We start from the raw sequence: 72,089 nt of genomic DNA on the forward strand, positions 1-72,089 counted from the left end.
TTAAATTTCATCTACAATCACTTAAACATGGAAGAGAATGTGTAACTTGAACAGCAACAGAAAAATAACAAGTAGAAGATGAAAGGAAACTGATTGAAAACTTCAGAAGAAAGGAAACAACAGTAGTAAACCAACACAGCTACATCAAATCAAATAGGTCCCAGAATTTTAACCAAATCCAATCAGCTTTTCAAACCAGAATCCCAGCTAAAGAACCCCAAGAAAATCCTATATTTCAAACCATGTTTTCAGCTTGTAAAAAATCAGAAATGAGAAGTTTTGAATGTTTTCTAGAGTTTCTGAAATATGATCTTTTTCAGAGAATAAGAGAGAACTTTTTATGCAGTAAAATGATGCTCAATGTCTGTGTGTGAGTGAGGGAATGTTTCCCTTTTAGAGTGTACAAAAAGGCATCAAAAAAGCATATTCTAACCTAAAATTCTGAACTTTCAGGATAGTATAGCATCTTTTACAGTTGTCTGTCCTTTTCCTTATCCAATACCAGCATTTTTATGCTAAGGATAGGGACAGTTGTGAAAAATTTAGAAGATTCTGATATTAGCCTATGTGAAAGTCCATTTTTACCCCTTTAATTACTGCTTATTTCAGCTTTGTCCTATGTTCTTTCAATTAATTACAACCATTTTAAAACCTTCAACTAAGTGATTAAGTTGCCTAATGATATTGTAATTCATTAACCTAAAGTTTAAATAGTTGTTCAGAGGCTCAAGCCTAAGCTTAAAATCAATTAAACCTAAGTAATTAAAATATGTAGGCAATCAAACTCAGATTCAAAAAGCTACTCAAAATTAGCCTAATTTAACTAAGGCCAACTGAATATGGCTAAAGCTTAAACTAAGGGATACTAAAAATAAATTTGAGAGAAGAATAATCATGAAAGGAAAAAAGAAGAAACAGAACAAAGCAAACAAAGTTATCAGAAACTAAACATGCAAATTAAATTCCTAACGATGAAATCTAAACATGCAAATAATGAAACTAACAAACAGAAGAAAGGAAAAAATAACCTAAGTCATACGGCTAATCAAAGGCAATTAACAGAAAAGGGGAAACGACCAAAACCAGAAGAAAACTAAAGAAAAGGTTACAAGAAATTACCGATCACTTGATTCTTCCAATAATAAAACTAAAACGCTTTCGAATTCTGACCCAAATTCTCGGGGTACGAATGAACTTTAAACAACCATGAATCAACTGCTCTTATTAAGGGCAATGAATTCATGGAAGTCTTGGGTTCAAAAGCCCCAAAAAACATCCGGAAATTTTGGAAGTGAAGAAGATTAAGGTTCTGGAATCTTGGATTTAAAATTCAACGAGGCTGGGACTGGTTCGAAAGGGGATAATGGTGATTTAGGGTTCAGATAGGTGTCGGGGTTATGAGGTGTGAATTTGGGGCCATTTGGAACACTTAGGGTTTTGAGGCATCAACTTAGATTTAAGATTCAAGCTGTTTGGTAATGATTCGAGGGAATTAGTTTGGAGATTTGTAAAGAGGAGATGACGGGGGTTCTGGGGTGTTAATTTGGTGGTGTTTGGGGCGCCAGAACCGCCGTGACGACCCGGCCAGTCATCTCATGAGTTACCACTTCATTTTCCCCATTTCTACCTCTTTATGCTATGTTTATCCGTGTTATGTGGTATCAGGTTGGTCGGATTTAATTCAGAATGATTTTGGTAAGGTTTGAGACACTTAGTCTCTTTTGAGGAAGCTTAAGTTGGAAAAGTCAGTTGGATGTTGACTTAAGTGTTATAGGGATAGGATGTGAGTTCTGATGGTTCAGATAGATTCGAGAGGTGATTTGCGACTTAAGAGCATGATCGGAATGAGTTTTGGAGGTTCGGAGTAGATTTAGGCTTGAATTGACGAAGTAGATATTTTGGCGATTTCCGGTTGGTAGGCGAGATTTTGATATAGGGGGCGGAATAGAATTCCGAGAGTTACAGTAGTTCCGTTATATCATTTGGGATGTGTGTGAAAAATTTTAGGTCATTCGGATGTGGTTTGGTTGGGTGTTTGATCAAAAGCGTAATTTAAAAGATCTTGGAATTCTTAGGCTTGAATCCGATCCAAATTTGGTATTTCGATGTTGTTTTGAGCGTTCTGAAGGTTGGAACAAGTTTGAATAGGGTTTTGGGATATGTTTGTGCCTTTGGTTGAGGTCCCGGGGGCTTCAGGTGAGTTTCGGAGGGTTGAACGGATCATTTTAAGTTGAAGAAAATTGCAGATTTTGGTTTCAGCTGTTGTAGATATTTTACTCTTCGCGTTCGTGAGTAGACCCTTGCATTTGTGAAGGGTCAGTTGAGGAAGTTGGGAATTTATCCTTCGCATTCGCAAGGAAGGCTCCGTGTTCGCAAAGGGCTGGGCATTTGTGCATCGCGTTCGCGGGGGTGTTGTCGCGTTCGCATAGAAGGAATGGGCAGCTGAGCTTCAAGGGGAATTTGTTCATCGCGTTCGCGATAGGGGGAACGCGATCGCGAAGGTCTATCTAAGTAAAGCATTGCGTTCGCGATGGGGGGGTCGCGATTGCGTAAGAGGAATTTTGGTCAAGATTATTTTGTGCTTCGCGAACGCGAGGCTTTGACCGCGTTCGCGAAGAAGGAATTAAGGCATGGGTAGAATGTTTAAATACTCGTCTTGTCCGTGATTTTGGGGTTTATTTCTTCCATTGTTGGTCGTTTTTGGAGTTTTTTGAAGAGGTATTCACAGGGAATCACTTGGAGGTAAGATTCTTGGACTTAAAACTCGATTCTAATGTGAATTTCACCTAAATAATCATGAAAATTAAGCCAAAAATTAAAGAACTAGGGCTTGGAAACTTAGACCTTTGATTGAGGATTTGAAGGAACATTTGAGGTCGGATTTTAGAAATTTTGATATGTATGAACTCATGGGGAGATAAGGAATCTATTGATGTAAAAATTATCGAATTCTGAGATGTGGGCCCCGGGGGTCGGGTTTTGGTAATTTCGGGATTTGTGTCGTATATTGATTATTTTTGCTTGGGCTTCATTCCCTTAGCATATTTTGACGCTGTGATTCTGATTTTGGATAGATTCAAAGCGAGTAGAGGATGATTCGAGGGGAAAAGGCGTCGCGAGTTAGAGATTTGACCGATTCGAGGTGATTAATGATTGTAAATGATGTCCTGAGGGTTCGAAACCCCGGATTTGCTCATCGTTGTGCTATATTGAGGTGACGCACATGCTTGATGATGAGCGTGGAGTCGTGCACTATTGGGAATTGTGACTTAGTCCATCCCGATTGATTATTTTACCGCGTATTTGACTGAAATCTATTTGTTATCATCATTATTTGGGCTGTACGTCATATTTGGGCCTCGTGCCAACTATTTGAACCCTTCGGGGATTATATTGATATTTCCTTACTGTTTTGACTTTACACTTGAACTCAGTCATATTATTTTCCACTGTATTCATACTCGGCCATGTTTACTCTGTTTTAATACTTAAACGATCTTTTAAATGATAATTGGGTTGAGAGATCACTGTTTTACTGTTGCCCAAGTGACTTGTAAGGATTTTTAACTGAGTAAGGCCGAGAGCCTATGTTGTGAGGAAACACTGATCATGATTTAAGGCCGAGGGCCCGAGATATGTACGTCATAAGGTGGCTTGATTGATATGAGGCCGAGAGCCTAGTGATGTATGCCACAAGATGGCATGATATTGCACTTGTGCCGTAAGGGCCCCTCCAGGAGTCTGCACACCCCTACTGAGCACGGGTACCCATGTGATGTGAGATGTAGCCCGAGGGGCTAATATTATTCTGAGATATTGCCCAAGGGGCAGATGTGTTGATACTGTGCCCAAGGGGCGGATGTGTTGATACTGTGCGCGAGGGGCGAACCTTTATGTATTTATCTTTCTTAGTTGCCTGTCATTATCTGTTTAATTGTTGATAGGACTTTTCGTGAAGTTTAAGTTGAATAAAATGACTTTCTCATGTTTTTACCGAGTTACTGTCTTTACCTGTTTTACTGCTTCATTATAGCATGCCTTGTGCCAGGCATGATTTCCTGCTTTCAGTCTTTATTTATAATTATTACTCACTGAGTTGAAGTACTCACTTTACTCCTGGCACCGTTTGTACAGATTTAGGCGTATCTGGTCCCGCTCCCGAGTGCTGATCATTTCCAGCTCAGGCGAATCCAAGGAGTCTCTAAGTAGTTCACAGCCCGGAGCTCTTCCCTATCTTATTTCTTCATGTTCTTAGTTTATGTATTAAACTTTGCAGTTTGATTTGGAGTATTTCGAATTGTTAGATGCTCATGACTAGTAACACCCCGGTATCGGGCTGTATTTGGGCTGTATTCTGTATAGTATACTATCATTTGCTTAAACTTTGGTTTATTTATTCATACTTAGACTATTTCTTATTGTTTAACTGTTAATAATTGAAAAATGGAAAGTGTCGGCTAGCCTTGTCTTCACGAGAGACACCATCACGATCGGGTCCAAATTTAGGGTCGTGACAACTACCGTGAGGCGATTTTCGGTGCCGGTTGGCGGTGGAGACGACAAGGGTAAAGTGGGCGTCTAGGGTTTCTGGAGTTAGATACAGGGAAGGTGAAAATGAGAAGGGTAATGGGGGAAAACAGGTTTTCAGACACTAATATAGTAATTGAGTGACCAGTTCCGTGCCGTTGGATCACAATAATCCAACGGTCATGATGAGAGCAAGGCAAAATGGGGTCGTTTTGGGGGTAGGGAATCCTCGACCGGGTAGGCACATTTGGTCTTGGGTTAGGGGTAGATTTTGGACGGGTTTTGGGCTAAAATCAGTCCAATTTCAATTAAAAGCTCTTTTTCAATTACATCTTTTTATTCCTTTTTCTCTTTTTTTTAATTAAAAATTCTAAATTAAAATCCTAAATTAATCTAAATTGTAAAACTAAACTCAGATATCTAGTTACAAAATTTATAAAATTACTATGATAGAAAAGAAAAATTATTAATCTAAAAAATTAAAGGGTAAAAATGCATAATGAGCTATTTTGTGATTTTCATTTTAAATAACACAAATAATTAAATAATTAATCCTAAAATATAAAAATAAAACCTAAATGCAATGCATGGTATTTTTGGCAATTTTCATGATTTTAATAAAAGATTAAACGTGCACAAAAATACAAACAATCAATAAAAATCCTACAAAATTCAAATAATAAGAAAAAAATCTATTTTCTTGGATTTTATAGGAGTAACTTATATAGGGCAAAAATCACATACTCATACTAATTATGGTACAATTCTAATTACGGAAATAAATCCCATGATCGGCACAAATAACCGTCCTTGATTTGATCTGTTCCGGGATTTTCGCCGTGATCTTCGACCGGTTACGGATATCTCACCTTTCCGTTATTGCACTTCACTCGAAGTCAGTCATACTAAGTCTCGATTGTTGTTGGCCTCGGTCTCGATGGCCCTCTCGATTCTTGAACTCGACACCTCGTCTTCGTGCTATAACCTGATCCATTACGAGGTTGACCCTCGACTTGATCCCCTGATCTCGATTAAATAGCAAAATCGGGCAAGCCCAATTTTAACCGTATACAGATGGTGTGACGAAAGATATGATTATGATATGACATGTTCTGGGTAGGTAACTCTGTCACCAAGATTTGGACGGATAGAAAAAAATAATATAGTGTTGTTCTTTGGTCTCCGTAGAAAATTGAACCCGAGACCTCATGGTTCTTCACTCACTTCATCGACCACTAGGTCACATCCCTAGCCACCACCATCAAGAATTATTTTTCATACAATACAACTATATATATATATATATATATATATATATATATATATATATATATTTAATTCTTCTAATTCTATCAAATCCACAATGCAGACCTTGTTTTTAACCGTTTAAGCCAACTATATTACCTTTCCAATTTATGTGATATATTTTGACCCGGCTAGAATGTTTTATTTTGAAACTTGTGTGATGTTAAACCTGCTATGATACTTTTATTAATATTAAAACATGTGCATTAAAAATAAAATGATAAATTTAAAGTCTGATTGCTTTTAAATATTAAAAATTGTGAAGGGAAGAGTGAAGAATAGATATATCCTCCAAACTAGTAGTCATAAATAAATAATATATTGACGTCCAAAGAAGTGAAGATTCCAAGCTTAGATTTTAACAATCCAGAGCGGAAACCTGGTATGGGAATCCACAAAAACACAAGTTTTCCAAGTTTTGAAAGAGTATGGTTGCTTTGAAGCAATATACAATAAAGTTGAAAATGAGAATATTGGAAAAGCCATTTTCAAATCTTTTTGGAACATGCAAATAAAAAATAATGTCAAAGAAAGTAGTACGAACAAAGTTTTATTTTCCTTTCCTCTTCGCTACTCCCTCGATCTGTTCCATTCTATGTGACACCATTTTTTTAGTAGTTTATTTCGAAAAGATTGCATTGTATATACTTTAGAAATTAAATAAAATTTCTCATTTTACTCGTCAATTGGAATGCTTTTATAGCTTCAGAAATCTTATGACAAATTTAAAATCATAATTATTTTCATAATTAAGTCTTTCTTTTCAAACTTCATGTAGTATCAAATTTCGCCACATAAATTAGGACTTATGGGATTTTTAGTACATCCTATTATCAGAGTGTATTACTTTTTCTACAAGTTTGTATGTTTAATTTTAACATATACTTAAAATTTGTTGGCAGCGATGTCGTGAAGTCCAATTCAAAGCCACTTGTGGAATTGGATGAATGGTCAAAAGGATGATTTTGGCTGAAAAACTACATAGATGAGGTCTTGGATTTTTCCAACGTTTACTTTCTGCGATTTACGTATTACAAAGCAGCTCAACCTCAACGTGAAGATGTTAGTAAAATAAGATTGCGTAACCACACAGATGATGGCTTCTTGACTATTGTAAAACAAAATCAAGGTGGATTGCAACTTCTTAGAAAATATGGAGGGTGGATTGAGCTTAATAATGTTTCACCAAATTCCTACATTGTTTTAGTTGCGGATTCCTTCATGGCAAGTATTTTGTAGTGTGTTTGGTCTGATGGAAATTAGTACCAAATTAAAAAGTATTTTGATAAAATTTTGAATATTAAAGATTAATAATTATGAATAAGTGTTAGTTTAAAATAATAATTCGAAGTTAAGAATTGTATGAAAAATGACTTTCGCCTACAAGGGATGGAGGTCATTTTCCTTATCTTAATAGAAAATGTTTTATTGGAAAACTTTAAAATATTTTCAGGTAATTTATTAAGGGGAAAATGACTTTCACATGGAAAACATTTACTGAAATACACCCTGTAAAATAGGGGAACAACAAACAAGAAGAGAAATTCTTGAAGTTTGTTGTTGTATGATTCTTTTTGGAGAACTGAAAATGATACCGAAATTTTTTTACTTCCTCCGGTCCACTTTAATTCACTTTCTGGCCGTCTTCATACATGTTAAAAAATTCAGTTTTTAATATTAATTAACAATTAATAAAATTAACCACATTAACATTTACTATTTATATGATTTGTTCATCGGAAAGATAACATATACTCCGAGACTCTTTACTTCAAGAATAACTTTGAAAAAAAAGAAGTTAATTCCTTCTTGATATCTGAAAAAATCAAATATTATGAACCACAATAAAAAAACTAATAAATCAATTAAAGTGGATTGGCGAGAATATAATCTTTGGTTATAAAGGAAATTTTTTGTGTAATTTTTTTTTTTGGCTTTGTATAAATTTATACACGCATGGACAAATAATAGATTGGAGTCTGCTACCCACATAGTAACAATGGAGGGAGACATTGATAGTGTCAATTCAGCTATTTTCATCAGCAAAACCAAGAGACATAATAGAGGCTAAAAAAGAACTAGTGGATGAAGAACACCCTATAATTTTCAAGCCCTATGACATTGTTGGACATTATGTATTAAGTTGTTTACCTTGAAAATGGTAATAAAAATTAGATTTAATTTTGTGGTTCTAAAAATATGTGATTTATTTTTATGCTAGTTGTTAGGCAATAGATTCTAAGTGAAAGATTAGAAAGAATAAGACAATAGCTTGTAGACAGTATAACAATCAAAGCGAATGGCTGGAAATCGGGACCTCGAGCTTGTGTGTACGGGGCCTCAAGGTCGAGTCAGATGCCCGTCTAAGGGCAGTCGATGGAGGATTAACAGTTATGATAAATTCAATGGCGACTCTTTATGGCCAATAATGAGCAATAAATGAAGAATAATAAATAGAACGCAACAAAAGTAAGCAATAAATGTAAGTAATGAGGTCAAGAGAATATGTTAAGTTAGGAAGCAGAGAGAATGTTCTTGTATATTTAATATTGTGTATCAGATCCCCCTTACAAAATAACAAGGATCCCCTTTATTTATGAGGAGGAATCCTAACATAGTACAAACGTATTTATTATAAAGATATGTGGCTGGTACAGCCATTTAATGCCATGATACGGGTTTGGACTAGCCTGATAGACTTTGTCAGCTCTAGTTACGTGCTTTGGGAACCTCACATCGATCCACCGTAGTCACTGATTTATACTGCCTCGAGGCCTGTCATTGAGAACCTCGGGGTCGAAACCCTAAGCTGAACTTCGAGCCTTCCGGAGGCATTCTTTACGAGGCGCCTTAATGGTTATAAAATTGGACCATCGATTTTTACCGTATACATATAGTCCTCGTGTTTCTTAGATTAAAGTGATGAGAAACGATTTTAACACCGATCTCCTCGAGCCTCCTGTGATGATGCCATGCTTATGACGTCAGTTTTTGCAATGACTGAGACGTCCCATCGATACGTGTTTCCTCGGAACATTTAATGTAGCACCGGTTTACTTTCTCAAGGCGATAATATCGTCGCTGGTCCGCCTCCCAACATGCATTGTTGCGCCTGTCGATACATTTTCCAAAGACATTGATTGTGTCGTTGGTTACGCTGCCACCTTTCTATAAATAGAAGCTTTTTTGAACCAAAAGTTCATTCAAATGTTCTTCAACAACATTTTACCCCTTTCTTATCTTCGTCCTCACCTAACGCTATTTTCCCTATGTTTGAAGCCCGCGACTATAATATCACACGGCAGTGTTCTCATCAGTTATGTCATGGCCCTTTCCCAAAGCTTTCCCCTGTTGAGTGGGATTGCTCTGGTTTTTTGTTGTTGTTGTTGTTGGCCCGAAATAATGAAAGAGAAATCTCAAATTATCTGCGCATTAAAGGATATGCAGACTATGAAATTCTACTCATCCCTCTTAACTACCCGGTGCGGCGCTTCACCCCTTTTGCTTTCCATGGAGTGAGGTGGTGCCATCTACTAACTGTTGCATCCCCCACCGGTGAAACGTCTCAAAAAGTGGCTTCACAATAGCAATGCTGGCGAGACCCATACTCGCTAGATTTTTCACCCAGTCACTTCTTCACCTTTTTCTGCTTCTTCTTCATCTTTTTCTTCCTCTTCTTCATCGTTTTCTACTTCTTCTTAAATCTTGAAGATACCATTTGAAAGACCGAGATAAGGACCCCGAGAAAATGGTTCTCGAAGATACTGCCCTCGAGGATGTACCCCCGAGAGCAGAATAGGCTTGTAGTTGTTATATATATTGCTTCTCTGTTTCTGTGTAAGGACCCTTCGTGGGCTTTTATAATCATATGTAATGATCCTTTGTGGTTTTTTTGTAATCATCATTTACTAATGAAAAATTGTTTCTTCAATTTTGTACATGATTTATGTCGGATTTCCTTTTATTTGCATTTGTGAAGAATCTGAGTGCATGATTCTATCGGTCGGTCCGAATACCGGGCCCGGGTGTAGGTGTTTCCCCGGTCCTTGATTGGTTAATACGATATCCCGTAGAGCCCTTTGTGGTTCCTCGGACTGAGCCCGGATTGAATTGATACGAGCTTAGGCCACCGAGACCCCCGACTTCGAGTTGAGTGAGAGCACGACTTCGAATTTTTAGAATAAAACTTAGCCTTTCAGACCCCATCGATAGTCCTCGGGGGGGGGGGGGGAGGGAGGGGGAGAACTTGCTCAAATGCCTGAGAATAAAGATAGCCCTTAGGATTTCGAAGGCAGTCCCCGAGTAAGAGTTCGCTCAAGCTCGGGCGACCTGAAAACTTGTTTTGAACTTAGAGCGAAGATAGCCTTAAGGCGTTATAGATGGATCTCGAATGAGGGTATGCCTGGACTCGGATAGCCCCTGGATTAAAGTAACCGAGAGGGCATTTAACTTGATCCGAAGGCGAGAAATCGCCCTAAGGCTTTATTAGTAGTTTTCGAATACAAACTGGCGTGGGCTCAGGTAGCTCGAGGACTAGAGGATCGGGTAAATGTCCCACATTTTCAATAGCAAAAATCCTCGAGGTAGGGTACCACCTCGAGGTCAGGCCCGTATGAGTAGATTTTTAAAACTTATCTTCTTTTTGACAGAGATCCTCGAGATCGGGTACGTCTCGAGGCTGGTAATGATATCAATGGCTCTTTAGTGCCTATCTTCTCCTTGAAGAGGTCCTCGAGATCGGGTACCATCTCGAGGCTTGCACGGATATCAATGGCTCCTTAGAGCCTATCTTCTTCTTGACAAGGGTCCTCAAGATCGGGTACCATCTCGAGGCTTGTAATGATACCAATGTCTCCTTAGAGCCTATCTTATTCTTGAAAGAGGTCCTCGAGATCGGGTACCATCTCGAGGCTTGTAAATGGCTCCTTAGAGCCTATCTTATTCTTGATAGAGGTCCTCGAGATCGGGTATCATCTCGAGGCTTGTTGATGCGGGGTTTCTTGATCCCCACAATGCCATACGACAATGTTAGTTGCATGACTTGGTTATGAAACGACCAAGGCAATCCCGCTAGTACATCTTCCCAAAGCGAAAAATGGCTTAGTTAGCAGTTTTAATTGGCCTTTGAGGCAGGCGGATAGTCATTGCTTTCTCTATATATAGAGTTGTATTCCATCTTTTGAGGATTTCGCTATTCTGAATAGTCATCCTCCTTCATAGAGTTCTTCTTTCCTACGTTAGGTCCTTCACCATTTCAACTTTGAAGCCCTTGCTCAAATTCCTGTTCCAATTCCCTAGTTTTACCACAGTTATGGCTGCTACACCAGGGTCCGCTCGGCAAGGAGAAGGGAGTTCCGCCTCTGGTTCCCGCCGTGTTGGTGGTGTGCCGATGGTGCCAAGCGAGCCAACCTCGGTACATTTTGTTTCGAGGGGGACTTTCCGTCAGAAAAACCTCCCAATGTTCGGGGTCATTGGGAGTATGACTTGAAGTTTATTTCTTTAATAGGGGAGGGGCACCTTGAGTTAGTGAGTAAAGATTGTGGATGGGGGGAAGAGGTAGTACTACGAGTACCTTCCCCGGAAGAGAGTATCATGGATCATGTCGATGGGTTTCTGAACGTATACACTTACCCCTTTACGCTGGGCTCCCTTGATAGGGTCGTGCTCAATTTATGTTGAAAGTACTAGGTTACCTTGGCACAGGTTCATCCGTCATTTTGGAGGATAGTATTGATGATGAGGTTCTTTGCGGAAGAAGCAGGGCTTGATTTCACCCTTAGCCATCTCATCAGGCTGTACCGGCCTTTTCACTATCGAGGTCTGCTAACCCTACGATGCCAATCCACCACGGCTTTCGTTGTCAATGATGAAGAAGGTAGGGATCGGGGATGGATGAGCCGATTCATCTGAGTATGGACTGTTGATATTATCCCTATGGAGTTTCTGCCATTTCCTGAGGAATGGAATTTTACACGTAAGTGGTACACTTATGCCTTCATAGTTTAGCTTATGGCAGAGGCGGGCTCCGTAAATGCGCCTTTCTTTCCCTTTCTACAGCAATTCCATGGATGCCGGACGAGGTCCCCAACCTGACGGATTGGGCTTGGAAGTTGGCGACCCACTCGACTTATAATGAGCATAAGTGGCGAGCTTTGTCTAAGGGTAGATGTAAGGCAAAACACCACGGTACATGCTGTGTGATTTTCTCCTTTTTTGAAAGGAACATTCTTTTTACGCATAGTAACTCCGTCATCGTAGGCATTGGGGAGTTCTTTGAGGCGAGATCGTGCCCTCTCGAAGAGGGTGAAGGATCGTCACCTTTGGGGCCGAGGGATAATAATAATAATAATAATAATAATAATAATAATAATAATAATAATAATAATAATAATAGTAATAGTAATAGTAATAGTAATAGTAATAGTAATAGTAATAGTAATAGTAATAGTAATAGTAATAGTAATAGTAATAGTAATAGTAATAGTAATAGTAATAGTAATAGTAATAGTAATAGTAATAGTAATAGTAATAGTAATAGTAATAGTAATAGTAATAGTAATAGTAATAGTAATAGTAATAGTAATAGTAATAGTAATAGTAATAGTAGTAATAGTAATAGTAATAGTAATAGTAGTAATAGTAATAGTAATAATAATAATAGTAATAATAATAATAGTAATAGTAATAATAATAATAGTAATAATAATAATAGTAATACTAATAATAGTAATAGTAATAATAATAATAGTAATAATAATAATAGTAATAATAATAATAATAATAATAATAATAATAATAATAATAATAATAAGCAGAAAGGGCCTTCGCAGGGCGACGATGATTATAGCAAGACGAGTCCATCCCGGAGGCTCAGAGAGTGTGTATCAGCCGAGCCTATAGCGCCCGAGATCTCTCGTTTTAGAAAAACAATCCCTATTCCACCGCCTTCTTCTTTTCTCATCGAAGTTACCTCGAGGAACAAGGGTTCTCTGTTGCGGACTTCTTCTCCCATCGAAGGCACTTCGAGGGATGTTTGAAGCCAGGGGCCGCACATATCAAGCGATCGTATCCCAACCGGGAGCGGTTCTACTGGGTTGATGGAGTCGGACTGGTAGATGTGCACTCAACTTTTGAGGAAGCTCGGCAGCTCTATTCTGAGGTTAGTTTTGGCCGATCGTGTTGGTTTTATAGTTTTTGTAAATTTTACTCTCTTATCGAGTTTCTCCTTCATAGGCTTTTAACAAGCTCAAGTCTGAGTTGTTTCGTCGTGAGACCAGGCTGCGAAAAGCTGTGGATGGGGAAAAATCCCTCAGGCTTCTTTGCGATGAAATGGAAGATGATTTGGCACACTTGCGGTATGAGGTGAGTCGAAGTCTGAACTATGAAAGCTACCTCGAGGAGCAGGTAATTTTTGTTTCAAGGGAGTGCATGTTTCTTCTTCTATCTTCTGAGACTAATGTTTTGTTTACTTGAGTTGCAGAAAACAATGGAGGACTTGGAATGCCTTTGGAGCGAAGTTGGTCAAGCCAAGTGCGAGCGTTATGAGCTAAAGGCTCGAGTGGACACCCAGGTAACGGCTAAGAAAGATACTTTGGCCAAGGCTTTCGCCCTCGAAGTGCAACTTCGCAATGCTCATGAGAACAACTTGGTCCGAACAGACATGATTTAAAGGCTCGAGTCTAAGATTCTGAAGATGAAGGTTGAAGTTGTGGATGTCGGGGCCGAAGCCGAAGCGATCTGAACTAAGGCTGATAAGAAAGTGGGCGTCTATTTGAAGGACGCTGCCGACGCTCGTGCTGAGCTGAGGAGGGCTCTCGACCACGAGAGTAGGAGCAAAGAGTATGTAAGGTGTAAATCTCGGAGGGAAACCCTCGAGGAGATCTATGTCAGGGGCTTCGATCTCTCGGAAGAGATAAAGCAGGCGAAGGCAGACGAATATGACGCTAAGTTCCTTCTGTCCGATGTTGAAGATAGCGAGAAAGAGGCCAACGGGCCATAGTCCCTGAGGAGGACATAGATTAGGCCTTTCTTTTCTGACATTGTGTATGGTGCTTTTAAAGAACATGGAGCTTTGTATTTTTTTTCACATATACGTATATAAAAGGAAGCCTTGTAGTTTAATTTTTTATGCACTTCCCTTTGCTTTAGACAGATGAACCGGTCTTCGAGTCAAAATAACCCTTAGGTTTATAGTACGTCCCTAGGGCTCGTAGGGCTGGCCCGTAGGCTCTTACACGTTTGGCTGGTATGATCTTTTAGTATAAGTCGACGTTTAAGCTCTTACGCTTCTGCTCTTAGGCATATTCAGTTAACTATTTTGGGTTCAGTCTCCGAGCCGGGTTTCGACTCGAACTCATTGACCCTTAAGTTTTTGAATTTAAAGTTAGCCCGTAGGCTCGTACGCTCTAGGTCGGTACGACCTCTCATATGGGCTGGCGGCAGTGGCTCTTACACATTAGGTCGGTATGACCTTTTATATGGGTTGGCGGCAGTGGCTCTTACACATTGGGTCGGTATGACCCTTTATATGGGTTGGCGACAGAGGCTCTTACTCATTGGGTCGGTACGACCTCAATTATAGGCTTTTAATGTTTCCCTCATTAAGGACTTTTTTGAAATTGTGTTTGCGTGACTCTTCGACGGTTCGATAAAAACCTCGATTGTGAGTCATTATGTGGCGATGAATGAGCACATCGGGAGGTTTTGCTCGGTGGTTGAGTGTTTCGAAGCCTATAGTTTGGAGCTGATATGGCCGAAGCTCTTTTGCTTATGTCGAGGATAGCCTGTTTAACCGGTTCTTTTTGAAGTACTTTCGAAGTAATTGAAGGCCTGTGATTTTATAGCGACAGTCGGGCATCCCCGAGTCGCGTTAGTTTGGCTGGTACAACCTTGTGACCGTAGCCATTGTGTTTGGCCGGAGCCTTTTAGTCCCCAAGTGAAGTAGTTTCGGCGTCTATATTGAGGGTATGCCTTTTTAGGGGTCTTACAAGTTCGAATATATAGCCTTAACTTTAAGGTCGGGATAATTCCTTTTCGCAAGGTTTTATAATTTTTACATGCCTTTGAGGTCTTGCAATTTTGGTTACTTGGTACAGGCATGGTTCATGGCTTGCTTAACGTCTTACAGTTTTTGGTGTTGCCTTATAAAGGTCTTACGGGGTCGGGGTTGCCCGTATGGGGTCTTATGGCCTTGGCAGTCCCCGAGGCATTGAAAGTTTTCTTGGCTCTGGAGCCATTTTCGTAGACATGACGTTGCCTCATGGAGGGCTTACGATCTTGATGCTTCCGACCCGTGGGTCATACAGTTTTGAGTTTTTTATGCCAGTCCTCGAGTGTTCGGGACGTTCTTGGCTTCTGGAGTCGTTTTTGTAACCTTGATGTTGCCTCATTGAGAGCTTACAAGTTCGAAGCTTCCGACCCGAGGGTCATACGACTTCGAGTTTTTGATGTCATTCCCTAAGTGTTTGGGACATTTTTCTCTCTGGAACCATTTTTGTAAAAAATACCGAACTCCTTTGAAACGGGAAATGCTTTGATGGAGGGAAAAGTATTCTTTGATTACTTGGTACAAGTATACACATTTTTGTTGTCAAGGGCTCAGTTATTCTGTACGGACACGGTTCGTTCGATCGTTTGGCCTGGTACATCGTTTTCCTATTAATACCCCATTTAGCACATCTTGGCTTCTCCGAGGAGGTGACCTTCCGGGGGGATGCCCCCCAGTATTAAAGAGAAGTCTTGAATACTTGTTGAGTCTTTCTTAGGTAGCATATGGATGTTGCCTCGTTAAAAACCTTGCCGGTAAAACCCTTCTTGGGATAAAAACCTGATCGAAGGAAAAGAGTGAAAAGTATGCTTTCAGAACCTAAGGCCTTCAAGTTGGAAAGTGCATCGGCTGTTTCGATCGGATACCTATACACAGGTTAGTGTAAAATGTAACTAAAAAGAAAAGATGATCATACCTTAGTGCTGACGGTGATTCGGGTCTCGATATGTTTCAATCATTTGTTATGAGGATGCGGTACGTTCCTTTACCTTGTTCGGTCGGGTGTAACCGAGAATATAGCTTATTATTGCTATTTTACCATTTGTTTATCCTTTGGCTTCCTCGATGTTGGAGGTATTGGCGTTGGTGCCACATCGTGTACCGCAAACATCTCTTTTGCTGCATGTTGTTCCCTATAGATGGTTTTTATGGCATCTTTTATCGGAAATTTCATCATTTGATAGAGGGTGGATGGTACTGCTCTCATGCAGTGTATCCATGGCCTTCCGAGCAATGCGTTATACCTCATGTCTCATTCAATAACATGGAATTTGGCATATTGGATAGTGTTGGCCACGTTGACCGGGAGGGTAATTTCCCCTTTTGTTGTTTCGCTCGCCATGTTAAACCCGTTGAGGACTCGAGAGGTGAGCACAATTTGGTCAAACATTCCAAGCTGCTCCACTACCCTCGACCTGATAATATTGGCCAAGCTACCTGGATTCACAAGAACACGTTTAATTTGAAATGTATTTACAAGAAAAGAGATTACCAATGCGTCGTTATGCGGCTAAGACAAGGTCTCGATGTCTTCGTCGCTGAAGGTGAGAGCGTCCTCGGGTATGTAACCTCGAGTCCGCTTTTCCCTAGTAATGGATATTTTTTTCTCCTGATCATGGGTTCTTGCTAATCATCGATGCCTCCTAAGATAATGTAGATGACATGTTGTGGCTCATCTGTCTTGTTCTTCTTGGTCGCCTCTCTTTCACGGAACTGATTCTTGGCTCGATCGCTAAGGAATTCTCGAAGGTGACCTTTGCTGAGTAGTCGGGGTACTTCTTCCCAGAGTTGTCAGCGGTCCTCGAGCCTGTAACCATGTGTTCTATGAAATTCACACACCAAGTTATGGTTCCTTCGCGAAGGATCCGATTGTACAAGCCTTGGCCACCTGGCCTCTCTGATTTTACTGATGGCAAATACGATGTCCAAAATGTCGACGCTAAAGTTGTATTCCGACAAGCGGGGTGCCTCCGTCAGCCCTGTGTGCCTATCTAACCCAGCTCTGTTAATGAGTCCCCGAGGATTCTAGCCTTGATCCATCCTTCGGCCATTGCAGGGTATGTTACGCCTCGAGACATTTCTTCTATCTTCAGTGTATGGTTGGTCTCTTTCTATTTTTTGCTTTGGCTCCTTTGCCGGAATCCTGCTAGGATATACCGAGTCCGAGGGGGCTCCTAGTTGATCGTCTTCGACCCTGATCTTTGATTGGTATCGGTTGTGGACGTCCGACCAAGTCATGGCGGGATATTCAACTAAGTTCTGCTTCAGCTGCTTCGAAGCTACCGAGCTTCGCTCGTTCAAACCTTGAGTGAAGGCCTGCACTGCCCAGTCATCAGAGACTGGTGGTAGTTCCATTCGTTCCATTTGAAAGCGAGATATGAACTCTCGCAACATCTCGTTCTCCCTTTGCATGATTTTCAAGACGTCAGATTTCCTTGTTGCTACCTTGATGGCACCAACATGTGCCTTTAAGAAGGAATCTACCAGCACGATGAACGAATCTATCATATTTGGAGCTAGGTTATGATACCACATCATTGCCCCTTTTAAAAGCGTCTCTCCGAACTTTTTCAGTAGGATGGATTCGATCTCGCCGTCCTTTAGGTCGTTGCCCTTTACTGCACAAGCGTAAGCAGTGACGTGCTCATTGGGGTCTGAGGTTCCGTTGTACTTCGGGAGGTCTAGCATTCTTAACTTCTTTGGAATGGGTTTTGGAGTCGCTTCATGTGGGAATAACTTTTGTACGAACTTCTTTGAATCCACACCCTTCAGGATCGGGGGTGCGCTGGGAATTTGGTCGACCTTGGAATTGTAGGTCTCTACATTCTTGTCATTGGCTTTTATCTTCTTCTTGCCCGACTCGATCCTCTTTGTGAGGTCCTCAAGCATCTTTATGATGGCGAGGTCGGTTGCCGACCTGTTGTTGCTTGATCTTTCTGGTACCTACTCGGCCTGGGGAGCCATTTCCGGTGCTACCATGCTGGGAGTTTTCGGGTGACTTTGCAGCTGAGCAATTGCCAGTTGTTGTGCCTGTAACATTTCAAAAATAACGTGAAGGCTAACCTCCCATTCTTCCCTAGCTGGGGTTTTCTAAGCCTCTTGTTGGTCTCCTTAGCGTATGCTCCTGTTAGTGTGCGAGCTTATATCAACGTGTTAGGCATCGCGTGAGACCCCATCCGCGGGGATTGACTCCGGCACGCCTTCAGGGTTTAGTTGTGGTGCACCAATACCTAGAACAACTAGACCATTCTCTTTATGGTCCTCATGACCGTTATTTTCATATGCATTCACTGAGTTAGACATTTTGACCCAAAGTCAAAGATTCTTGGACAAGAAAAAGCGCGAAAGATAACTTGTGTTATATAGTAAACCAGCAAGAAAATAATCACTATTATTCTTAGCCCCACGGTGGGCGCCAAACTGTTTACCTTGAAAATGATAATAACAATTAGATTTGATTTTGTGGTTCTAAAAATATGTGATCTATTTTTATGCTAGTTGTTAGGTAATAGATGCTAAGTGAAAGATTAGAAAGAATAAGACAATAGCTTGTAGAAAGTTTAATAATCAAACTGAATGGCTAGAAATCGGGGCCTCGAGCTTGTGTGCACGGGGCCTCGAGGTCAAGTCGGATGCCCGGCTAAGGGCAGTCGATAGAGGATTAACAGTTATGATAAATTCAATGGCGGCTCTTTTTGGCCAATAATGAACAATAAATGAATAACAATAAATAAAACACAACAAATGTAAGCAATAAATATAAGTAATTAGGTCAAGAGAATATGTTAACTTAGGAAATAGAGAAAATGTTCTTGTATATTCAATATTGAGTATCATGTCCCTTACAAAATGACAAAGATCCCCTTTATATATGAGGGGAATCCCAACATAGTACAAACGCATATATTACAAAGATATGGGGCTGGTACAGTCATTTAATGCCATGATATGGGTTTGGACTAGCCTGATAGACTTTGTTAGCTCTAGTCACGTGCCTTGAAAACCTCACATCGATCAACCGTAGTCACTGATTTACACTGCCTTGAGGCAGATCGTTGAGAACCTCAGGGTCGAAACCCTGAGCTGAACTTCGAGCCTTCCGGAGGTTGTCTTTACGAGGCGCCTTAATGGTCATAAAACTAGACCACCGATTTTTACTGTATACATAAGTCAGGAGCTAGAGTTGGCTTGGGTCTCAAGGCTTTGTTTGAATTGTTCCTATTTTATTAAGCTTCAACTTTCTGTATTTTATATATTGGTAGCTTATGTTGTTTTCTCCTCCTCCAAATATAATATTGTTAGTCATAACTTTATGAGAATTTTCCAATTTGTACGTTATGACTTGTAATATAGAGATTATGTTATTAAGAATGCTCTATTCTGCTAATTTGATTTGTTGTCTAGTAGAAATTTTGCTTTATCAATAAAGATTTGTATATATACTTGAAAAATAAAGTATATGCGGTAGGCAAATTAATAACTATCGATTCTATCAAACATAGTGTGGTCCCAATACAAAAAAAGGTAGAAAAATAAAATTTAAAAGCAAGCTTTAAAAAGTAAGTATCAAAACTTGTTAAAACTAAGATTCGAAATAGAAATTGAAGATTCCATGGCAAGGGCTAGAAGGGTTTAGAGAGAGAAATTGGGGCTTTTCTTATTACTGGCAAGAATAAAAATAAAATGAAAATCCCGTCTACAACACATATGGGCTTCTCTATATATACGACCCGTCTGGCCCAAACTCTAAACTACTACTTTGCTTAATAAATACAAAGTGGGCTTCGAGGCCAATACAAAGAATGAACAAAGAATGACTTAATACTGCTACTAATACTACTACTAAGATACTACTACTAACCAAAGATATTATGTAACACCATTTGCACTAATCTCAATACCCCCAGCAAGTTGGAGGGTGAGAGAACCCCCAACTTGTGAAGATGGACATGATGAACAGCCCCTGTCAAGGGCTTAGTAAACATATCAGCAAATTTAGTGGCACTAGAGGTATAAGACAACTGAATCATTTGACTTCCTGCTATTTGGACAGGCCCCCCAATCACGGTCATAGTAAACACTCAAAGAAAATCAGGATAATCATTCAGAAATATACCAAAATCAGAGGTTACCTTTAAGATATCTAAGCAGGTGCAGAGCTGCTTGCATGTGAGGAATGCAGGCCTACTGCATGAACTGACTTTAGTGTTGCACTGCAAAGGAGATGTCAGGCCTGGTGTGAGTGAGAAAATTCAGCTTTCCAATCAAACATCTGTAAATCTCAGGGTTAGGCAACACATCACCTTCAATGGGCCTTTGGTTTTTCATGCATCTCAAGAGGGTACACCACAGATGAGCAATTAAAAGAATGGAACTCCTTGAGAATATCATGAACGAACTTCTTTTGATGAAGTAAAACCCCATACTCAATATGCAGCACCTCAATCCCCAAGAAGTAATTGAGGTTGCCTAAATCTTTAATTTTAAATTGATCATGGAGGAAAGCTTTCACAGCAGATACTTCAGCTACATCAGTCCTAGTGATGATTATATCATCCACATACACCACCAAAATGACAAAAGACTCTCTAGAACCCCAAGTAAACAGAGAATAATCATTCAAGGATTGCACATAACCCCTAGAATACAAAGCATTTGACAACTTGGCATGCCATTGTCTAAAAGCTTGCCTTAGCCCATATAAGAATTTTTTGAGCTTACAAACTAGAAGAGCTGAAGTAGATAAAGAAGAAGAAGAGGAAGAAACAGACATCCCAGGTGGAAGTTTCATGAAGACCTCCTCATCCAAATAACCATGTAGAAAGGCATTGTTGATATCTAATTGAAATAATGATAATTTATTTTTAACTGCCACAACAATTAAAGTTTTAACAGTAGACATCTTTACAATACGTGAAAAAGTTTCATGAAAATATATCCCTTTAACCTGAGTATTCCCCCTAACCACAAGCCTAGCCTTGTATCTTTCTATGGTCTTATCAGCTTTGTATTTACCCTTATACACCCATTTACAACCAATACCTAAGGGTAGATGAACAATGTCCTAAGTGCCATTGGCTTCTAAGGCCTCAAAATCCTTTTCATGGCATCCTGCCGCTCAAGACTGGATGTTGGTTGTGAGTAAGTGTTAGGCTCAAAAATATTATGCTCATCAAAAGTAGAAACAAAGTGTAGTTAGCAAATTTAGGTCCTTGTGAAGGAAAGTGAGACATAGTTTTGGAGATAGGAAGGAGGGTTATGAGGTCTGGAAGACCTTTTAATCACAGGAATTGCTTCACTTGAAACAGGGGAAGAAGTGGACTCAGACGGAAATGAAGGAAAAGGAGAAGGCAAGTCAGCACTGGGAAAACATTTGGAGAGGAATCAGTAATAGATGGAGATGAATCAGGAGAAGCATGGTATGATGAAGTAGGCTCAGAATAATAAGACTGAGGAGAATCGCTAAAACAAGTAGAAAAAGTTATATTACACGTGGGATAGTGTTTTGATGTTGTTTGAATAAAAGGGAATATATGTTCATGAAAGATAACATCTTTGGAAACAAGATAAGTTTTGTGTTTCAAATCATCAATTTGTATCCTTTATTAGCAAAGGGATATCCTAAGAAGACACAAGGGGTAGCCCTTGGTTGAAGTTTGTCTCTATGAGGTTTTGGGATAGTAGAGTAGCATAGACACCTAAAGGCTCTAAGATTGGAGTAAACAGGAAGTTTGTTGTAGAGGATTTCATAGGGACTTTTGTCTTTTAACAAACTGGAAGGGAACCTATTTATCAAATAGGTGGCAGTGAGAATGCAGTCTCTCCAGAATCTAATGGGGAGTCCAAACTAAAGAGAAGGACCCTAGCAGTTTCTAAGAGATGCCTGTGCTTTTTTTCTACAACCCCATTCTGCTGTGGGGTGTGAGGACATGATGTTTGATGTATGATCCCTTTCTCAGAGAAGCATATAGAACTAATAGTGCTTGATCCCAATTCTAGAGCATTATCACTCCTAACAGTTTGAACCTTTAACTGGAAGTGTATTTCAATCATGGCTATGAAGGCTTTTAAGAGGTCAAATGTATTACTTTTGGCACCCAATAAGTGGGTCCAAGTGGATGTGGAGAAATCATCTACAATGGTTAAAAAATACTTTGACCCATTATAAGTGGGGGAATATAATGATAAGGACCCCAAGTATCAATGTATATTAACTGAAAAGGCTTTGTAGTTTGTATGTTACTATCAGGGAATGGCAGTATGGTTTGCCTTGCTAAGGGACAAACTGGGCAAGAAAATGACTGTTTGGGAAAAAAATGTAACGCAAGTGCAGGAATATGTTTCATTCTAGAAAATAGAATATGTCCAAGTATATAGTGCCAAACAACATCCATTTTATTAGAACTGTTCAAATTTGCATCAGCATATACATGTCTCTTATCAGAACCAGCACTAGTTACATTTGCACTAATATCAGAAGAAAAAACACATACATCATGCATAACAGGAGAAGAAATAGAAGAAGTGGGAATGACAGAGAAGTAGTAGATGTACCAGAAGCAACAGGAGGCAGAATGAGCTTGTAAAGATTATGATCTAGTTTACCAAGAACCAGAGGTATCTTAAGTGAAGGGGCTTGTATAGAACAGAGAGTTCTAGTAAACAGGATAATCCCATTGAATTGATCTAACAACTTATGTACGGAAATTAAATTGTATTGAAAAGAAGGAACATAGAGGATATGATGAATTGTGAAGTTACGAAAAAAGTCAAAGATCCTACAAGGTAAACTTTGACCTTATAACCATTAGGTAAGTATAAAAGACAAGGAATTGGTAAGGGCTGTAAGTTGAAAAGCAAATCTTTATGGGAGGTCATATGGTCAGAAGCTACAGAATCTATGATCCAAATAAAACTATCTACTTGAGAAAGCATACAAGATTTGAGCAAAACAGCAAAATTGGCAGAAGCCATGAGATTTGGAGTTCAGGATAAATCAGGGATGTGAGTATGTTGAAGCAGCATCATCATCGTGAATATTGATCCTTAGTGAGACCAGGCACCACTGAGTCAGAGACAACCTCAGAAGAAGTATCAAATTGAGACCTCCCACCAGGAACAACAGCAGTGGAAGAGGAACCATGCTCCAACTCAACATGAGAAATAGTTTTTCTTGAGGCAGTCCCCTTAGTAAACTTGAAGTTGGGAGGATACCCATGCAACTTATAGCATTTGTCAATGGTATGACCTGGTTTCTTACAATACTTACAGGTTGGAGGTTTGGAGGAATTAAAATTGACGCCGAAGGGTAGACTTGCTTGGATACACCAGCATTAAATGAAGTAGAGCTAGGAAGAAATTGAGGAGAAGTGGAAACTTGTCTCTGTTTTTCATCTGAGAGTAAGATGCTGTAAAGAGTGCTAACAGAGGGAAAGGATTTAATCATGAAAATGTTGCTGCTTGTCTGTATGTATGAATCATTTAAACCAATCAGAAATTGGTAGACTTTTTGGACATCTTCATCCTTCTGATAATCAGACTTAGCACCACAATTACAACAGGTCCCGACTCTGGTGACTCATAAGGCAGCAATCTCATCCCAGAGTTGCTTGATTTTATTGAAGTAGGATGCAATGTCAAGAGACCCTTGTGAGATATGGGCTAACCCTTTTTTGAGTTCAAAAATTCAGGCAGCATCAGCCTGACCATATCTCTCTTCCAACTCCCCCCAAATGTCCTTGGCAAGCTCAGAATACTCAACACTACGAGCTATGTCCTTAGACAAGGAGTTGATTAACCACGAAACCACTAGATCATTGCATCTCTGCCACTATATCGCTAGGGGAGAAGTATCAGAGGGTTTAACAGAGACTCTATTGACAAAGTCAAGTTTGTTTCTGACAGAGAGGGCCATGAAAATAGTGCGTCTCCAACTCCCATAACCAGTGCAATCAAATGGCACCGAAACTAAAGAAGTTCCTAGTACATCAGAAGGATGGACATACAGAGGATGACAAGGATGTGTATAGTCATCCTCATGGAAAGCAGAACGAGAAGATGCAGGTTTAGAAGTAGACAGGATATGGGTAGGTGAATTTTCGTCTGGCATTTTCTCAAAATATGAGGAAAGGAATATCAATAGATACTATTCATGCAATCTACAGGTAAGGAAAGTTACCAATTTTCCTCGCGAAATGAAAGGAACAACAGCCTTGTTTATTAAATAAAACATGATAAGCCGTTGATGAAATCACGACCAACAAATCCTAGCTTTGGCTTGAATTTGATGAGAACCAAAATTAGGTGAAGAAACCCAGTGCTTTCGATAAGATAAAGTAAAATGTGAGAAGAATCAGCAGCAAAATGCAAAATTTGACGAAAAATCTGGAAAATTCCGTCAAAATTAGTCAACCACAGCGAAGAGAATCGAGAACGAAAACTCCAACGAAAAACCTCGATGGTAAGATCGGACAAGTGGAAATCACGAGCTCTAACTGGATCTTAGCTCTAATACCATGTTAAAATTAAGATTCGAAATAGAAATTGAAAATTCCACGGTTAGGGCTAGAAGGGTTTAGAGAGGGATATTAAGGCTTTTCTCATTACTGGCAAGAATGAAAATGAAAATGAAAATTTCGTCTACAACACATGTGGGCTTCTCTATATATACGACCCATGTGGCCCACACTCTAAACTACTATTCTACTGAATAAATACAAAGTGGGCCTCGAGGCCCAATACAAAAAATGAACAAAGAATGAATTAATACTGCTACTAATACTATTACTAACCAAAGGTGTTATGTAACACCATTTGTACTAATCGTAACAAAACTTAAAATCTCGCTTATATCGAATTCACCACTCAAGCAACCTTTCCAATGATTCAAAATTATACTATCGTATCTTCTAATCACCTCAAACTACATAAAATGAAGAGTCAAAAACGTTTAGAGAGACATTATCCTAGTTTCTAAAGCAAGTCAAATTCATACTCATATTTTTCAGCTGCAAGTCGCGATCTAATCAACGACCTTATAATCTATAGCTAAATAATAAAATAAAAAAAAGAACCCAATAAAATCTAAAACATTTGGTGTAGTTTTAAATTTTTCTTTATTATTGTAAAATTAGCTTTCAAGCCTTCATCCTTAAAGCACGTGTAGTTTGATCATTCATACCCTAGAAGAATGCACAGAACTTGTTAGAAAATGCAATGATAGCATGGAAATTAAATCTCACGACTTCTTCCATGTCATTATGAGAAAGAAGTAACAGTAGAAACAGACAAGACAAGAAAGAACTTTATGGGTCGCTTAGTTATCGGGACTAGTAAGAATTTGGGATTATGTTTATTTCATATTAATTAATATCACTATAAATTATATATTAATATTAATATTTCATGATGAATATGGGGTAATCACCCAAAACTACAATCCTGAAATTGCTTATAATACTGGCTAGAGGGTAACAGAATTCAATAACCATTAATTAGTTTTCATAATGCTCACAAGGTATAATTTAGGGATCGTTTTGTATACAAGTAAGTTAGGCAGTGATTATTTATGTCGTGCTTGATAATGAAGAGGTTGTAATATAATACTATTGTTGCGGAATATCACACAAAGCAAATAGAGAAGAAAAATCAACACAAGGATTTAACGAGGTTCGGCTAAGCCTAATCCTCGGGGCAAAAGAAGAGAAAGTTTTTCACTATAAATGAGAAGAAAAACACAATACAATCTATAGAATCTCCAACTAGCACCCCTATATATAGATCCCAAAAGGTCTCAAACATATATGAGAAAGGTTTCCCAATTTGACAAGGACTATAGGTTTTCCTTTCCCAAATCTATTAGGACAATGAGTTTTCCTAAACCTATAGGGACTATGGGTTTCCTAAAAGTACAAGGAAATAATTCAAGCCACAAATAACAGCTAGTAATAATTAATATAATGCCGTGAAGCAAAAGTCTTTATGAGCATCATGAAGCAAAAGTCCAGAGTACAATAGTTGAATTTAGGAAATGCAAATACAACTTATTTTCTCTGCTAGCATGAAAAATAGATATGCTCAGAATAAGATCAGAAGGATTGTTGCTGCTATAGAGGACTTGGTGCAAAGAAAGTCAGGAATTATAGATGAGGTAGGCTTCTGTAGGCAACTATTAGGTTCAACAACTAGTCAATTGCCTGCAATTAATCCAACAATTCTGAAGGATGGACCACTATTAGACAGAGGACAACAACTTCAGTTGGTATCACTATCACTAGAGAGGAAATATATCAAGATCCAAAATATAGATGATAATAAAGCCCCGGGTTGTGATGGTTTTAATGCTCTCTTCTTTAAAAGATCTTGGACTGTAATTGGCACAAGAGTTACAGCTACAATATTGGAGTTCTTCACACCTGCTGATGTGTACCAACCTTTTAATTGTACAAAAGTTACGCTCATCCCTAAGGTGGCTAACCCTTCCAAGATTACTGAATATAAACCTTATCACATGTGGCACAATAATATACAAGATGATCTCAAAGGTGCTAACAAATAGGTTGCAAAAGGTTATGGATTAGTTAGTGGATAAAAATCAATCTGCATTTGTCCCTGGAAGGCTTATAAATGATAACATTACCCTTAGCCATAAATTGGTCAAAGGATATGGTAGGAAAGGCTTGTCTCCTGGATGCATGTTGAAAGTAAATATAAAGAAGGCATATGACTCTTTAAAATGGAGTTATTTGGAGCAGATCTTGAGCCTGTTTGGATGGGCTTGTTTTAAGTTACTTTTAAGCCAAAAGAGCTTTTAAGCCATAAGTTAGGAATTCTAGTTTTTTGCTTTTGGCTTGTTTTTGTCATTTTAGCTTAAAAACAAGTGCTTAAAAGCACTTTTTTACTTTATCCAAATACTGCAAAATGACTTAAAAGCTATTTTGACTTAAAAGCATGTAAAACAAGCCAATCTAAATGGTTATTGGCCTTGCAGTTCTCCATCCCCATTTTTATTTGTCTTAGCCATAGAGTATCTCACTAGATTACTGAAGACTGTAAGGAGGAATTCAGACTTCAACTGCTACCCTAAATGTGCCAGAATGAATATTATACAATTGAGTATTGCTGATGATCTCCTATTATTTTGTAAGGGTGATGTAGTCTCTGTACAACTGATATTTGCATGTTTTTAAGAAATCTCTCGAGCTTCAGGATTGGTAGCAAATGCTGATAAAAGTTCTATATTCTTTTGGGGGAGTACACATTGACATTTAGCAAGAAACACTAGATGAACTTGGATTCTCTAAAGGCTCACTACCAGTTATGTATCCGGGACTACCTCTTAGTACTAAAAGAATTTCACTGATGCAATGTTAACCCCTGATTGAGAAGATATTAGGAATACAGTCATGGACCTCAAGGTTCTTGTCCTATGCCGGTAGAGCTCAATTAGTTAAAAGTGTATTATTTTCCATACAAGTCTTCTGGTCGCAGATATTTGTGATAACAAAGAAATTTATTACACTAATTGAAACTGCTTATAGAAGATTTTCATGGACAAGGGGTGTACAAGTCTCTAGGAAAGCATTGATTGCAGGGGACAAGTTGTGTTGTCCCAGATCAGTAGGTGGATTAAATTTTCTTGATGTGAACACATGGAATAAAATTGTTATATGCAAAATCCTGTGCAATCTTTTTAAGAAGAAAGATAAAATGTGGGTGCAGTGGGTTCATTTATACTATAAGAAGCAGGAGAGTAAATGGGATGCTCAACCAAACCAGACCTCCTTTCGATCGATATCTCACAAGTTCTAGCTTTAACGACTTAGCACTGTAACTTGGATAAATTCAAATACATGTAGAGTAAGAGGTTCTTTACCTTCAAATAGATGGAACAACTCGAATTTGAGATTACTTCACCATAAAGTATCTTTCCAATGAAACCACAAGAACAAGGTAGAGAAACTAGCAAGCACTTCAGGTTTCTCGGCACTATAATCACTTTGAAATACTTGAAATCACTTAGGGTTGATATGAAACCCTCAGGAGAGTATTTTCCATAAAACAACCCCCCACATGAGCTATAACTACACGAAAATCAGCAATCACAAGACGAACATAAACTCACTAACATGACAGGATTTCTAGCGTTTGATTCATGTTTTTATCTTTGGTTTTCACTCTAGAATCATGGAGAATGCTTTGAGAGTGTTTTGGGAGAGTATAGGATTTGGTTGGATCGAAAAATGAACCTAAATGAGCCTCACCCCGATCTTTAAAGATTGAAAAATCATCCACCGCCTAAGTGGGTCCCAATAGGAGCTGTTTGTGCAGTCTCGCAAAAATGTGAATACATCTCTACTCCTATGTCATATTGACAAACAGTTTAATGAGTAAGAAACTAGACTCGTAGATCTTTAATTTGATAGATGGATCATCCCATAATTTTAAGTATATTGGGAGAAATGCTCAGCTACATTTGACCTAATTTTTAGCACATTATGAATGTGGCTTGTGATGACCTTTGCCAACTTTTGTTCCACATCTCATTAACTTTAAAACGTAACACACGACTATCATACGACTGAAATAACTCATAACATAACCTCCTTATCATGTTAAGCACCCTAGGTTCACTCCAAAAGTACATGTTATAACATTTCCAACTTGTCAACTTTGGACGAACTAATTTTCTTCAATTCATTTAGCTTCTAAGCCTTCCAACCCTCTTGGTACTTCTTATTCATGATCTTAAGTATTTATAACCTCGAAAATAACATGATTAACTTACTTTATATACTTTCAAATATAATCTCATTTTCGAGCTTACATTAGTTGACTTACGACGTACTATTAACTACGAAAACATGCCGTGGAACACAGGTCTAAGGGCCCAGCCCATGCAAAACGCGTGAGCTATATCACACAAAAATCTGGGAATCAGGTAGAATTCCAGTTATATTGACTTAAAATGCCAAAAAATAAGAAACACTCATGGAGAATCAGTTACTATTGTTACTTAGGTCGTTTTTGATGGCCCGGTAAAATTTTAGGCGACCAGGTCTAGGAGCCCGGGCCCATGCGGAAGATGTGGGCGCACACAAAAATATGGGAATTAGGCAAAATTCCAATTTTATGGCCCTAAAATGTCAAAAATAAGGAATGGTCACGGCGAGTCGGTGACTATTATTCCGTAGATCATTTTTGATATCCTGGGAAAATTTTAGGCGATCCGGGTCTGGGTGCCAGGCCCATTCAGAAGGCGTGTGCTATAGCATACGAAAATAAAGGAATCGCGCAAAATTCTAGTTTTCTAGACCTAAAATGCTAAAAAATGAAGAACGATCATGGCGTGTCGGTGACTATACTTTGGTAGGTTTTTTTGATGGCCCGAGAAAATTTTAGGCGATCCAGGGGCCCAGGCCCATGCGGAAGCGTGAGCTATAGCACACAAAAATCTGAAAATTGGGCGGAATTCATGTTTTATGGCCCTAAAACGCCAAAGCACGAGAAATGTTCATGGAGAGTCAATGACTATTGTTCTATAGGTCGTTTTGGATAGCTCGAGAAAATTTTAGGCCAACCTGATTTGGGGGCCTGGGCCCATGCGGAAGGCGTGGGCTATAGCACATGAATATTTGGAAATCAGGCGCAATTCCGACTTTATGGCCCTAAAAGCTAAAAAACAAAAACCGGTCATGGCGAGTTGGTGATTATTGTTCCTTAGCTCATTTTTGATTGCCCGAGAAAGTTTTACACGATCCAGGTTCGGTGGCCCATGCCCATGCGGAAAGGGTGGGCTATAGCACACGAAAATCTGGGAATCAAGCGAAATTGCAGTTTTATGGCCCTAAATGCCAAAAATAAAGATCGGTCATGGCGAGTCGGTGACTATTGTTCTTTAGATCGTTTTTTATGGCCCGAAAAAATCTTAGGCGAACCCGGTCCGGAGGGCCGGGCCCATACGGAGGGCGTGGCCTATATCACACGAAAATATGAAAATCGGGTAGAATTTCAGTTTTATGGCTCTAAAACGCAAAAAATTGAGGAAAGGTTATAGAGAGACGGTGAATATTTTACCTTAGGTCATTTTTTATGGCCCGAAAAAATTTGAGGCAGGGCCCGAGCCCATGCGGAAGGCGTAGAAAATAGAACACAAAAATCTGAGAATCTGGCGGAATTTCAGTTTTATGACCCTAAAATGCCAAAAAACAAGGAACTTTCATGGCCACTCGGTGACTATTGTTTCTTAGGTCATTGTTGATGGTCCAGGAAACTTTTAGGCGATCCGGGTCCGGAGGCCCAAGCCCATGCGAAAGGCATGGACATAACACAAAAAAATCTTTAAATCGGGCAAAATTTCAGTTTTATGGCCCTAAAACGCCAAAAAGGAGGAACGGTCATGGGTAGTCGGTGAATATTATTCCTTAGGTCATTTTTAACAATCAAGAAAAATTTTAGGCGATCCGGGTCCGGTGGCCTAGGTCCATGCAGAAGGCATGGGCTATAACACACGAAATCTAGAAATCGGGCAGAATTCAAGTTTTATGGCCCTAACACACTGAAAGCGAGGAACGGTCATGGCGGGGCGGTGACTATTATTCCTTAAATCATTTTTGATGGCCCGAAAAAAATTTAGGTGATTCGTGTCTGGGGCCGACGTCCATGCGGATGGCGTGGGCTATAACATACAAAAATCAAGGAATCAAGCGAATTCCAATTTTATGGTCCTAAAATGCCAAAAATAGTCATGGCGGGGCGGTGAATATTGTTCCTTAGGTTATTTTTGATGGTCCTAAAATTGTTTTAGGCGATCCAGGTCCAGAGGCATAGGCCAATGAGGAAGGTGTGTGCTATTGCACACGTAAATAAGAGATTTTGACAAAATTCCAGTTTTATGGCAGTAAAAAGCCAAAAAATAAAGACGATCACGACGAGGCGGTGACTATTGTTCATTAGGTCATTTTTAATGGTCCAAATTTTTTTTAGGCAATTTGGGTCTGGGAGCTCGAATCCATGCGGACAGTGTGGGCTATAGAATAAAAGAATCTGGGAATCAGGCGGAATTTAAGTTTTATGGTCGTAAAACACCAAAAAATGGGGAACGGTCATGGCGGCGCAATGACTATTGTTCCTTAGACCATTTTTGATAGCCCAAAAAATATTTTAGACTATCCGGGTTCAGGGGACGGGGCCCACGTGAAAGGCGCGGGCTACAAAATACAAAAATCAGGAAATTATGCGGGATTCTAGTTTTATGGCCCTAATATGCAAAAAATCGAGGAACGATCATGGCGGGGTGTTGTCTATTATTCCTTAAGTCGTTTTTGATGTCCCAAAAACTTTTAGGCAATCTGGATCCAGGACCCAAGCCTATGCGGAAGGCATGGGCTATAACATATAAAAATCAGGAAAAAGGGTGGAATTCCAGTTTTATGTCCCTAAAACACCAAAAAACGAGGAATGATAAAGGCGGGGCGGTGACTATTGTTCCTTAAGTCCTTTTTTGTGGCCCGGAATAATTTTATGCAATTCGGATCCAGGGTCCCAGGTCCATGCTGTAGGCGTGGGCAATAATACACGAAAATCCTGAAATTGGACGGAATTTCAGTTTTATGGCCCTAAAACATGAAAAATGAGGAACCGCCATGGCAGAGCGATGATTATTATTTCTTAAGTCATTTTTATGTTCCGAAAAATTTTAGGCGATCAGGGTCTAGGGGCTCGGGCCCATCCAGGAGGCGTGGGTTAGAGCACATGTAAATTACGGAATCGGGCGAAATTCCAATTTTATTGCCCTAAAACACTAAAAACGAGGAATGGTCATGGCGGAGATGTGATTCCTTAGGTCTTCTTTGATTGCTTAGAAAAAGTTTATGCAATCCGGGTCCGGAGACCCCGAGCCCATGCGAAGCGTGGGCGATAACACACGAAAAATTAGGGAATCGAGCGGAATTCTAATTTTATGGCCTTGCTTGAAATGCCAAAACATGACAAACAGTCATTGCGCCGGTGATTATTGTTCCTCAGGTTATTTTTAATGGCCCGAAAATTTTTTAGGCGATCCGGGTCTGGGTGCCCAAGCCCTTACGGAAGATGTGGGCTATAGCACACAAAAATCAGAAAATCGGGGGGAATTCTAGTTTTATGGCTCTAAAATGCCAAAAACGAGGAACAATCATAGTGGGACGGTGATATTGTTCCATAGGTCATTTTTGATGGCATGGAAAAATTTTAGCCGATCCGGGTCTGGGGTCTTGGGCCCATGCAGATGCCATGGGCCATAGCACACAAAAATTAGAAAATCTGGCAGAATTCCAATTTTATGGCCCTAAAACGCCAAAAAAGAAGAATGGTCATGGTGCGACAATAACTATTGTTCCTTAGGTCTTTATTAATGGCTCGAAAAATTTTAGGCGATCCCGGTCCGGGGCTCCGGTCCCATGAAAAAGGCGTGGGCTATAGCACACAAAAATCAGGGAATGGGCGTATTTTCAGTTTTACAACCCTAAAACGCCAAAAATTGAGGAACGGCCATAGCGGAGCGCTGACTATTATTTCTTAGGTCGTTTTTGATGGTCTGAAAAAAGTTTAGGCGATCCGGTTCCGAGGGCATGGGCCTATGCGGAAGGTGTGTGTTATAGCTTATAGAAATCAGGAAAGAGGTGGAATTCCAGTTTTGTGACCCTAAAATGCCAAAAAATGAGGAACGACTATGACGGGATGGTGACTATTGTTCCTTAGGTAATATTTCATGGCCTGGAAGAAGTTTAGGCAATCTGAGTCCTGGGGCCCGGGACCATGCGGAAGCCATGTGTATAGCTTATGAAAATACGGAAAATGGGTGGAATTCTAGTTTTATAGCATTAAAATACCAAAACATGAAGAACGATCATGGTAGGGCATTGACTATAGTTACTTAGGTCATTTTTATAGGCTAGAAATATTTTAGACGTTCCAGGTCTAGGGGCCCGGGCCCATGTGGAAGGCGTGGGCTATAGTACAGGAAAATTAAGGATAAGCAGAATTCAAGTTTTATGCCCCTGAAATGCCAAAAAATGAGGAACGACCATGGAAGGGTGGTGACTATAGTTTCTTAGGTCATTTTTGATTGCTTGGAAAAAGTTTAGGAGATCAGGGTCCAGGGATCCGGGCCCATGCGGAAGACATGGGTTATAACTTACGAAAATTATGAAATCGAGCAGAATTTTAGTTTTTTGGCCTTAATATGCCAAAAACGAGGAAAGTTCATAGCGGGGTGGTAACTACTGCTCCTTTGGTCCTTTTTGATGGCCCGAAAAAATTTAAGGCAATCGGGGTCCACGGGACCGGGCCCATGCGAAAGGCGTGTGGTATAACATATGAAAATCTAGGAATCGTGCATAATTCAAGTTTTATGGCTTTTAAACGCCAAAAAACGAGGAACAGTCATAGCGGGGCCGTGACTATTGTTCCTTAAGTCAATTTTGATGGCCTAGAAAATTTTTAGACGATTCGGGTCTGGGGGCCCGGGCCCATGCAGAAGGCTTGGGCTATAGCACGGGAAAAATGAGGGAATCGGACAGAATTCCAGTTTTATGGCCCTAAAATACCAAAAATTGAGGAACAGTCATGGCGCGGTGATGACTATTATTCCTTAGGTCATTTTTATGGCTCCAAAAGTTTTTAAGTGATCCGGGTCTGGGGGCCCAAGCCTATGCGGAAGGCATGGGCTATAGTACACGAACATTTAGGAATCTGGTCGAATGACAAATTTATGGCCCTAAAATACCAAAAATTAAGGAACGGTCATGGAACAAAATTTTATTGCGATCCAGATCCGAGGGCCCGAGACCATGTGGAAGGCGTGGTCTATAGAACACGAGAATCTGAAAATCGTGCGAAATTCCAGCTTAGCCAGAGATCGAGGAATGGTCATGGCGAAACGGTGACTTTTGTTTCTTAGGTCATTTTTTATGGAAAGGAAATATTTTAGGCGATCCAGGTCCGGGTGCCCAGGTCTATGCGGAAGGCGTGGGGGCATAGAACACGAGTATTTCGGAATCGTGCGGATTACCAATTTTATGGCCCTAAATGCCAAAAAACGAGGAACGGTCATGGGGGGCGGTGACTATTGTTCCTTAGTTCGTTGGTGATGACCATGAAGTATTTCAGGGAATTCGGGTCTGGGTGCCTAGGCGCATACGTAAGGCATGAGCTATAGCACACGAAAATTAGAGAATCGGGCAGAATACTAGATTTATGGTCCTAAAATGCCAACAAATGAGAAACAGTCATGGAGGGGCGGTGAATATTGTTCCTTAAGACATTTTTGATGGCCTGGAAGTATTTTAGGTGATCCGAAATTGGGTGCCCGGGCGCATGCAGAAGTTGTGGGCTATAGCACACGAAAATCAGGAAATCGGGCGAAATTTCAGTTTTATGACCCTAAAATGTTGTCACACCTCTTTTTACCACCCGAGAGGGGATATAAGGGAGTTTTTCCAATTAAAGTGACATTAATCGAAGTGATATTATTTTATTTAATTTTTCAGAGTCGCCACTTGAAATAGTTATTTGGTGTCCCAAGTCACCGATTTATTTTAAAATCCCAAATTGAGGAAAATCGACTTTATTTAAAAGTCTGCGAAACTAGAAATTCTAGATAAGGAATTCTGTTAACCCGGGAGAAGGTGTTAGGCATTCCCGAGTTCCGTGGTTCTAGCACGGTCGCTTAAACTATTAATAATTGGCCTATTATCTGATTTACTACACATTTTAAACCTATTGTACATTTTTAACTTTATAACCTCTTTGAATTATTTTTATGGAATTATTATGAAATAAGTTACGATTGTCATACACATGTTAATTTGATACACATTGCAAATCACGTCACGGGAATCGTACCCACGATCTGCAACATATTTAAATTATTAAAGTTATTAGAAGTTGTGGCCGGGTCACATAAATGTACCCCTAGATTTGGAAATTAAGTATCACAACTACATCATGGGAACCGTACCCGTAGTTATGATGATCTTATTATGAACGCGCCTAAAGAAAATTACAAATGTTCAAAATATTTTCTACAGTAAGTTATAATATTAATGTGAGGGCCATAGATTAGGTGATTCAATTGTGAATGGCATGCCTCGATTTATTTAAAGAAATTGTATTTTCACTAAAAAGCAGGCTGAGGATGCTCATATTTAAAACTAATTTGAAATTAGGTCTCTTTCCTATATTGGAAAGATTACCAGGTTATGCTGGCATCGACTAAAGAGTGGGATCCTATGTTGGAAAAAACGCAGCTAGGGATTGGAAACCCTATACTACCAATTTTGAATTTTTCTTTTTTTTTCATTTTCATCTTTTTTCTTTTCTCTTTTTTTTTTCATTATTTCATAGAATGAGTAAATGCAAAAAAAAAAAAATTGGGACTTCCCCTTTTTGGGTTGTTGCTGCAACGCTATTTCTAGACCTTGAGCAGTTTTTTCTTGGCAGCACCTACTTCTTGTAAGGTTGCTTCTGGATTGCACCTGTTTTCTTTTTTGTTTTTTCAACAAAGAAAAATTGTCAGTTTGAAACGGTGGTTGGTTTTGTGGCCTTGATTATTTCAACCACTTGATCTCGGCCTCTTTCATCTGCAACTGGTTGTTTCTTGAATACCGATTGCATTTCTGACCCTGAAGAAAACTCTGGCTTTTCCAGACTTTGCCATGAGGATTGGTCGGTGGGACTCACCCTTTTGACTTTATTTTGCCTCTGTGGGCCTTTCCATTTTGACTTGTTGTTTTTCTTTCTTCTTCTTTTTTTCTTTCTTTTTTATTCTCTTTTTTTTTTTAAAACAAAAAACATCAGTGCATTGGGGAATTTTTGGCTCCTCAGACTTTGTCGCAACGGCTAGTCACGTGGGACTGACCTTTTTCAACTTTATTTCACTTTCATAGACCTTTCATTTTTGGATTCTTTCTTCCAAATTCAATTTCAGGCATTTGGGTGCATTGGCTTTTCACACTTTTGCTGAGACAGTTAAGACATGTGGGCACTGTAGGCACTTCTATTTGATTTTCTCCTTTCAAAAGTTTTGATTTCGAAGCATCGGCCACCATGGCCAGTCGAGGTCGACTTGATGCCCCTGACAAGGCTGAGTGCCTTTTTGCACATTAGCTTGTATCAAACGAAAGCCCTGTAAATCAATCTTACCAACCTTTCTTTGTTTTAGTTTCAGAATAGAATTAGACCGAAAGAGATTCAAAGAAAACAAACAATGGAATGGAGAATGAGTTTAAAACAAGAAGTCTCCCTTTTGGGGAAAGGAAAGAAGGACTTATCTGGAGTACATGCAGACTCCAATGAACATGACATGCCTTTTGGATTGGATGTCTGATCTGTGTAAACCATCCGACTCTCAGAAATTCATCACAGTTTTTCCTCGAAAACGAGAAACCTTGCCTAGGACTGCGTCAATGTCAGTGACTAAAGATCCTCTTTTCGATCAGTGGTGCCCTTAGCGGGTTTTCACGAGCTGACCTCTCTCTTTTCTCTTCTCACCATCGCCTTGTAGTGCTCTTGCGAGTTTTCACTAATAAGACTCTCTCAATTTCAATTTCTCTGCTTACCATCGCCTTTCGGTGCCCGTGTGGGTTTTCACCAATAATACTCTCTCATTTTATTTCTCTATTTTTGATTGCATTAGATCCAAGTAGCTGTATTCTCTGATCCTTGAACATTCTCACCGATTGATCGGAAGGACTTGAAGGGATTCAGGTAAAAATGATTTGGATTGAATTACAACTTTGGAACCATTCAGGCGGGATCATCGTAGAACCATTGTAACTTTTGCCCCAGTTTCAACTTTAGGGGAAATGTGGATTTTTGTTTTTGTGTGACTGAACCACAGAAAGAGGCTGCCTACGTATCCTTTCAGAATCAAGTTGAACGTAGTTCAGGAACTTTGTTTTTGATTTTCTTTTGTTTTTCTGCTGTTTTGTTTTCTCGTTCTTTTTCCTTTCCTTTTTCCTCTCTTTTTTTCATTTTTTTAATTTCTTTGTCTTCCCCCCCCCCCCCACCTTTTGCATCTTTATTTTCTTCTATTTTTCAATTTTATTTTTAATTCATTTTTAATTTCATTTTTTTAATCAATTTATTTTCAATAACACTTTCAGGTTCCAAAGAGGGTAATCAAAGAAGAGTAACCGGCTCAAAAGGTTTGCAAAGGGTTGAATATTTGGATACTAAGAAATAAAGCCTTCTTCATACCAACCGAAAAACATTAATGTTATATAGAGGATCTAATATAGTACCTTTTGACTACACCTGCATTGAGAGTTGTTTCAGGAACATTTCCTTCAACGTTTCCCATGTACGACGCTCTCTTTTGGCACTACTCTTGTTACAATGTATGGACCTTTCCAATCTGGAGCCAATTTTCCTTAGTTGTTCTGATTCTTTGTTTTATTTCCTTAAACTTATCTTCATTGCATCCTGATTCTTGACTCATTATTTCGAAGTCTGACAACGTTTTAGGATCTGGGCATAAAGTCCGCAAGCATGTCATATTATTGAAATCTGCATTTAACAGAACTGAAAAGAAAATAAGAAAAGTCACATGATTTTTTTTTGAATTTTAGAAGATAAAAAGGTTAACATTGAAAAATAAGACAATAAAGTAAAACATCCGGATCACACCCTGAGATAATCCGGATTCAGAAAGGATAGCAAGGCTGGCTACCGAGACTCTCGTCTAATGAAGAATTTTAGGCTTAACAACTATTTTTTGGCTTTTCTTCTATCTCGGCAATGGATGCAATGGCCTTCAGTGCCAAATCAAATTCCTCATTTTCGACAAATCATTCTGATTATTGGCTCGGAGTTGTGGGCAGGCAACAAATTGTTCATCACATTAAGAGCTTCTTCATCCCAAAAAATAATTCTTTCAGCTTCAACTACCGTTTTAAGGGTCCAACAGTCCTCCGTACTGTGTCCCACTGCTCCAGAGTGGTATTCACATCTAGCATCAGCTCGATGCGAGGGGAACTCAGGGTTTGGCCGATTCGGGGCCACTGGCTGCAATAGATTTAGCCTGATTAACTTTTGGAACAAGCTTGAATGCGATTCACCAATAGGGGTGAACTGCTTCTTTCTGAAAGTCTCTCTTGGGCGAGGATAGTATTGGGGAATAATTGGTTGGGGATTATATGAAGCTTGGTAAGGATGGACACTTATGGGAGGTGGAGCTCGATTTTTGTGTATAATGCTGTGGTCGCGGGTAAGGTTGCGCCTTCATCACCACATAGGGAGACAGTGCCACAACATAAGTAGCAGCTTGAAGGGGATAATAGTGTGGTGGGACCATAGGAGGCACATATGATTGGTTGAATGACCTGCGGGGACCCCTCGAGCTTGAAGCTATCGTGGCTCCCTCTTTACTTCCATTGTTGTTCATCAAACCCTCCGAACCATTCTGAGCAGCCTGTGATGTGGCCTTAAAAGCAGCATGACTCAAGATTCGACCCATTTTTAGCCCACTTTCTACCATCTCCCCAATTTTGATAGCCTCAGCAAACGGCTTTCCCATAGCGGACATCATATTTTGGAAGTAGTCATCCTCTTGGACCTGTGGAAAGACAGTGACCATTTCAATTTCATCCATTGGAGGTTTTACCCTAGTAGCTTGCTCACGCCATTTGACAGCATATTCGCGGAAGCTTTCCGTGGTTTTCTTTTTCAAATTGGACAAAGAGTTTCTGTTGGGAGCGATGTCCACATTATACTAGAATTGGTGGACAAAATCTCGGGCCATATCGTCCCACACGTTCAAATGAGTAATTTCTTGATCCGTATACCACTCAGAAGCGATTCCGGTGAGGCTTTCCCCAAAATAGGCCATTAGCAACTCCTCTTTTCCACCAGCACCTCTCAACTGGTTATAATATCATTTCAGGTGAGCGACCGGGTCTCCATACCCATCGTACTTTTCAAATTTTGGCATCTTGAAGCCAACTGGAATTTGGACATGGGGAAACATACAGAGGTCAGAGTATGAGACACTCTTTTGGCCACTCAGACTTTGCATGTTTTTCAAGCTTTGTTCCAGGCTCTTCATCTTCCGAGCCATTTCCTCTTGCTCGGGATTTTTAACAACCTTTTATTGCTCCACCGAGAGATCATATTGCGGAGATTGAGTGAAAGAGTACGGGGTTACATGTGTTATTTCTGATTGTAGCTGTGGACCCTGAAAGGTGAACATTGGAGGCTCAATATACGGTCGTGGTAAAGTTGGTTGTGCTCTGGTGCAGACTGGTTCTGCAGAGAAAAATGTTGGAGGTGCCCAGGAAACTGACGCCTGGGGGCAAACCACAAAAGGCATGCTAGGAACATTGGATGGCATTAGAGGGTGCCCGCATGGGATGAGTGGGTTGGGCACAGGGGCGTTGGTAACCTCACCTGACCTAGGGATCAACTCAGGGAACCCAGGGATTGCACTCGGAGGTTCCCTACCATTAGACCACGCATCTCACATTTCTAATATGCAGAGACGCGACATCCTATGCTCTTCAGCAGCTACTGATTCTAGTTGTGGAATAGTCGGTGCTGCGCTATCCTCAGGATCGATGATTTGTAGATTGCTTGCGGAGACCATCTGTGTCTTTGGATCTTGTGAAGGAGGGGAGGCTAGACTACCAACAAAACCAACCACCAAAACCTGGCTAGTTTGCACACCCAACAACCTTGTTAGTTTTGAGATATTTAACATATAGGAAATTGCACGTTGGGATGTAATGCACCTAACAGTTAAACGCTTCTACCGTATGTTTGAACGGTTGCATGTTTCATCCCCACCTTAACTAACCCCTTCAATATGTACCTCTTTTCATCATTTCTGTCTCTCTTTAATAACACTTGATTTTTTTTCATCTCGTTTTTGCCGCTCGTTTATTTTTGACACTCTCTTTTTCTCCTTTTGCTTGTCACTCTTTTATTTCTTGTCTCTCTTTTTTTTTCTTTTCTTTTTTTTTCACACTTTTCATTTTTTTTCTCAATTTTTCTCTCTTTTTTCAGTTTATTTTTCACTCAATTAATTTTATGGCTATGATCGAATTCGATAGGGATTGCTTACGTATCATGACGTCGCATAAATCAGATCTTGCGTAGTTCGGGAAGATTGAGAATAGAGTAAATAAACTAACACTTTTTTTTTGTTTAATTTTATAAAACTAAGACCATGAATGCTTTAAGAAAAAGAAAAACATATTTTTTGAATTTTTTTTTTTTGAATTTTGGAAAGAAAAGCTTTAAAAGAAGAAAAGAAATATTTTTTTTTGGATTTTTGATTTTGATTTTATTTTTAACTTTTGAAAGAAAAACTTCTAAAAATTCATTTTCTTTTGATTTGAACTTTGGGAATTTCAAAAGTAAAAAGAAAATATTTTTGTTTGAATTTTCATTTGTTTTCTCTTTTTCTAAAGAAGAAAGAAAATAATTTTGGATTTTGAATAGTGCCTCTTAATTTTCGAAAGAGGTGCTTTTTAAAAAAAATTTGAGTTTTTTTATTCATTACAAAAGTACTTCTAAAGAAAAACGAAAATATTTTTGGACTTCAATTTTTTAATTTTTTTTTCTTTTTTGGATTCTTTTTTTTTTTGGGAAAAGACTTCTTAAAAATAAATATATATATATATATATATATATATATATATATATATATAGGATTTTGGGCTGACTTGTAAATTTCGAAAGAAGAATTTTTTTTTTTTTAAAAACATTTCGAATTTCTGAGTTTCTCTTCTTCTTCTTTTTTCTTTTTTAATTTACGAAAGTACTTTTAAAGAAAAGCGAAAATATTTTTGGACTTTTATTTCTCAATTTTTATGGACATTTACAAAAGAAAGACTTCTAAAGAAGAAAAGAATATTTTTGGATTTTTGTTTCTGATTTTGCTTTTTTGGATTTTTTATCTTGGGAAAAATACTTCAAAATGAAGGAAACCCGTATTTTGGATTTTGATTCTTTTATTTATTTTTCGTTTTATTTCTTCTTTTTTTCGTATGAAAGACTTTAGAAAAAAGGAAATTATTTTTTGAGTTTAATTTTTTTTTTGAATTTTCTAAAGAAATGCTTCTAATGAAGTAATTAAAGGAAAATATTTTTGGATTTTGTTAAAAATTAGAGTCGGAACCGATGAAGTTTGCCTACGTATCTCACATCCGGTGAGAATTAGACCCGCGTAGTTCGGTCGGTTTTGACATAAAAGAAAACATGAAGTATTTTGAAACCATTTTATCTTCCTTTTTTCTCTTTTCTCTCTCTTTGTTTTTCAAAATTTTGGCAGAGTTTTGGTATATTTTGGACAACGGATTTTCCAAAGGTGGGTAATTATCTCTCTCATACCTCAATTTTATTTTTCCTAATTTCCTCCCTATTCTAGCAACCGGTCAACATGCAAACCGAAGCAAATAGTTGTACAAGTAACACGTAAAATATGCATCAGGATGGTCTTTTGATTCTGGGGTCCATCTGTCATGGACGGACCCAACCCTTGTGTTGAGTCTCCAAAGTCAAATGAACATGATGAAAACAAACGTTTCCACTAGGGATCCAGCATGAGGCTGAGTTATTCTAGGTTTAAAACCTGGGTATATTGTTATAGACTTGGTGTACCCGAGCGGACAACTCGAGCCAAGGGGGGCTACGTACCGGGAACCAAAAAGCCATCCGGCTTTGTAAATTGTCTGAGCCTCTTTCTACTTTAAGGTATGACACTAACAGAAGAGGAGTCACGCCAGCGTGCACATCCCCGAAGACCAGAAGAGAAGGGTTTCGTAATAGTTTATATACAGTTCAAATAATATCAAAGCGGTAAAAAGCAACATTTAGCACATTAAGCCCAAACATGTAAAAATCAGATAATAAATAAAACCAACTATAACAGTTATTCTAAGCTCGAATTCTGAACCCTGAACCAGAAGTTCTGGGTTTTTATCCCTAGCAGAGTCGCAAGAGCTGTCACACCTCCTTTTTACCACACGATAAGGGATATAAGGGAGTTTTTCCAATTAAAGTGACATTAATCGAAACGGGATAATTTTATTTAATTTTTCACAATCACCGCTTGGAATAGTTATTTTGTGTCCCAAGTCACCGATTTATTTTAAAATCCCAAATCGAGGAAAATCGACTTTATTTAAAAGTCTGCAAAACCAGAAATTCTAGATAAGAAATTATGTTAACCCGGGAGAAAGTGTTAGGCATTCCCGGGTTCCGTGGTTCTAGCCCGATCGCTTAAACTATTAAGAATTGGCCTATTATCTGATTTACTACACAGTTTAAACCTATTGTGCATTTTTAACTTTATAACCGCTTTTAATTATTTTTATGGAATTATTCTAAAATAAGTTTCGATTGTCGTACACTTGTTTGTTTGATACACATTGCAAATCACGTCATGGGAACCGTACCCACGATATGCAACATATTTAAATTATTAAAGTCATTAGAAGTTGTGGCCAGGTCACATAAATGTACCCCCGAATTTGAAAATTAGGTATCACAACTACGTCACGAGAAACGTACCCGTAGCTATGATGATTTTATTATGAACGTGCCTAAAGCAAACTATGAATGTTCAAAATATTTTCTACACTAAGTTATAATATCAATGTGAGGGCATAGATTAGGTGATTCAATTGTGAATGGCATACCTTGATTTATTTAAAGAAATTGTATTTTCACTAAAAAACAGGCTGAGGATGCTCATATTTAAAACTAATTTGAAATTAAGTATCGTAGCTACGCCAAGGGAATCGTACCCGTAGTTGTGATGATTTAATTATGTGCCTAAAGCTTGCCTACTCACGTTTCGGCAGCCTAAACATGCTCCTAGCGATTAAATCGATAAAATTAAAATTAAAATAAGAGAACGATAGTCAACTCAAAACCCAATTCCCTTTTCAGTTTTAACCAAACCCCAAATGTAATCCTTCCGCTAATATCATATCAAACTAATGTCTAAGATCAGATTCATGGAACTAATAAATAATCACAACCAAAACAAGATCAATGACTTAATAGAAGGCATTCAAAATAAAGTTAAATCATGGTAGAATGCTCGACACAAAATAAAACGCAAACCACAAATTCCAAATATTTATATAGCCTCTAAAACAATACCATCCTAACAAAGCATCAAGCAAGGTGAGAGATAGACCTGAAGAAACTTACCGATTTAATTGAGTTGCGACAATTACTCGGACTGAAATGAAGCAACAATTACAACCGGACATCGACACGGCTTCTAACGAAATCAGCACAAACCGAACCGGAATTTCGGTCTTAAACCTTCAACGGCAACCTCCACATGACTCAAACTTAGAAATGATTCCAGACTTCAATTAAACTCCATGTTTCGAAAATCTGTTCGTGTGCGTGACTATGTGTGTGTGTTCCGATAGATTATGGTAAAGAGAGGAAAGAGCAGCGAAATACAAGGGGTCATATAATCGAATATTTGTGCAAATTGACTGTTGTGGCAGCAGATTAGTCAGCAATCCAACTGCAAAGAAAAAATCTAGCAAAAATACCAAAAATGAGGTCGTTCAAGCAAGACAACAAGTCCCTATCTCCATTTTACGGAAAGGATTTGGAGTCGAAAAAGTCAAGTGCAAGCAGAAATAACAAATATTCCATACATTCCTATGGCAGCTCCTTTCGCTTTTTTAGGTTTTTAGGTCTAGGATTTTTGTGTCTTCTGTTGATTTGTTCTAGAGAATAGGGAAAGCCGTTGATGATATTGTGTGTAGTCTAGGTTAGAATGCCTTCCTTTTCCAGAAACGGCTTCTGCTTGTTGAAGAAGAAGAACTGGGTGGGGGGTCTGATTTTTGGAGTTGTCACTGGTTGGTGTTGTGTGTGGGTTCTTTGCTGGAGATGAAAAGATAGGGGTAAGATGAAGAAGAAGATGTTCAGGGGGAGGCTTCTGTTAAGGTCAAAAAACGCGGGTCTGTCTTAGGCGTTAGGTCTAGGCATTGAAAACATCGGATATGGTTTCTATAATTGGGTATTTTATATGGAGGTAGGAAGGGATGATGACCAGTGGATTAGAAGGAAATGGATGAGTAGGATTAAATCTTGTACTTAAGTAAGCTAATGGGTTGGGAAGAATGGGCTAAGGGTAATTGGGTTGGACCATGTCTTTTGAGTTTGAACTTAGGTTAGGAAGACCAAATAGTACAATGTATTTATAAAAGTGTAAAAATCACTCTAAATTAAAATAAACTAATATAAAACTAAATACTAAAAGTGAAACTAATTTTTTTATATTTTCAAATGTTATAATACTGTAAATATAAATATACTAATTGTCTTTAACCTAAAGATGAAAAATATATATATTTTTTGTAATTTTTAATTTTTTCTGTGATAACAATAAAGTAAAGAGAGTGATATTAAACCTAAATTAAATATTTACGCTAAAATGTATAAAATCTTAGAGAGGGTCAAAAATTACATGTCTACAAACGCTAAAAAACAAGGAGCAGTTATGGCGGGGTGGTGATTATAGTTCTTTAGTTCAGTTTTCATGGCCCGAAAATGTTTTAAGCGATTCAGGTCTGGGGGCCAGGGCCCATACGAAAGGCGTGGGCTATTACACTTGAAAATTAGGGGATCGGGCAGAGTTAAAATTTTATGGCCCTAAAAGACCAGGAGCATTCATGGAGGGGCTGTGACTATTATTCCTTTGCTTATTTATTTATGGCCGGGATGTATTTTAGGTGATCCGAGTAGGGATACCTAGGGGCATGCGCAAGGTGTAGGCTATAGCACACAGAAATCAAGGAATCGGGCGAAATTCAAGTTTTATGGACCTAAAATGACCAAAAAAGGAACAAACATGGTGAGGCGGTGACTATTGTTTCTCGGGTTTTTTTCTATGGCACAGAAAAATTTACGGTGATTCGGGTCCGGAGGCCCATGCATAGGTCATGGGCTATAACACACGATAATTAGGGAATCGGGTGAAATTCTAGTTTTATCGCCCTAAAATGTCAAAAACAAGAAAAGGTCATGGCGGAGCGGTGACTATTGTTCCTTAGATTGTTTGTAATGGCCCAAAATATTTTTAGGCAATCCTGGTCCGGGGGCCTAGGCCCATACGGAAGGCGTAGGCTATAGCACATGAAAATCTGGGAATCAGGCAGAATTCCACTTTAATGGAACTAAAATGGCAAAAAATGAGGAATGGTCATGGGGGACAGTGACTATTGTTCCATAGGTTGTCTTTTATGGCTCAGAAAATTTTAGGCGATCCAGGACTGGAGACACGGGCTCATGTGGAAGGCGTGGGCTATAGCACATGAAAATTAGAGAATCGGGCAAAATTCCAGTTTTATTGCCCTAAAACGCTAAAAACGAGGAACGGTTATGGCAGGGCGGTAACTAATGTTCCTTAGGTCATTTTTTATGGCTAGGAAATTTTTAACGCGATCCGGGTTTGGGACCTGGGTCCATCCGGAAGGCGTGAGCTATTGCACGAATATCCAGGAATTGGGTGGAATTCTAATTTTATGGCACTAAAACGTCAAAATACGAGGAATGGTCATGGTAGGGCGGAGATTATTGTTCCTCTGGTCATTTTTGATGGCCTGAAAATTATTTAGGTGATCTGGATTCAGGGGCCTTTGCCCATGTAGATGGCGTGGGTTATAGCACATGAAAATCTAAAAATCGGACAGAATTCCAGTTTTATGGCCTTAAAATGCCAAAAATATGAACGTTCATAGTGGGGCGGTGACTGTTGTTCCTTAGGTCATTTTTATGGCCTGGAAAATATTTAGGCGATCCGGGTCCGGGGGCCTAGGCCCATGTGGAAGGCTTGGGCTATAACACACGAAAATTAGGGAATCATCCAAATTCCAAATTTATGGCCCTAAAATGCCAAAACAAGAGGAACAGTCATGGCAGAGCGATGGCTGTTATTCCTTACGTCATATTTTACGGGATCTGAGTTTGGGGCCCGGTCCTATGCGGAAGGCGTAGGCTATAACACACGAAAATCTGAGAATTGGGCCGAATACCAGTTTTATGGCCCTAAAACACCAAAAATAAGGAATGGTACTGGAAGGAAGGTGACTATTGTTTCTTAGGTCTTTTTTGATGGCCTGAAAAAATATTAGGCGATCGAAGTTCGGGGGCCGGGCCCATATGTAAAGCATAGGCTATAGCATACGAAAATCAATGAATTAGACAAAATTCTAGTTTTATGGTCCTAAAATGTCAAAAAATAGGAACGTTCATGGTGGGATGGTAACTATTGTTCCTTAGGTCATTTTGGATGGCTCGAAATAATTATAGGCGACCTGGGTCCAGGGGATTGGGCTCATATGGAAGGCGTGAGCTATAACACACGAAAATTAGAGAATCGAGCAGAATTTCAAATTTATAGCCCTAAAACGCCAAAAATGAGGAACAGTCATGGTGGGGCGGTGACTATTGTTCCTTAGATAATTTTTGATCACCCAAAATAATTTTAGACGATTCGGGTCCGGACTACCTGGCCCATGCGGAAAGCGGAGGCTATAGAAAACAAAAATAAGGGGATCGGGCGACACTCCAGTTTTATGACCCTAAAATGCCAAAAATCGAGGAACGGTCATGGTGGAGTGTGACAATTATTCCTTAGGTCATTTTTTCTATCATGGAAATATTTTAGGCGAATGGGTCAGAGGCCCCAGGCCTATAAGGAAGGCGTGGGCTATAGAACATGAGAATTTGGAAATCGTACGTAATTCTAATTTTATGGCCTTAAAATACCAAAAAATGAGGAAAGATCTTGGAGGGGTGATGATTATTGTTCCTTAGGTCATTTTTGATGCCTGAAATTTTTTAAGGCAATCTGGGTCTGGGGGCCTAGGTCCATGCGGAAGACGTGGGCTATAACATACAAAAATAAGGGAATCGAGTGGAATTCCAATTTTATAGCCCTAAAATGCCAAAAAATGAGAAATAGTCTTAGCGGGGCAGTGAATATTCCTCAAGTCATTTTTGATGGCCTCAAATAATTTTAGGCGATTCGGGTCCGGTGTCCCCCGCTCATGCGGAAGGAGTGGACTATAACAAACAAAAATAAGGAAATCGATCGGAATTCCAGTTTTATGGCCCAAAAATGCCAAAAAAATGACGAATAGCCATGGCGGAGCAGTGACTATTGTTCTTTAGGTCATTTTTGATGGCCCAAAATTTTTTAGGTGATCTGGGTCCGAGGGCCCGGGCCCATGCAGAAGGCATGGGCTATAGCACACGAAAATTAGGAAATCGGACGTAATTCCATTTTTACGGCCCTAAAACGCCAAAAAATGAGGAACGATCATAGCGGCGCGATGTATTTTTTTCCTTAGGTCATTTTTATGGCTCGAAAAAAGTCTAGGCGATCCGGGTCCGAAGGCAGGATTCCATTTTTATGGCCCTAAAGAACCATAAAACGAGTAATGGTCATGGCGGGGCAGTGACTATTATTACTTATATCCTTTTTTATGGACCAAATTTTTTTTAGGTGATCTGGGTCTGGGACCCGGGAACATGCGAAAGTCGTAAGCTGTAACACATTAAAATTAGGGAATCGAGAGGAGTTTCAATTTTATGGCCCTAAAATGCCAAAAAATGAACGATCATGGGGGGGGGTGATGATTATTGTTCCTTAGGTTTTTTTGAGGGCCCGAAATAATTCTAGAAGATTCGTGTCATGGGGCCCGAGCCCCTGTAAAAGTCCTGGGCTATAGTAGACGAAAATCAGGGAATCGTGTGGAATTCCAGTTTAATGGCCCTAAAACACCAAAAAAGAGGAAGGGTCATCGTGGGGAATTGACTATAGTTTCATAAATCATTTTATTTGCCCAAAAACTTTTAGGTGATTCGGGTCCGGGGCCGGGTCCATGCGAAGGCGTGAGTTATAGCACACGAAAATCAGATAATCAGGCGTAATTCCGAGTAACGATCAAGGCAGGGTAGTGACTATTGTTCCTTAAGTATTTTTCAATGGCTTGGAAAAAATTTAGGCAATCCGAGTCCCAGGGCCCAGGCCCGTATGGAAGGCGTGGGCAATAGCACACGAAAATCTAGGAATCGAGCAAAATTCTAGCTTTATAGCGATAAAACGCCAAATAACAAGGAACAATCAAGGAGGGGTGGTGACTATTGATCCTTAGGTTATTTTTATGGCTCGAAATAATATTAGGCGATTCAGGTCCAAGGTTCGGGGCCCATGCGAAAGGCATGGGCTATAGCACACAAAATCTAGGAATTAGGCAGAATTCCAGTTTTATGGCCCTAAAACGCAAAAAATGAGGAACGGCCATGTCGGGGAAATGACTATTGTTCCTTAGGTCATTTTTTATGGCTCGAAAAAACTTTAGGCGATCCGCGTCCGGGTGTCCGGGCCCATGTAGAAGATATTGGGTAGCGCATACGAAAATCAGGGAATAGGGTGGAATTCCAGTTTTATTTCCCTAAAATGCCAAAAACAAGGAATAGTCATGGCAGGGAGGTGACTATTGTTCCTTAGGTCATCTTTGATGGGCTGGAATTTTTTTAGGCTATCCGAGTTCAGGGGACCAGTCCAATACGGAAGACATGGGCGATAACACACGAAAATCAGGGAATCAGGCGGAATTCTAGTTTTATGACGCTAAAATTCAAAAAATAAAAAGAGGAACAACCATGTCGAGGCGTTGACTATTGTTGCTCAGTTCATTTTTGATGACCTAGAAAATTTTTAGGCGATCCAGGTCCCGGTGCCCAGGCCCATACGGAAAGCGTGAACTAGAGCACATGAACATTAGGGAATCAGGTGAAATTCTCATTTTATTGCCCTAAAATGCCAAAAAATGAGGAATAGACCCGGGTGCCCATGCCCATGCAGAAGGCATCGACTATAGCCTATGAAACTCTGGAAATCGGGCAGATTTCCAATTTTATAACCTTAAAATGCCAAAAAATGAGGCACGGTTATTGTGGGACAGTGACTGTTTTTCCTTAGGTCATTTTCTATGGCCCAAAAAGTTTTTAGGCGATCCATGTCCGGGGGCCTAGGCCCATGCGAAACGCTTAGGCTATAGCACATGAAAAATTAAGGAATCGGACAGAATTCCAGTTTTATGGCTATAAAATGCCAAAGCACGAGGAACAGTTATGGTGGGGCAGTGTCTATTATTCCTTAGGTCATTTTTATGGCCCGAAAAGTTTTTAGGTGATCGGGGTCTAGAGGCCCGGGCCCTTGCGGATGGCATGGGCTATAGCATATGAAATCTGGGAATCGGGAAGAATTCAACTTTTATGGTACTAAAAGGCTGAAAATGAGGAACGATCATGGCGGGACAATGATTATTTCTCCATATGTCATTTTTGATGGCCCGACAATTTTTTAAGGGATCCGGGTCCGGGCCCATGTAGAAGGCGTGAGCTATAGCACATGAAAATCAGAGAATCGGGCAAAATTCTAGTTTTATGGCTCTAAAACGCCAAAAACAAGAAATGGTCATCGCGGGCTGGTTCTTGTTGTTAAGAATATCATCTCTTAGTCTACTTGGTCCCTGAAGGACCTTCTCCATGCTTGGCTTTTTTGACCCCATCAATCAGGTTTCCTAGATCACGCATATCCAACAATAAGTAAGCTTTTTCTAGATGTCCTCCTTGACCACCCTCCATGCCTTGGCAATCTGAGAGTCTCTTTCTCATCTTCCCTCCTAGCTCCATCAAGCCCTGTTCCAAGTACTCCAATCTTTCTTTTGACTTTCCCTCCATTCCTTTTTCGCCTCCATCTTCACTTTGTGCTATTCTAGATGTTTAGCTTCAAACTCGAACACCCTTTTGCATAGCCTTCGATACTTAACCTATGCCTCAGCTACTTTATCTATGATCATGTCCTTCAGATTGACTCTTGGCTTGGCGTCTCCTGCTACGTCGTCTTCCAGCCATGACAAGTAGTAGTACATATGACCGGCGTGATACCTGTCTGGCTCAATGGTTTCTTTTTCCATAATGATCTTTTGGTTCCACATATGTTGCACCTCGAACTTAAATGGAATGACATCGCCTTTGAAATCTACCTTGTATTGGACCATGTTTGAAACCCGAGGTATGACCTGTTTTCTTCCCACTTGACTCATTACCCTTATTGTGCCATAAGGATAGATGCCTCGCAACCCGATCAATACCAAATGAGTAGTCCCCCTTGACTTGATGATGAACTCACTTCTAGGAAACCATTCAAACATCTAATGTTCCTGCTCGTCTGTCAAATTGCTGAAGAAATGCACCCAACTTACATCATTTCCAGGCTGCGGAAACCTGTCTGGAATAAATGTCATTTTCTTTGGGTGATGGTTGGCTATGTAGTCATTCAATGGCCTTCACAGAAGCTCTTGACGATACTCTCCTCTCTGAAAGTGTTCCAGCAGCCAGACTTATAGTAACAGATTACAACCCTCAAAGTGTCCAAATCCATGTTTGCATCGATCTAGAGCACGGTTTATCTCTGCTAAGATCATAGGGATGATGGTATAAGTTTTTCCCTCGATGCCCTCCATCAAGGTCCTGGCGACCATGGCTAAGCGAGTATGAATCCTTCCTCCCTTCAATGGAAATATCAACAATCCCAAGAAGTAGACACCGAACATATAAACTCGGTGGTGCATCCAACCCAAGGAAGTAATGGCGAGTTCATCATGGTGAAGACGATACGACTTACTATGCCCATAACGCTTGTAAAGAATTCAAAAGGGATGTATGATTTCTTTAAACAGAGCAGGTCATTAATTTTCTTAAAACCCAACATCTTTAGAAAACAGCCCTTTTCTCATCCCAGAACATGGTAGCAGCCTCAATCAATTCCCTATTTGGTTAAATGTTTAGCAAGGATGGCGTGTCACCAAGTACTCTTCTAACATGATTTTTGTCGCAAGGTGCAAGGTCTTTCCACCAGTCAAGTAGAAGATGTGGGATGTTTTTGACAATATCGAACCTGGGGATTTCATGCTTCATTTTTCTGCAAACAAACAAAGGTTAGCCCTTTCCCCCTCCATATTTGACTACTTACGTATTAATGATCAATACGTAGGCACATTTTCTCCAAGTAGTTCACATAATATGATAGTGTCCATTGGGATTGTGAAAATCCTGTCGGACTTTGGACAAGGTTCATCTTAGCAGGTTGTTAATAACGCTCCAACCTGTACTAGGTTTAGCATGATCCATGTACATTTCAAGTTGGAGTAGGGTTTTTAAAATGGTCTAGACTGGTACACCCAAGTGGACAATTTGAGAGGGAAAGGCACAGGATAGTCGATTGCACCACTAATCGACTAGTCTACCACAAATAAGCCTTTCTAATTTAAAAGGGTAATTTTTAGGAAAATCGCGAGCAATCATCAAGCGCCGCTATGTTGATAATTGGCACGAGTGGAGTATGATGAAGAAATAATAACACATTGCCAAGTATTTGCACGATAAAAGTACGTAAAAGTAGTAAATAAAATAGCAAAGTGAACATGAAAAGAAGAGAAAAGAAAATAAAGACAAAAGAAAGAAGTCAGTTTAGCTCATGAAAATGTGCGAGAACATAACGAAATAGGTAGGGAAATAGGGATGAGAGAGTCATAATATAGTAGTCTTAGACAAGATGAAATAGCAAACAAAGGAGAATAAGGAAGGGATGTGCATGTCATAGAAAAACAAATAAAGGTGAGTAAAGGAAGGAATATGCATATCATAGCAAAACAAATAAAGGTGAATAAAGGAAAGGATGTGCATGTCATAGCAAATTTTAACAAATAAAGGTGAATAGGGGAAGGGATGTGAATGTCATAGCAAATTTTAACAAATAAAGGTGAATAGGGGAAGGGATGTGAATGTCGTAGGAAATTTAAATAAATAATGGTGAATAAGGGAAGGGATCTGCATGTAACAAAGAAAGTAATCCACATGAGTCAAGTTCGTTATGGTAAGATCCTAAGTGTAAATCCCTAGCAGAGTTACCATGCTGTCGCGCCCTATTTTCTCGTGAAAGCGGCTTTCGACATGTGACAACTCTTTTATTGGGGTATTAAAAGAGAAGAGTTGCCACCTAATGATTTTTAAGGTGCGTTAGGGCACCTATTTACAAATAACTCTGTTTGACTAGTCAACGCTACCAAAGATCGGTTAAGGGATCAAATTACCTCAGAGAGAAGGTGTTAGGCACTATTCGAGGTCCACAACTGTGGGTCCTGGTATAACTTTAAACTATGTGAATTATTTAATTAAGCTAGGTGATCAAATAAATAAAGAGAGATTAGAAGCCGAAGAGTCTTATTAGACCATATGAGAATCAGTACAAATCTTAATGACTACAAGGATATAACTACATTGGTCTATATTAAACGACTAAGTGTAGATAACAAGTATATAAGGGAAAAGGGGGGTCCTAAATTAATTAGCCTAAAGGATCACCCCGTACAACATAAATAATACTTCGCAACTCTCTTAAGGTAGAGGTTGCTCGTATTATTCAGCGGGCACAGACTATCATCTCCTGCTACCCAATTACTATGTTGAAGTTATTTACTTAAAGGCGCTCTAATTCAATTCTAAGTCGTGTCCTATGTGTGCATTACCTATCTCGTGCCTATGTCCAGGAGGCTTTGGACCTACTATTTGGATGGTCCTAGACTTTACTTAGGGTGCTCAAATGATAAACTAGGCAACATTCAAATCAAGTATGACTGCACATAATAGCAATGAAAGTCTCAAGTTAGCCTCCACATATAAGCATTAAAGCACGCGATCAATCACAGATTTTCAGATTAGGCAGTATATGATGTTAAGACATGTTGGAATCGTTACGTCCTATAGGCGGGATTTCTATGTAATTCTAAATTCCAGTATTAGATAAGTGGCGTATAGGCAGGTTAAAACATCGCAAGTTCTATAGGCATGATTTCTAATTATTGGTGAGGCAATAAATCGATACGAGTAATCAAATTACTAATGCTGATTTTATAACCATGCACATTTGGCAGACGTTAATGTCCTATAGGCATGGTTTCTAACAGTTGTGTGATTAGGCAGTGAGACAGCTTTGAGAGTCTAGTATTAACAACGTTGATCTCATAAATAGTTCTTATGTGCGCAACAACGTCCTATAGGTAGGATTTCTAACAATTTAAGTTGATTTTATAATACTTTATTCCTATAGACATGTCATCTAGGTGGGCCAGTGTAATGAAAGCAACAGAAAAATTCGATTAAAAGATTAGAATCTTATAGTCATGGTATCTAGATTAGTAAAGCATGTGCTATTGCATCCTATAGGCATGTTGTCTAAGTATGCACAGTAGTAGATATGGAAACAGGTATAGCAAATACTTGAACTAACATGTTTTGACAAGTTAAGTGAAGTGTGAGCGTGACTCCTATAGGCATGCTTCCTACACATGAAACTGAATGGCATATAAGGCATGTTGAATAAATAGCAACTAGACCACATAAATTCTATAAGCATGTTTTCTACCCATCCATGAATGTATTAGAATATACTCGTTACCCCTTTCTATTAATTTCCCTTCATTCAGTTTTACAAGCTATTACCAATCACTTTAATTAATTACAGGCCCAAATAGAAATATAGGATAACCTAACAATACATCTAGGTCTTCAAATAGGCTTGGACTTCATGTGGACAGCAAGCCCAAACTGCAAGTGCGGACAATATACTATGAAACCTCAAAAACAAAGGCATGCCCAACATACCATGCCCAAACGACCCCAATGATTAAACTAAGGGATGCTAACTTCAGCCATGCAGGTAACAGAACTAATCTTAAACTGTAACTAACAACTTTCTAATCAGTGCATATAAACAAAATCATGCTCAAATTGGGAAAATTATAAGACACATATGAGGCAAGTTCATGCTTATCAAACCAGAAATAGAGTTTAAGAGTAGCAGGATTATTTCAAATAAAGTTTCAGAAACAAGCCTGGTCCAGAACTATATTAGAGAGAGCTTTACGTGGGGTTTGTGCATGAAAACCTAGTAGTGCCATGGACAAGAACATGTAAGATACAGACTTAGCATGAGAGCTTTAACATGAGAGCCTAATGAGAATAACTAACTTGCAGAGCTTAACATATGAAATGTTCAAGTAAATACCAATCACTACTCATAGGCTTTATATCCAACATGTAAGCATTCATGAGAAGAGACTGACTTTCAGGTAATAAGGCAAGCATGCATCACATGAATAAAGATGAGACTTATTTTCGTCGATAAAAGGAGAAATAGGCTAGACATATATTGGATTTTACCCTTGGAGTCTTAAACGATCAGTGAGCACATAATATCAAAGCAAAGAAACAAGTTTGCCTATGAGTGCTAACAATATTGGAATATAGAATTCATATAATCACAAGTTGATTCTGGGGAAATAGTAGGTGTATAGGAAAGACTCAGCAAAGAAACATTCCAATAAATTCTAGGCATGAATTAGTTCCCTAAGAGATTGCAAGTCATGGGTTCCTGACAAGCAACAGTCTTTAAGTAACCAATTACACTTAAACATGAAGATGAGCAATCAATCAGGTTGGACATCTACAATAGGCATGCATTAAGGGATAATAATGTCAAGGAAGAGCACATTAGGTTAAGCATTTAGCCAGTGTCGTCATATGATTTGTAGAGAAACAACAGGTGATGTATAAGGGATTTAACAGGAAGAAAGCAACTTTGAGCAATGGCATTGTTTCCAAGAAATCCGAACAAGATGCAATAAACATCAAACAAGTCATGAATCAACTAAGCTAACTATGTGAAAATCAAGACTAGAACAGAATTAAAACTACAAGAAGGCATCAAAAAAATAGGTCTATACATGAAGTGGCATAACATTAAACTCGAAGGAACCCCAGTAATGCTAATACACATAACACAATTAGAGGGAAGTAAGATTACAAGAGTATAAAGTACTAACTAGTTGCAAACAAAGTAAACAAAGAATTAGGAACTCAAAATATGAGGAATGGCTACAATTAATGGAGAATAATGAAATCCCAAATCCCTAGTGCTTCAGAGTTCACAAGAGCCTCGAAGTGGGCTCCAAGCAGTGCTTGCATTGGAGGAGGCTAATGAACAGAATCTGATGGACTTGGCTTTCAGTTGTGATGTTTTAAGCGTCAATAACACACAAGAGGGGGGTGATTTGTGTGGTACTCAATTTTCACTATAGAAGAACCTGGTTCTTCTAGGTGTTCTAACTACTACTGTTTGCGGAATAATAAGTACATAAAATAAAGAACACAAAGATTTTTACGTGGAAAACACCTGGATCAAAAGGTGAAAAACCCACAACTTGCTACTCAGTAGGATTTTCCCAAACTTCCACTAAAATCACTGAGCCAAAACAACATTTACAAAAACTCTTTGTAAACTTAAGGATTAACTCTAATCTCGTTGTGGCACACAACATCCACTGTTGCGACAACTTCAAGTTAGCTATAACTTGAACACTCTAGGTACCTAATACAACTGCTTCTATGAAAGCTGAAAGGTACAACTTTAAACCACCTACTACAATTGAACTAGAATAAAATATAGATACAATGGAACTGATTCTTCTATCTCGTTCAAGTTTCAGGAGTGCATACTTAAATCACACATAAATTGCTTGCAAAATTGCCTTCCTCTTTTGCTCTCTATTTAGTTTAACTTCTGTGTATGTGCATTACCTGTAAAAGAGAACAATCACTATCATTTAATAGGTTAGTAATCAGAGTTTAATTGGGACTCAATTGCTGATCTTCTATCATAGAAGAGTTCATGAAGATCTCAAACTCTAACACTATCTTTTATCCGGATTCTATTCTCTTCATATAAGGAGACCCCTTATCTAATATGCATCCTTTTCGATCAGATCAGGAGATATTACTTCTTGATCAGTAGGACTTATCTCCTTCACGTGCATCTCACATGTACAGGTTGGTCATGACTGTGCTTTACAAGATGGACCTGGTCCATGACTGAGTTCATTTGTCATTCTTCAAAACTTCACCTGTCCTTAGGCCAACAAATTGCCCTTTTTTGATGATGATAAACTCTGTGCTTTTTCTTATTTGGAACCTATAGGAACTCAGCATAACAATCAATACTGAACATAGAAAATTCACTTATCATCAAGGACCAGGTTAATTAGGTTATAAATATCACATATTTTCAGAATATGTAAAGCACAATATCACTTCCCACTTTTGGCATCATCGAAAAGTTGCATATGATATGTGATACCCAGATTTTAATAAATACTCATGGCCACTGGGGGAACTGCAAATGCAATCACTAGTAATCAACAAACATATTTAAGCTATCAAGGACAAATTAATCATTGAACAAGAGAGAAACAACAGTTATCATTGATAGAGATATGTTTCCACCTACAATCTACAAAAAGAAAGAAAAACATTCAAACCATGAGCAAAAATAGAAAAATCCCTAATCTGGGTTACTGGGGGTACTGAACAAGTTCAGGAGACAAAACCTATGAGTCCTAAGGCTTGGAGGAATTGGAGGGTTGGGTTTGAGTTTGGAGAAGATTCGGCATGTTCTGAAGAATTCCATCATTCTTCTCCTTTTCTTTGGCAAGCTCAGTTTTGAGACCATCCCTCTCAGTTTCCACTTCCATCACACGAGCCTTGAGCCTAGCAATTTCAGCATCCTTGGTTGCACATTCCTGAACCAGAGTCCTAACTTTGCTGTTGATGAGAGTCTTTTGGCATGAACTAAGTTCAATTGGGATGGCATTGACTGAATAATCACAGGCAAGAAGAGTTTTGATGCCAAAGTTTTCCTTGCTAGAGTCCATTTCCCATTTCTTCAGAGGCACATTTAGCCTGTCCAGAACTGTGGTTAGTATACAGCCATATGGAGTAGCATGAGCCTTGGAGCCATTTATGACCAAGTCTAGTGGTTTGATAATGAAGACAGGACAGTTGATTTGCTTTCCTCTTTCCAGGCACTCCATAAGAACCAGATCCATGTAGTTAGCAGTGTGCCTTCTCTCTTATCTGGCAATAAGCACTTGTTGAAAAATTCAAACACAACCTTGTGCTCAGGCCTCATCTCACTTTTCTGCACAGCCCTGGCTTCATTCACCTTTTCTGAATCACAAAACCTCTTGGTGATTGTAAGGGCAGTAGGGATGGAGTCTAGGCATGACCACCTTTTCCTTGTATAGTCATCAAACCCTTCAGAGGGTACGTCCAGGATTTCTCCCAGTTTTTCTGCATCAAACAACACTTGGACTCCTTTCACCAGGCTACTGACAACTCCATCCTTAACAGCAACATTGGCCATAAATTCAACCAGCTCATTTTTGGCTAGCCTACCATCCATATGAAGGACCATGTCCTTCCATCCCTGAGCAGCTAAGGCATCTACCAATCTCATCATTCCTGGTTCCACCAGGTCCAACAGTCTACCCTTTAAAATCTTTCTTTTGCCAAAATGGCAAGCTTGTCCTATTCCTTCTCAGAATCGTTTTCTTCTTCTTCTCCACTCCAATCATCATCATCAGAAACTTTTGATTGTTTGGTTTTCACTACAGATCTTGTCCTCTTGGCTAGTGTGGGTTTGTCAGTCACAGGTACAGAGGAAGACTTCTTAGAAGAGGTCTTGGGCTTTTTAGGCTTGGGTATAGGAACCTCGATTGTTGTACCCCTTTCTTGATGGACCAGTTCCATCTATTCTTCCTCAACAGCCTCTGAGGATTCTGCAATCTTTCCCTTTCCTTTATCCTTTCTCTTTTTCTTACGTTCTTCTAAGGCCCTTTGTAGATCAGCTTCACTCTGTTTCACCTTGCTTCTTGTGGCTCTACCCCTTGGCAATGAGGAGGCAGTAGGTGTTGGGGAAGAATCCTTTCTTTTCTTGGAAGGCTTAGGAATATTTTGGGCTTTTGTTGTGGGAGTTCTTCGTTTCTTTAGGTCATAGCTTGCCCTAACCTTTTTCAGTAGATCAGTTAGGGTCTCTTCAGTAGATGGAACAAGTTCATATCTCTGTGTGCTCAGATGAACCAACCCCTCAGTGGCTTCCCCAGAACCACTTCCCCCTAACTTCATGCCACTCTCTTCTACCCTTTCATGTTTAACCCCACAGATAGCATGCACTACACCTTTCCCAATTCCCCTCTCTTCACCATATGCACCCTCTCTCTTTTTTTCTTTTTCAAAATTCTTTTACCTCCACTCCTACGTATCCCAAGCAATTCAACATTCCTAATTGGTCCAACCAGAACAAACCTAGTCTCTAGATTTTCAATCACAGATGAACTTACCTCAGAAGAAGATTCTTGAATCTTTTCGGAGTCAGAAGACCCATGTCCTTCCCCCTCAGTAGTAGATTGATAGGATTCAGACTCAGAGATGGAGTCGAAATTTGGAGCTTGGCTTTTTTTTTCACTTGGCTTGCTTTTAACCTTTTATTTAAAGCCTTCCTCAGAGCCCCAAATGCTACAGTTTTTCGAGCAAGCATTTTCACCCTTCGTAGTCTAGGTTTTGGAGATGCACTGGGAGGAGTAGTTTAGGATGAATTGGAAAAAGATGGTGGTGGATGATTTCCAAGATTGTCTTGTGGGTTAGACATGATTGTAGGTTTCTTTAGTGAATTTGGGAATTTTTGAGAAGATGACAAGTGAAATTGAAGAAAAGTTTTTTGACGATTTAAAATTATGATGAAGGCAGGAGAGTTGATATGTATTTAAAGACAAATACACATTTAATAAGTAATGGCATCCTTTTGCAGTGGTCAATTAGAGGTCTAATCAACCTGAAATTCTGATTTTGAATGATCGATTTGGCTTCTCTAGATATTAGGAAAAACTACGGTTTAGAGTTCTAGGTGGACGGAACTGGTTCAATGCTAACAGATAGAATTTTCTGGGAATTTGACAAGTATAGGACTTCTGCTCATGATTGAATTATTAATCTTTCTAATTGTGCAGAGTATAGAAAACATACCTAAGCTTTCATATGAACCCATATTGATGAACTAGGTTATTCATTTAGAACTCTCTTGAACATGCCTCAAATGCCATAATAGAGAAAATTTTGTAAGAGATCAGTGGGTCATATAAACACATGTCACAGGAGTATACTAATTAAAGTATGAAACTGAGTAAGAATTAATCTAGATATTTACACAAGTTCAGAATTCCTAGCCAAAAAAAACTTTTTTTTTCGTTATGCATTCTGAGTTGGACCTATTAGGTGATCTTAATTATCCCTAATTCCAACCTGTTCCTCTCAAAGTTTTCTCTACTCAGTGCTTTAGTGAAGATGTCAGCAATTTGCTTATCAGTAGCACAAAATTCTATGGAGATCAATCCTTTCTCATCGTTATCTCTTAAGAAGTGGTGTCTAACATCTATATGCTTAGTCCTCTTATGATGAACAGGGTTCTTTGTCATACTTATAGCACTAGTGTTATTGCAGAATATAGGAATGCAACCAACTTCAATGCCAAAATCTACTAGCTATTGTTTGATCCATAACAATTGAGCATAACAAGATGCAACAGCAACATATTCAGCCTCAGCAGTGGATAAGGCCACTGAATTTTGCTTTTTAGTGGCCCAAGATACAAGACATGAACCAATAAAGTGAGCCATACCTGAGGTGTTTTTCCTATCCACAAGGAAACCTGCATAATCAGCATCAACATATCCTACTAGATTGAAACTACCTTTGGGATACCAAAGACACAGATCAGTGGTGCCTTTCAAGTATCTTAGTATCCTTTTCACAACAGTCAAGTGAGACTCTTTTGGATTGGCCTGGAAGCGAGCACAAAGCCCTACATTGAAGACTATGTCAGGTCTGCTAGCAGTAAGATACAAGAGTGAACCAATCATACCCTTATACAACTTTTGATCAACTGATGAACCAGGTTCATCAATGTCTAATTTTGTGGCAGTTACAATGGGTGTGTCTATTTCCTTTGATTCCTCTATTTTAAACTTTTTGATAAGCTCTTTTGCACACTTCTACTGATGGATCATGGTTCCATTTGGGCTTTGTTTGATCTGTAAGCCTTAGAAGAAGTTAAACTCACCCATCATACTCATTTCAAACTCACTCCCATTAATTTTGCAAAATCCTTACTTAGCTTATCAGTGATGGCCGCAAAGATTATGTCATCAACATATATTTGTACCACAAGGAGATCCTTACCTTTTTCCCTTAAGAATAAGGTACTATCGATTTTACCTCTTTTGTACCCATGCTCAAGTAGAAATTTGGACAGTCGTTCATATCATGCTCTTGGAGCCTGCTTGAGTCCATAGAGAGCCTTGTCTAATTTGTACACATGCTCAGGACATTCCTTGCTCTCAAACCCTGGAGGTTGTTTCACAAACACTTCTTCTTTCAGGTAACCATTTACGAAGGCACTTTTGACATCCATCTGATGAAGAGTGAATTCCATGTGTGCTGCAAAGGCTATGAGGAGTCTTATTGACTCTAGTCTTGCAACTAGAGCAAAAGTCTCATCATAATCTATGCCCTCCTCTTGGCTGTAACCTTGGACCACCAGTCTTGCCTTGTTTCTTGTAACTGTTCCATCTTCATCAAATTTGTTTCTGAAGACCCATTTTGTACCAATAACTGATCTGTCCTTGGGTCTTGGAACTAGATGCCAAACTTGACTTCTCTCGAACTGATTGAGTTCATCTTGCATTGCATTAACCTAATTTGCATCCTGCAAAGCCTCAACAACATTTTTAGGTTCAATAAGAGATAAAAAGGCATCAAAAGCACACAGATTCTTTAATTTTGATCTAGTTTTGACTTCAGATGTTGGATCAGTGATAATGTTCACAATAGGATGAGAACTTTGATACTTGTGAGGTTTCACAACCAACTGGTTTCTGCTAGATATTTCTCCCATGTTTTGTTACTGAGGAACATGGTCATGGACAGGTTCTTTTAGAGGGTTTGTTTCAATTCCTCTTCGATCAGTTCCCCCTGTCAGGTTGCCCTGAATGGAAGAACCTGTTCCATCACCTGTTCCTTCTTTTGGCGCCACTTTAACTTGCGTTAAGGCTTCAGTCAAATCCTTTACCAATCCAATGGCTTCATCTTCATGTTCCTGTCTCTCAGAAATAATGTAGTTTCATCAAACACTACATGCACACTTTCTTCTACACACAAAGTTCTTTTATTGAACACTTTATATGCATTGCCATGTGAAGAATATCCCAAGAATACTCTCTCATCACTTCCGGGATCAAACTTACCTAGAGAGTCTTTTCCATTATTGTGCACAAAGCACTTGCATCCAAATGCCCTAAGATAGGATATATTTGGTTTTCTCCCTTTAAGTAATTCATAGGAAGTCATCTCTACAAGAGGTCTAGTCATGCATCTATTGATAATGTAACATGCAGTGTTCACAGCCTCTGCCCAGAAGCTGTGGGGCAGTTTACTAGAAAGAAGCATAGTCCTAGCCATGTCTTCAAGAGTCCTTTTCTTTCTTTCAACTACTCCATTTTGTTGAGGAGTCCTAGGGGAAGAGAAGTTATGATATATACCATTCTCATCACAGAATTCAACAAACTTAGCATTTTCAAATTCAGTTCCATGATTAGACCTAATGGATGCTAGTTGATTTCCTAATTGTTTCTGAGTTTTTCTAACAAAATAGTAAACATGTCAAATGCTTCATCTTTAGTTGTTAGAAATAGTACCCTGGTAAATCTAGAATAGTCGTCAACAAGTAACATTACATATTTCTTTCCACCTCTGCTTATGGTTCTTATTGGACCACAGAGATCCATATGAACCAGTTCCAACGACTTGGTTGTGCTTACCATTTTCTTGCTTTTGAAGGATGATCTTACCTGATTTCCCCTTGCACAGGCCTCACAAACTTTGTCTTCCTTGAACTTGATGTTAGGTAACCTTATCACCAAGTTCTTAGAGACTAATTTGTTTAGCTGATTCAGACTAGCATGACCAAGTCTTTTGTTCCACAGAAGGGGATCATTACCCAACACACTTAGACATGTGAGTTCATTTTCTGAAAGAGTAGACAAATCTACAATTTAAATATTGTTAACTCTTTTTCCCTGCAAAACAATTTTGTCAGTGGTAAGGTTAATCACAAAGCATTTAGTAAAGGTAAATGCTACAAGGTTACCTCTGTCACACAGTTGCGACACATTGATCCGGCTGTATTTCAAGCCATCTATCAAGTAGAAATTCTCAATGGAGTGAGAATCTGTCTTACCTACCTTTCCAACCCCAATAATCTTACCTTTCTTCCCATTTCCAATGGAGACATTACCTCCATTTAGATCCTCAAGTGAAAGGAACTGGTTCTTGCTTCCAGTCATATGTTTTGCGCAACCACTATCCATGTACCATATTTGGCTACTTCCTTTCACTTGGACCTGCAAAAAGAAATCAAGGGGTAGTCTTAGAAACCCAAACTAGTTTGGGTCCCTTTCTATAGGCAAAGGGATAAATCAAATTCTTTTTAGCCCACCCAGGTAGCCTATATTTCTCTTGAACAAAAGCTTTGTTCATTTAACTGGCCTTTTCTTTTGCATTACATTCATTTTTGTAATGGCTAGTCTTGCCACAGTGTGTGCAGATTTTGTTCTCAGGAAGAGTGAGGTACTTGCTTCTAGGGTCCCACTTAGGTGCTTGAGTCCCATAGCCAAGTCCTCTTTTGTTACTACTGTGATGTTCTTGTAGCCAAGAAAGTGCATTAGAAGACTTGTTCCATTTGCAAGTTCTGTCTAGTTCATGTTTTATCTTCCCTAGATCTTCTTTTAAGACTTCTATCTGCTCATCCTTCCTGTACAACTCATCCTTCATTTTTCCTAAGTTTTCTTCTAGAGTGAGATATGTGTGATCAACTTTCTTCTTACATGTTCCTAGTTTCAGTTTTAAGTTCTCAGTCCTAAGTTCTAGGACACTAGTGTCAAGTTCAAGAACCTGGTTCTTCAACTCAGCGTTTTTACTATCACTCTCATTAGCCCTAGACTCCAGATTTTTGCACTTGGCTTTTAGGATCACACATTCTCTAGACAAATCTTCCTTCTCATTGTTAATTATCTCAGACTCATCAATTAAGTCTAGCAATAGCTCAGACAACCCTTCTTTAGACAGGAATTTAATCGTGTCTTTGAGATGAAGTATACTTACCTCTTGTTCATCATCTGATTCTCCGATGGCCTTATGTGCTTGTTCATCTCCAGCTTCATCTTCTGAGTCCTCATCTGATGTTTCTCTCCAAGCAGCAACCATAGCTTTTGTTGATCCTTTGTTCCTTTTTGGTTAAAACTATTCCTTCTTCTTGTTCCTTTGTTCAGCCCTTTCCTTCTTCCACTCAATTTCCCATTGAGGATAGTTCTTGATCATGTGATCAGTCTTACCACATTTGTAGCAGCCCTTGTTGGTCTGTTTCTCAGGAGCCCTTGGTTTGTTGAAGGTTGTACCTCTTGAATAACCCTTTCCTCTCATCAGGTACTTTTTGAAATCTCTTATAATCATGGCCATTTCATCATCCTCCAGATCTGAACCTTCAGCTATTCTGAGAGCCAGACTTCTTTCCTTCTTGGGTGCATCCATTTTCATGGTTTGCCTTCTCAGTTCATAGGCAATGAGGTTTCCAATTAGTTCATCCAGCTTGAGGGTAGCAATATTCTTTGATTCCTGAATAGCAGTGATTTTGCTTTCCCAAGAGACTGTAGAACCCTTGTCAAGATCTTCTCAACTTTGTCTTCTTCAAGAATAACCCTTCCAAGAGACTTAAGTTCATTTGTCAGTGTGGTGAACCTTGTATACATCTCTTGGATGGTTTTTCCTTCCTTCATGGTGAAATTCTCATACTGAGAATACAACAGTGTTTCTCTGGACCTCTTCACTTGAGGTGTTCCTTCATGGGCCACTTGCAAAGTATCCCAGATTTTCTTAGTAGTGGTACAGCTTTGAATTCTACTGTACTCGTCTGGACCCAGTCCACACACAAGCCATTTCTTGGCCTTGGCATTCTTCTCCCATTTCTTCAAATCTTCAGCAATGTAGTCAGCTCTTATCTTTGGCACATCAACTCCTTTAGCATTTTTCTTTATGGTTGCTAGAGGACCATCCGTGACTGTGTCCCAGAGTTCATAGTCTTCTCCTATGATGTGATCTCTCATCCTGTTCTTCCACACCAATAGTACTGACCATTAAAAAGTGGAGGCCTAGCAGTGGATTGCCCTTCCCAGTTCCCAGGTGGTGCACTCATTTTGATCTTTTCCTAAGGTGTTAGCCTCTTCAAGGATAACCTGCTCTGATACCAATTGATGTTTTAAGCGTCAATACCACACAAGAGGGGGGGTGATTTGTGTGGTACCCAATTTTTGCTATAGAACAACCTGGTTCTTCTAGGTGTTCTAACTACTACTATTTGCTGAATAATAAGTACATAAAATAAAGAACACAGAGATTTTTACGTGGAAAACACCTGGCTCAAAAGGTGAAAAAACCACGACCTACTACTCAGTAGGATATTCCCAAACTTCCACTAAAATCACTGAGCCAAAACAGCATTTACAAAAACTCTTTGTAAACCTAAGGATTAACTTTAATCCCGTTGTGGCACACAACATCCACTGTTGTGACAACTTCAAGTTAGCTATAACTTGAACACTCTAGGTACCTAATACAATTGCTTCTATGAAAGCTGAAAGGTACAACTTTAAACCACATACTACAATTGAACTAGAATAAAAGATAGACACAATGGAACTGATTCTTCTATCTTGTTCAAGTAGCTTCAGGAGTGCACACTCAAATCGCACATAAATTGCTTGCAAAATCGCCTTGCTCTTTTGCTCTCAATTTAGTTTAACTTCTGCGTATGTGCATTACCTGTAAAAGAGAACAATCACTATCATTTAATAGGTTAGTAATCAGAGTTTGATTGTGACTCAATTGCTGATCTTCTATCGTAGAAGAGTTTATAAAGATCTCAAACTCTAACACTATCTTTTATCCAGATTCTGTTCTCTTCATATAAGGAGACTTTTTCCACTTATCTAATATGCAACCTTTTTGATCAGATTAGGAGATATTGCTGCTTGATCAGTAGGACTTATCTCCTTCACGTGCATCTCACATGTATAGGTTGGTCATGACTGTGCTTCATCAGATGGACCTGGTCCATGACTGAGTTCATTTATCATTCTTCAAAACTTCACTTGTTCTTGGGCCAACAAGCCGGCCAAAATTAAAGTATAGGAATAATATAGAATGAGTGAGAGTGGGAGAATAATAGTAATAATATTAGTAATATGAGGTCCGTCCAAAGAAATATTTGGGAGGGGTTTATATAGTAGCAAATTAAGTACCCAAACAAGTAAAAACAATTAATTAAACACAAAATAAGGATAGAATAGCATGAAAAATCAATTAGAATCAATTTAGGAGGATTCCCGGCAAACCCTAGTTTAAAACGAAGAAAAAAAATAGTAAAAATCTCACTGAATCGAACCCATAGGGCCTGGTAGTGACTGTATCAAGTCAAGAACATGGCAATAATATAGAACGAATTCCTGTTGATGAGCTTCCATAAATAACTCAGTACTGAACGAGTAATGTCAAGAATAGAGGAAAGAAACATTGTGAGTACAGAAAAATAAAAGGAAATATGGAAGATCTTCATATTCTCTTGGGTATATGCTGGGTTTTAGGGTGAGGCAGATAGGGTTTCTTCAAGGGAAAAGAAGAGGATAAGGGTGTATAAGGGAGGCTGGTTAGAAAAAATGGGTTAGTGTTTAGGGTTGTGCATTTATAAGGAGAGAAGATGGAGGTGTTGTGAGCCGTTGACCATTTTTGATAGGGGTGGGCGTCGGTCGGTTCAGTCAGTTATTATGAAAGTACAGTTCGATTTATCGATTTTCGATTTTGTAATACTAATAACCAAATCAAACCAAAGTATTTACGGTTCGGTGCGATTTTTTCAAGGTTCGGTTCGGTTATTTCCGATTTAGTTTTTCGGTTATTAACGGTTCAAGATTTTTATATCTTGGATTTACTTCCAGTGGTCATAAACTTCCAGACCAATGGTTATTATTTCACTGTTTTGGTGGAGAATATATACAGTGGATAAAGGCTCCAGCACAAAAAACTGAGCGTTATTGTGACTCGTGAACTTCACCATCAAAGCAAATCTAAGATGTATACATAGTTCAAATGAGAAGTCCGCAGAGACTGTTAACAAACAATGTCCACCCTGGCTCTAGCCATCTCCCAACAAAGGAACACCATTATATTCATCCTCTTCTAAACCCCTCAATTCAACTTCTTCCCAAAAAAGGCATATTGTGATACATCAAATTGCGCACCCTCTGTATCAAATTGAAAAAAAAAACAATAATCAGGCCAGAAAAAAACACCTGATAGAAGTAATAAGTAAATTTGCACAAAATTAGACCTAGAGAGATCAACAAATTTGCACGACAAGAATTTCAAGAATGTGATGTTTTCCTAAAGGTTTTGCAGCCTCTCGAGGATAAATACAGACGTCTCTGTACCGATCCGCGAGGCTCTACTAAACCTGCACATGACTCATGAGACCTATGTAACCTAGACTCTGATACTAACTTGTCACGACCCTAAATCCGGACCCGGTAGTGATGACGCCTCTCGTGAAGACAAGGCCAGCTGACACTTACCCATTTCAATTTTAATAGTTAAACAATAAGAAATAAGTCTAAAGCACAATAAATAGAATCTCAAAGTAGCAGATAATAGTATAATTTGCGGAAAATAATCCAACACAACCCGATACCGGGGTATCACTAGTCATGAGCATCTATCAATCCTAAAAAAGTCTGAAAAATCTATAAGATATTACAAAATGTCTGATAAGAGATAGAAATGAAAAAGGGGGAAAAACAAGGGACTGCGGACGCCAAGCAGTTACCTCGTGGACTCCGAAGTCTGCTGGGAGCTCTCAACTCGCATTGGCAGGATCAGCAACGCCTGAATCTGCACAGCAGGTGCAGGGAGTAAAGTGAGTACTCCAACTCAGTGAGTAACAATCATAAATAAAGACTAAAAGCAGGAAATCACGTAAGGCACATTACATGCTATGATGAAGCAGTAAAACCATTAAAAACAGTGAATTAGTAAAAATATGAATAATCATTTAAGTTCAGTTTAAACTTCAGGAAATACCTTTTCAACAATTAAACAGATAATGATAGACAAATAAGAAAGATAAACACACAAAGGTTCGCCCCTCGGGCACAGTATCAACAAATCCGCCTCTCGAGCAATATCTCAGAGCAATACCAGCCCCTCAGGCTATATCTCATATCACAATGGTACCCACGCTCACTAGGGCTATGCAGACTCCTGGAGGGGCCCCTTACGACCTAAGCGCAATATCAAGTCATCTCGAGGTATCATCACTAGGCTCTCGGCCTCATATCAACAAGCCACCTCGTGGCGTACATATCTCAGGCCCTCGGCCTCATAATCATAGTCAGTGTTTCCTCACAACATAGGCCCTCAGCCTTACTCAGTCAAAATCCTCACAAGCCACTCGGACAATAGTAAAATATGATTCTCAGCCCAAAATATCATTTAAAAGATCATTTAGGTGTTAAAACATAGTAAACATGGTTGAGTATGAAAACAGTGAAATATAACATGACTGAGTTCAAGTATAAAGTCAAAACAGTGAAGAAATATCAATAAAAATCCCCGAAAGGTATAGTTGGCACGAGGCCCAAATATGGTATTTAGCCCAAATAATGATGATAGCAAATAGATTTCAGTCAAATACACGGTAAAATAGTCATTCGGGACGGACTAAATCACAATCCCCAACAGTGCACGACCCACGCTCGTCATCAAGCGTGTGCGTCACCTCAATATAGCACAACGATGTGCAATCCGGGGTTTCATACCCTCAGAATATCATTTACAACCATTACTCACCTCAATCCGGTCAAGCCTCTAGCCCGCGATGCCTTTGCCCCTCGAATCGGCCTCCACTCGCATCGAATCTATTCAAAATCAGAATCACGACGTCAAAATATGCTAAGGGAACGAAGCCCAAGCAAAAATAATCAATATACGACACAAATCCTTAAATTACCAAAACCCGACCCCCGGGCTCACGTCTCAGATTCCAATAAAATTTACATCAATGGGTTCCTTATCTCCCCACGAGTTCATACATGCCAAAAGCATCAAAATCCATCCACAAATGACCCCTCAAATCCCAGATTTTAGGTCTCCAATTTCAAGCTCTAGTTCTTCAATTTTAGGCTTAGATTCCATGGTTTATTAGGTAGATTTCACATTAGAATCGAGTTTTAAGTTCATGAATCTTACCTCCAAGTGATTCCCCTTGAATCCCTCTTCAATCCTCTGCAAAAAGCTCCAAAGACGATCAACAATGGAAGAAATAAACCCCAAAATCGAGGACAAGACGACTATTTAAACCTTCTGCCCAGGCCTGAAATCCTTCTTTGCGAACGCGGTCAAAGCCTCACATTCGCGAAGCACAAAATAACTCTGACCAAAATTTCCTCTTTCGCGATCGCGACCTTCCCATAGCGAACGCTATGCTTTTCCTCTACGCGAACGCGATGACCAAATGCCCAGCCCTTCGCGAACGCGTAGCCTTCTTCGCGAATGTAAAGGCTTAAATCCCAGCTTCATTAACTGACCCTTCGCGAATGCGAGGACCCACTCGTGAATGCAAAGGTCATTTCTCTGCAGCACCGATCTGCAATCTTCTGCAATTCCAAACTTTATGGAATGGTCCGATTGACCACTCAAAACTCACCCGAGGCCTCCGGGACCTCAACCAAACATGCCAACATAACCCAAAACCTTATTCAAACTTGTACCAATCTTCAAAATACCTCAAACAACAACGAATCAACCAAAACATATTAGATTCAAGCCTAAGGTTCCAAAATCTTCTGAATTTCGCTTTTGATAAAAAACGCAACCAAACCACGTCCGAATGACCTAAAATTTGCACACACATCCCAAATGACACAACGGAACTACTGCAACTCTCAGAATTCCATTCCGACCCCTATATCAAAATTTCGCCTACCAACCGGAAATCGCCAAAATATCAACTTCGCCAATTCAAGCCTAAATCTATTCCGAACCTCCAAAACTCATTCTGATCACGCTCCTAAGTCCCAAATCACCTCCCGAAGCTATCCGAACCATCAGAACTCACATCTGAGCTCTCTAACACATAAGTCAACCTCCGGTTGACTTTTCCAACTTAAGCTTCCTCAAAAAAGACTAAGTGTCTCAAACCTTACCAAATTCTTTCCAAACCCGATCACATATAGAACCGATAGACAAAGAAATAAGAAGCAGAAATGGGGAAAACGGAGCGGTAACTCATAAGACGACTGGCCGGGTCGTCACACCACTTCATATTAAATTTAGGAATTTCTAAAATCTTTAAAATGATAACTTTCACAATAAGTATAGAAATGCTCCCGGATCACCCGATACTCAACCCGAACATACGCCCAAGTCTGAAATCATCATACAAACTTATTGGAATTTTCAAATCCTGATTTTGAGGCCGGTTATTCAAAAGTCAAACCTTGGTTAAATCTTCCAACTTAAAGCTTCCGAATTGAGAATTTTCCATCTGAATCAACTTCGAATTCCAGAAATTCAATTTCGACTACACGTACAAGTCATAAAACATGAAGCGAAGCTACTCAAGGCCTCAAACCGTCGAGCGACATGATAGAGCTCAAAAAAGACTGGTCGAGTTGTTACACCAAATACCGTATTAAAGTAGTTCGGTACAGTTCGATATTTCTTATTTTGTTTCGGTACAATTTTAGTTTGATACATTAACAGAATCATGTCTCTTTAGAGGAATATCAATTATCATAATGAGCACATTAACGGTTAACACACGTTTAGGCTCGACCAGAAAAATATTGAAGAACGAGCACCAACACATGCCAATTGCAGCAACAACTAAGGAGCAACAATCATTCTCATTACTAACTTGATAATTGGAGCAGCAACTAGCAGCATCAGCAACTAATGAGTTACTTGCTCTAGCTCACAATATCAGTTACACATCTGATTGGAGCCTCAAAGTCATTCTAAGCAACAACTAATTAATATTTATAATCCAATCAAACATTCTATAGTAGCAGAAGTCACTCTATACTGACCTATGGAAGTACTCTATACTGACCTATGGAAGTATATAATGAGTAAAGAAGTTCGGTATATCGGTTTATACCGGAACCTTAAAATCGACAACCGTAAAATATACTGAACTTGTAGAAAAATTAATATCAAATCAATACCGAAATATCGAAGAACCGAAACCGAAGTACCGAATTAATTCGGTTTGGTCCGGTTTTTTGGTTTTTCGGATTTTATGCCCACCTCTAAGGGTAATAGGAGTTAGAGTGGGCAGTGACCCATTGCAAGGGGAAGAAATCAGTGGCTAAAGTTAATAGAATGATTTTAGCTAGAAGTATCTACTACATATGGCAAGAAAGAAGCTTTAGAATTTTTCAAACAAAGAGGAGAATTGCATCAGTGCTTGTTAGAGCAATCATACAAGATGTTCATTGCAAAGGAGTTTTAAAGAAGCGACTAACCATGAGACTACATGAGTTGAATTACTATCCTAATTCTTAGAATATATACTGTAGATAACTATACCGCATAAATTAATACATAAATATTGCATATTTTAATGCATATACTATTTATAAGAGCAATCAAACACTTATTATATCATATGAGGAATTTTATGCTAAAATTAATTATTCATATAGCTTTATGCTTCGATTGCCTAAGGTTTTATTTGTATCCTTTCTTCCGAGACTTGGCAGCATAGAAATATGTCAGTCCTTCTCGTTGATCCGCGCTCCACCGTAGAGGTCACAAATAACTACCGTGGCAAACAGCTCGAATTTTCATGCAATAATATGTAGTTCACCTTGACGAGCATTTCATAAATTACTAGTAAAATGCTCGGTGTCTTTGGTCTATCCCAAAAATATGTTGAAATATTTTATGTAAATAGTAGATTCAGAAAAGGAAAAAAAAAGAGAAGGAATTAAAGCTTCTGATTCATGGACCATAAGCTAGATCCAAACATAGGTTACAACGTACAAGTTACAAAGATAATGTAAAGTAAGCTCTCATTTTGGAAAACGGAAAAGTGGTAGCTAGCACACAAAATGCTTAAACATCGATCTTAAAAGGCTCCAATGCTGCACGATCACTGATTTCTTAGTGAGGTAATGGGGAACAAGTTCAGTACTCCATTTGAATGATTTGAACAATTGAGGATTGCACAAATCAACAAGTGATTTTGCAGGCTCAACGACCTCTTCTGGACAAATAAAAGTACCAATGGATGTCCGTGCTTGAGTTGTGTCCGTCACCACTCTATGTGCAACACTTTCTAGTTTCCCATTGCTACTCACCTGAATTTATACAACGAATTTATTACTCAAATGATCATTCAACTATCCAATTCAACTATCCAAAATTAGCAAGTAAAGTTAAAGAACATGCATTACCGTCAGAGCTAAACTACAATTGACAACAAGTGCATGAGGTAGAGGTTCCACACCAATCCATTTCCCATCCTTTAATATTTGAAGGCCACATACTTGTTGTTGGACTATAGTTATGAGATTAGGATCACAATGTCCACCAATTCCGATCCCAAGGTTATACTTGGTTCTGGGCATTTTGGGTAGTGATTGGTAACAATTGTCTGTCCTAGATCGTTGTCAAAATACCCTGCCCCGAACCCTAATCCTTCACTTAGCAGACCCAAGATAAGCTTGCTCAACTTTCTCACTTTAGCAGCATATGAACCAATAACCTCCCTGAAATTTTCATTTTCATATTTTTGACATGAAAATACAGGGCAAGAAAAAAAAAATGAAATAAAAAATTCGGTTATCAGGCCAATTTTTTTTTTTTCTCCTCCGTCAATGTTGCAGCTGTGTTCCAAAACATCTCTCCAGTATAGTTGCTCCTGTCTATCATAATCGGCAGCACTATTATAAAGTCCTGCTACCAGAGGCGGAGCCACAGTGTCAAAATTTTCATAAGTTAAAATGTTTAGCATCCCGAACTCATAGGTTTGAAATTCTGGCTCCGCCTCAGCTTGCTACACCAT

The 72,089-nt window shown here is 39.2% G+C and overlaps 1 long non-coding RNA gene and 2 pseudogenes across 3 annotated transcripts; 1 reads left to right on the plus strand and 2 right to left on the minus strand.

Moving 5' to 3' along the window:
• The first annotated feature begins 6,150 nt into the window (after positions 1-6,150).
• Positions 6,151-13,501, plus strand: LOC142165501 (deoxypodophyllotoxin synthase-like; annotated as a pseudogene).
• A 6,008-nt stretch (positions 13,502-19,509) lies between these two features.
• Positions 19,510-43,870, minus strand: LOC107828376 (uncharacterized). 3 transcript variants are annotated; one of them, XR_012695856.1, is made up of 2 exons: positions 43,079-43,870; positions 19,510-37,387 (listed from the first exon to the last, which is right to left on the minus strand). It is a non-coding gene; the product is annotated as an uncharacterized LOC107828376 (long non-coding RNA). The 3 variants fall into 3 exon arrangements; XR_012695855.1 differs by having other exon boundaries at positions 19,510-37,426; XR_012695854.1 differs by having other exon boundaries at positions 19,510-37,441.
• A 27,125-nt stretch (positions 43,871-70,995) lies between these two features.
• Positions 70,996-72,089, minus strand: part of LOC107828375 (hyoscyamine 6-dioxygenase-like) — a 2,706-nt pseudogene continuing 1,612 nt past the window's right edge.

Source organism: Nicotiana tabacum, chromosome 10 (genome assembly GCF_000715075.1).
Source record: "Nicotiana tabacum cultivar K326 chromosome 10, ASM71507v2, whole genome shotgun sequence".
Classification (NCBI taxonomy): Eukaryota; Viridiplantae; Streptophyta; class Magnoliopsida; order Solanales; family Solanaceae; genus Nicotiana; species Nicotiana tabacum.